We start from the raw sequence: 61,237 nt of genomic DNA on the forward strand, positions 1-61,237 counted from the left end.
CTTATTCTCTCTGCCTCCTCTATCCCTGCTCTCCCCAGGTCCCAGTCCATGACACAGGTTCCTTCTCAGCCCTGGAGGGCCCTGGCGCCTCCTGTTCCGCCCTGGAGGGCTCCTGCGCCTCCTCCTCCGCCTTTGGCTCCGCCCTGGAGGGCTCCTGCTCCGCCTCCGCCCGCCCCTGGAAGGCTCCTGCTCCCCCCGCCGCCCTGGAGGGCTCCTGCGCCTCCTCCTCTGCCTCCGGCTCCGCCCTGGAGGGCTCCTGCACCTCCTCCTCCGCCTTCGGCTCCGCCCTGGAGGGCTCCTGCGCCTCCTGATCCGCCTCCGCCCTGGAGGGCTCCTGCTCCACCTCCGCCTCCGCCCTGGAGGGCTCCTGCTCTGCCTCCGGCTCCGCCCTGGAGGGTACCTGCTCTGTCGGTCCTGCCTCAATCACTGGGCCCCCCACATGGACCTGGCCCTCCAGCCCTTGCCCTGTCTCGCTCCCACCCCACCGCTCCCCTGGACTGTTGTTCCCTTAGAGCGTCTGGAAGCCGCTCCTTGGGGGGGGCTATGTCACGAATCTGGTCGGTGTCCCGCTGTCCGCTCGCCACCAGATGTCACTCTCACCCCATCATTACATGCTGACTCTTGTACCACTCCCCGGACTACATCTCCCGCCATGCATCACGCTGATTGCGTCTATTCATGTGACCAATCAGCAGCTCTATAAAAACCACGGAGTATTGTATGTTGTTATTGTGTTCTTTTGTTTAGCGTTTCCTAGTTCCCGTGTTCCTAGTTCCCAGTGTTTATTCCCCTCGCCTGGCTCCCCGTTCTCGACTGTACTGCCGCCTGCCTTTTCGGACTATCGCTCTTGTTTTTTGGTTTATTCTCCTAGCCCAGCCCCTTACGGATTATGTTTGCCACGGATCGACTCTCGCCTGTTTCACGGACTTCTATTGTGCATCGCCTACGTTAAACCTGTCTGCTATTGTTGTTTGACCCTGCCTGTACGACCATGTCTTTGTCTCGTCCCAATAAAAGCTTGCAAGTGGATCCGCTCGCCTCTCGCCTCTCTCTCCCCGTAACAGCTATAGTTTAGAAAATGGTAATAAAACATGTCAAGAACTCAAGGGTTAAACTGTGTCAAAACAAATTAATTTTGTTATTTGTCAGATAATTTTGATAGAAAGGTATGTAACACAACATGATCAGGTCAAGTGTCAAATCAAAATTTTTGTCCCAAATTTTTATCACTTTTACTGCTAGACCACTGTGTGAAGAATTCTTGGGTGTAATATGTCACAATTTACTTTATTTTGTTATCCTTACTTAAATAAACTATAGTGTCCTGCACCCACTAGTACAAAAACTATAAAAAATTATATCTGGTGTCTGAATAATTTTTGGTTTGACTGTATTTTATGTGGTGGCTAATTCGTATGAAATAGAGTGTTTTCATGATGCGTCGTCAGTTGGCCATATTGGTGCCACTGAACTTAAACAATACCACTGAACCGAACGAAACGTGCATATTTTACTGATTACTGCTGCTGAAAATGATAAATTGTCATGTTTTGGACTGTTATAACCACTCGGACTGGGAAAAACATTTGGAGTACTACAGACTGAAGATGATAAAAATGATAAATTCAAGGAGAGGAGTGCAAAAAAAAAAGAAAAAAAAAAAAAGAAAAACGTAACAAAATGTGTTTGTGGTTGGCCAAACTGAACCAGGATTTCCAGGGCAAGAATCTTGACAACATTCGTGTTTGTTCTTATAATTTCCAGTCAGGTAGGTGAAATTTTAGGCTACTATCTTAATTATTTTAGACAAATAAATAAATTAGCAGAACAACATATGCAGTAGTACAATAACCATGCAATGCATGCTGTTGTTTACACCGAGTATGGCCAGTTTTGTGAAGTGCAAACCCTCTATTCGTAGGAATTCATACGAAGGACAACCACTAACAGAAGTTGAGCAGAGTCATACGAATTTGTAGAAATTAGCCACCTTGACAAATACATACAGTCATGAGATAGCGTTGAAAACTACCACTGTTATTATGGAAAAGCATGGTTATAGCATGTGTTCAGTGACAAACCAAGTGAGTGCTGGAGCTGTATTCACTCATCAGATGAATATAGTTCTGTGTGGACAGAGGTTGTGGACAGTCATATTCTCATGTTACACATACATTCTGTCCCCTGTCTGTCATTGACTGCTCTCTCAGTGACGCACTGGGCGATTACAGGAACTGATCTCACCCTTGTGCCGTCCTTCTCCTGTAATGTGGCCACTCAGCACACTATGGTACGGATATGTAGTGCCGTGTAGAGTTGCACAAGTATGAGAACCAGGAAATGTCACATCATTCCGGTAATGAAGCTGCTCCTGTAGATTATGTCATGTATATCCATACAGTAGCCACAAAAAGCATTTAGATGCTTGAGCAAGACTTAAATATAAATAAATAAATAAATAAATAAATAAATAAATAATAATAAAGGTAGTATACAGTTAGACACTTTATAAAGCAGCAAAAATGTATGTGTATATTTATAATTATAGATAGACAGTTAGATTTTGTTTTTTTTTTTAGAAACAATAATAAGCAACTACGTCCATCAGTCAATTTCTTTTATTGTCAGCTATTTCAGACGTCTTACCAGACAAGCAACATACAAGACAGGACAAAATACACTGAGCCATTTTAACCTAGCGATTGAGTTAATGGACAGTCACCACATCAAAAGAATTTACAATATTTTGTATCCCAGCTCCATAACTGCACATATACATTATATAAGAACACATCTGATACATCACTTATATAATATGTTGATTGTATTGTAGCTTTGCTTTTTTAGAAGTTTCAACAAGAAATAAAATATAAGAGAAAAATTTTCCTGATTCAGAAAACAATGTCACTTCCTAAACAGAGAAAGGATAAATGTTATTCTACAACACCTTTAAAAGCAAAATACACAATTGATATTATTATTTTTGACAGTTATTTTGGTAATAAATTTATAAAGATATTTTGTGTACTTGATTATATTACATCTCTGTCATTAAATAAAAATATGCTGGTTTTATATATTCAGGTACATAATTATGAACATGTTCTTCATAACTTAATTTAAAATAAAAAAAAAATCATTTATCTGTAATGCACAATGCTGCTGCTCTAGTGCAAGAATGATTACAGTAACTATGATCAAAAATGTAAAAATGAAATGATAAAAAAGAGACTGCCAGAGAACAATACTAGGGGTGCTACAAAGGAACTCATTAGCATACATAATTCTGAATAATATTTCCACAAATGACAGACCATTATAATGACATGACCATTTGCCTTTGACACATTAGCATTGAAATGAAGTCTATTAGTCTGTTCTTCCTAGCATAATTGTGAGGTATTGGCTGGATTTGTCTTCTGCTAGTCATTAGCACTAATTTGTCATCTTTAGACAATGTGCTAATTTATCATGCTCAGGGACTCTGCCTCATTTTTGTTCACATTTCTGAGTGAAGCATAAAGCATTAGTATACAACTTGAGTGTTAGCCCGGCCATTTTCCCTCTCAAAGAAGTGTTTCAAAGTCTCATGAATTTTTGTTGCACCACATTGTTTACATTCGTGATTAAAAGACATCAACAGCGTCCAAGGTCATTATGTCTCGATCACTGTCATAGAAATGTAAACGTTTACTATGATAAAAACGACATGGACAACGGCCCTAAATCAAATCTGGACTCTTAAGTCACACTTAAAAATGCACAAGGTAATTTTAGTTTATGCTTGAAGTCATTTCTCCTCAAGTTCACACAGGTATCCTAGTAGAGTAACCACATATGTGGTCACATGTTGCGTTCAAGTCATGTCGAATAGATCGTAGTTACGAGTTTAACGCAAATGAATGACCAAAGCGACTTGAATGCACCTGACGTTGTTATACGACTTGCCAGCATTGCCAGGTTTTCACAAGAAAACCTGCCTATTCGCTACTCAAAATTACCCCAACAGTAGAACAATGGCATTTCGAGGGGGTCCCCCCGATAAAAATTGTGTTTTTTGGCAGGATTCCCTGGGTAAAATTAGTATTCCAGGGGCTAAATATCACGTTATTGGGGTCGCTTCAACCCGCGGCAACAGTGTTAAAGTAGCCCAATTCCGCAGTAAACCGTGGACTTGGCAACACTGACTTGCACCATCATTCAGTGCTGTTCGGGCAATGTTTGTGGGCTAAATTCGTTCATTTAAATGGAATCTGCTTTGCCTGAAAAGTGTGCTTGTGATGTCTTTAAAAATGAATTGTTTTCAAATTTTGTGCAATGACAGACATAATAACTGAATAAATAAGCTTTCCACTGATGTATGGTTTGTTCACGGCATTTGGCCAAGATACAACTATTTGAAAATCTGGAATCTGAGGGTGCAAAAAAAAAACAAAACAAAAATGAAAAAATTAAGCTCATATTACTAATCAAATGCATATTACTACTCAAAAATTAAGTTTTGATATTTTTATGGCCGGAAATTTACAAAATGTCTTCTCTTCATGGAACATGATCTTTACTTAATAACCTAATGATTTTTGGCATAAAATAAAAATCAATAACCTTGACCCATGCAGTATATTTTTGGCTATTGCTGCAAATATACCTGTGCTATTTAAAACTGGTTTTGTGGTCCAGGGACACATATATGCTATTTAACTGTTGCTTAAGAGTCCAAATACTGTTTTGGGCCTCTGTACATATGGAATATTGTCTTTGTGTAAAGAAACAAACCTTAAATAATGCAATCAAAGCTGGAAAAAACAAACAAACAAAAAAACCCTTTGAGTTCAGCAGCTCTCAAAAATTCACCTTAAGTAGGCTATACTCAATATTTTTTCACTTTATTACATTATAGGCTATTCTATTCAGTTTCTCTTTTGGTACGTTCTATGCCAACAGTGCAGAGACTTATTAAATTCCAGACATGATATTGTTACAACTTATCTTTAAAGATCCTTGGACACTGACAAAATGGCAGCAGAGAGCTATCAATGAAGTATCTGTTCTAGTGACAGGTTAAGGGTTAATGAAATCTTGCATTGAACCACCTACACCTTACAACAGAAAGACACTGTGGTCTTTAGAAACATTTAGTTTGGGCAGGTTTTCTCACTCTACGACTGTTTTAGAGACTGTTAAAGCTCCATCAGTTTAGTTTAGATTTCTTTTCACAAATCTGGATTAAGTATACTAAACCAACCATTTAAGTCCTGTATTTGATAACAGACACCACGGTTTACTCAGGATGGACACACATGAAGACCAATCATTTTGATCAACCCCAAACCCACAAACCCAAAATTGAAGGCAAAAATTACTGGTGGCACCAAAAAAAAAAAACTTTCTAGAGATCATGTGCCACAGTCTCTAAATTGTAAAATATCATATTTTATTATAGACTTAATGAAACATTTATTTTTCATGTATCGTCACCAAAAGTTAATTCTACAAGGGGTTCTTATAGCACCAAACAAACCCCTGAATTCCTGTCAACCTGCTTTGGTCCCCATATTCTACCCCAAGTGCCCAAAGTTCCTGTTTGTCCTTTTCACCTCAAATATTTTGTTTTCCCCATATAACCGAATCAGCCTAGCTTGTTAAGGCTGTTGTGTACATCCTTATACTCGACCTTAGTAGTCTTGGTTCTGGTATCCACCAGAGCCGTCGTAATTAGCCTCCATGTCTGCGTTGTATCCTGTGTACTCTGTGCCTGCGGCAGGCGCTCCTGCGGGATCCTGGCTGGGATCGGTATAGTCCTGAGAGAAGAGAGATGAGCTCGCGCCTAACTTGTACCTCTGGAATCCGAAAAATGCTTGACCGGCCTTTAGGAAAATTAAGATGCCAGGAGGGTGGGATCAGGGGGGATTGCAACAAGAATTACAGGATTATGGCAACAGGGGAGGAGAAATTTTCAGTTTTGATGGTGAACAATGAATGAAATGGTAATGGAATTCAGGTAAGAATGAAATGAAAGGAGTTATTGAGAATGACAGGATGGGACAGAGAGGGAAAGAAAAAAGAGAGAAAAGCATTAGTTTGATTAAGATAAAAGCTTTAGATGTTTAGTTAGCTTTAAGCTTAAATGTGACTCATTTGGGGTGATAACATTTTAAACCAAAAAATCCTTAAATCCAAAACAAAACATAAAACCAGAGCTTGATTCAAACTTAAGACAATTTAATCAAACAACATCTGCCAGTATATTATAAGATCAACCAGACAGGATAAATATACATCAGAGATTTTAAGCAACAACAGCAGCTCAACTGTAAACAAACTGTATTAAAATAAGATTATGAAATGCCATGTCAACAATAGAAGCGAATGAGCATGTAATACAAGTCGGTCAATGTATCAAGCCACAAAATCCTGCAGACAATCTTACATAATGTTACAAAACAATTCTGTACTGAGCTCAGCTGAACCTTACATGTGCAACTGGTGCCCTCTAGTCAATTAAAAGTGTAACTGCAACTTAAAAAAATTATTTCAGGAAGAAAGCATTGATTTTTTTAGCACACAAACTACTCTTCAAACGTTTGGGGTTAATAGGAATTGTTCAGGTTTTTAAAGGAAGTCTCTTATGCTCACCAAGGCTGCATTTATTTGATCAAAAATATAGTAAAAATAGTAATATTGTGAAGTGTTATTACAATTTAAACTGTGTTTATCTTATATTTTTAAATGTGATCTATCCTTGTAAAGGTAAAGCTGAATTTTCAGAATCATTACTCCTAAATCCTTCAGAATTCATTTTAATTTGTTGACTTGCTGCTCAAAAAACAATCCTTCTTAATATCAATTTTGAAAACAGTTGTGCTGCTTAATATTTTTGTGGAAGCTGTGATAACATATCACTGAAGATTCTTTAACATCATAATTGACTTTACTTCCATGTTTGGTTAATTCAATGCCTCCTTGCTGAATAAAAGTATTAATTTCTTCAGACAAATCATACTGACCCCAAACTTTTGAAAGGTACTGTACTTTTAACCTTTAGTTGAATGATAAATGCTGGTTAGACTGAATAGATAATCTCACTGTAGATCATGTTGTCATAATTTCATAATTCCAGGCAGATATGTGCAATATGTCATTTAAAACTCTTCTCAGTTCGTACTCAGTTCAGGGCTTGATATGGCACTGTAACAAAAAACAAAACATACATCATATCAAAAAAAAAAAAAAAAAAATCACATCTTCATTGGTATCCATGATTGTAGGATTTTTTGAGAGGTGCTTCTGTAGTTGATGTCTATGGCATAGTAAACAAATTAGCATGTGTGTGGTAAATGTTAGACAAATGGAGGTGGTGTATGAGGGGTGAACAGTTTGTTGTATTCCTCTTCAAATGAGACTTTCTTTAGACGCTCCAGGCCCAGCAGTGTAATAACACCCTAAAGAAAAACAGATCGGCCAGAGCCAACGATCAACAAAAAGAATGATGGGAAAAACATTTCAACAACACCGGGTTAATCTTATTGATGCAGCTGGGTGGTTTCTGTAAGAGAAGAGCTTTGAGGAATTAGAGGTTAGAAGAAAATCTGTAAACAGCGAAGCAAAGGCTACTGGGGTAAATAAGTAAATTCTCCGGAACAGAAGCAGAGCAAAGTACAGAAAGAAGATTAGTGAATGAAGCCATGTGGATCAGAAGCACAGCTCATGTACAGTGGTTGATGTCTACAGGTCATTCACTGAGTAGAAACATGACATGCACGCAATCTATTAAAATTGAATTATTAGATGAAAAACTTAAAATACTTAAAGGTGACATATCATGAAAATCTTATCTGGACGTTTACACCCATGGCGCCATAATTTTGTTCTCACAAGCCACAACGGTGTGCCATTTCTAACGACATGGCAAAAGTTCGAGCAAAGCATGCTAACTGTTCTGTCGTTGGCTGCACAGATGAGCACAAAACACTGTTTAGAGTCCCAGCCTCAGGCCCTGTTCACACTAGTGCGTTTTCATTTTAAAATGAAAACGATCCTCGTCTACACTAGCCTTTTCTCTGCATTTCAGAAACGATGACCGTCTACACTACACAACCGAAAACGCAGGTTCATTCACGCAGGTGCAACCATAGATACGTATAGGTAGATGCCCTATGGCGGACGCGTCTATGTGGACATCTACTTGGAGTGGTTGAATGATGCATCTACCTGCAGAAATCTAGCAGAAATGAGCATGATGCTATTGTTTGCACGGTAATCAAGGATACACAGATCGAATGTGGCCAGCCACGCCATTGTTTTCAAAGCTTTCAAGCTAAAACGGGGTCTGCAGCGTTTTCAAAAGTCTCTGTTTTCAAGGGTTGAAAATGCCAGAGTAGTGTAAACGACAGGCGTAACCGTAGCAAAAGTTATGTGTTTTTTAACAAAAATGCACTAGTGTGCAGAATAGGTCCTATTCTGGAAAAGGGGATGGGGAGCAGCAGAAGTATAAGTAGAAAATGACTAAAGCACAACAGAATTATTAGAACTAAAACAAGAATTTAATGAAAACTGAAAATATAAGTAAAAACTAATTCAAAATATTAATACATACTATAAAAATGTGTAAGTAATACAAATATTATTGGTGCATGATGCATTACCAATGCACTCTGGTCTAATAAAAGGCCATGGAAGGAGGAAGGAACCCAGCCATCCAGGAGAAAATGTAGACATTGAATCTCACAAATCAAACATGATTCAGATCAATTAGATTTTGTAGGAAACATTTACTTCGAATGAAAAATTATAGAAGAATAAGATAGAAATAAATCAATACAGACCCAAGTAAATATGGAGAAGAACGCGAAGGTGATGGCCGCTCTGGCTGCGTCTCCACCCTCTTTAAGGGGGTTATCTTCTGGTTTAGCCACCTGCCACTGATTGGCCAGGAAACAGAATCCCACAAACCACACAAAAGACCAGAAGGCTGGGAGGAAAATGGGGAAAGTGGAGAAATTCAGATCAATAAAACATCACAGTAAATGGCAACGATCAAAATCAAATAAACCGAAAATAGAGTGATAGCATATTCTAACACTGCTCTGATCAAAACAGTCAATTTATTTTTACAGGCATAGATGGTGCTATTGCACCACAAAATCAACATAGCACTGCATTAACTCTAGCAGAAGCTACATTTTGCCAATAGAGGACAGTGTAGCTTAAGGTAATTCTGCATGGGAAGTTCATAGTTTGTAAAAAAAAAGAGCGTGTCTGGAGGCTCACTGAAAATGCATCATATTAGTGATATAAAATATTCACATGCATGCTGTCAGCAGTTTACCTGAAACGCCAATATCAGCTAACACAGCCTTCTTGCGGTCTTTAACGCTGCTTATCTGAGGAAAGTAGACGTCCAGTGCCATAAAAGCGGCACAGCAGAGGAAGGCCAGGGCTCCCATACCCACGGCATAGTTACAGGCGTTCTGGTTGCGGTTAAAGATGCAATACTCCTCCACCTCATCTGGTCGGTTCACGTAGCCCTCGTTAGCAATGCATCCAAAGATCACAATGGAAAAGATCTGGGGAGGGGAATAAAAAAAAAAAAGAAGAAGAACATGAAAGGAAAAGGTGAAATGAAAATATAAGAATTCGAGTGCAGGTGATATGGACTTATCACACTTCATTTAGTCTTATTTAGTCAGGTTTTGGCTTTTATCCCTGTACATTTATTAGCATACATGCATTTACACTTTTATCCAAAGCGACTTAGAAATGATAAACATAACAAGCAATTCATTATAAGAGCCAACAATATCTATAGTACACAATACCAAGTCTTAAGGGTAAGCTAGATTGGAGAAGAGGTGAAATGCAAGGCACCAGGTTAATCCAAGTGCTTTTGAGGAAGAACTAATCACCGGATTTGGAAAGGTTCAGTTTAGTAGTATCAAATCTTTGAAAGACAGTTAGTGTTTTGTTTGAGACACTCAAACAAAGCCAGCCAACTAAATATCTACAGAGATTTTTTTTGCAATGTTTTCTGAGTTGTTATACTAAAGTATCAGTAAACAAAACAAAACAAAACAAAACTGGCAGATTTTTTATTTTTTTTTTAACACTGTTTAGCTTGTGCATTGCTTTGTCTTGATTTTACCTGTGAAAATTAGCTGAACAGCGGTAAATGTGACTGCATCTTTAGTCTGGGGTTAAAAAGAAACATTAACCCAGAGTTAAGCATCGTGTCAGAAGCCCTACAGAGCCAATTAAGATTGATAACATGTTATGTCCACTGCAGTGCTGATTTCAGCTTTACTAGAAAACAAACAAGCACTTTCTGCCACCAAATTAAATTATATCTTTGCAGCCAACTGCAAGTTCTTGCTGAAAATATTGTTTGCAGATGCAGTCTATCACCACAGAAACATTGAGCATGTGTACGTCTGTTTTTAATCTTACTTTGTTGCTTGTTCTTACTGGGTTTGTTTTCTACAGGGAAGCTAGAGTAGATTTGACACTTGCATAATAAGTGCCTTTTTGGATTCAAATGAGCCCATTTTCTAAAAAGGAATTGTCAATCTTCAAGAGAACGGAGGCAATATTTGGCAAAGGCTGGTGTTTTTAACAGCTGGCCTGTGCATCTGTACAATATGTCTGAATGTGTGAGAGTGAGAGAGAGACACTTCATTACTCCACTCATGCAATTAAGTTAAAAAGCTCTTGGCTACCAGCAAACTGTTCCATAGTTGTTCCCTAACTGTCAGCTACAAGCCAATGAGAAGCTTGGAACTGAAATCCAGAGAATCAGCTGTATTTTAAAGCTAATGTTATAGGGTTTCACAACATCAAATTTAATAAACACTTAATCTCTAAGATACAGGTTCAATGGCTCATTCAAACCTGTAATCTTATCCAGCACATATAAACAAGAAATCATCATGGCTTAACTTTAGGTACTTACGTTTAAAAGAGAAGTTCACTTCCAGAACAAAAATGCACAGATAATTTACTCGCCCCTTTGGCATCCAAGATGTTCTTGTCTTTCTTTCTTCAGTTGTAAATAAATTATGTTTCTTGAGAAAAACATTTTTCTCCATATAAGATGTCCACTATATGGAGAAAAATTCAGGAATGTTTTCCTCAAGAAACATAATTTCTTTACGAGTAAAGAAAGAAAGACATGAACAATGGTAACAAGGGGAGAGTAAATTATCTGGACATTTTTGTTCTGGAAGTGAACTTCTTTAACTTTAGGTATAAACAAGCCCTATACTATAATTTAACAGTACTTTAAGCTCCATAGGTTTGTATTGCCTGTCATGCAATAAAACAACAATGTACCTCAAAATATTAGCAAGAAATATCTTTGTATTGAGTTGTTTTTGCAGGATGAACGCAAAAGAACATTACGCAAAGAATGAAGTTCGATTCACAAACTAATGACATTGTGAGTTGGTATCTTTTTTTGTTCATCAGAAAAATAAAGCATGACCAATGCAGTCCAAATCAGGAACAACTGACTTTTTTTAAACAACTTTTTAGTGAATCAAAAATATATGACCAATGTAGTCTGATTCACACATAAATGACTCTTATATGCAAAATAGGCTCATTGGAAATACGTGCCTCTATATACGTTTCTGCAAAAGTGGAAAAACGTACCTATATGTACAAATCACTGTAGTTTCCAGTTGAAATCAACACCAGAGGCAGTAAAACTCCTTTTAATCCCTTTTACACAAAGTATGATTTACAGGTACAGAGTTTTGATTAATAAAGCCTAATTTACACACAATTACTTGCAGAATATTATAACTTTAAAACAACTGTAACATTCTGCGTGATTTGAAAAAATACTTTTGAACGTTGTCGTCACATATACAGCGTCATATGCATGAGTTTTCTAATTCAGCAGGTTTGTGTAGTAGCTCACGTGATACGGCGTTGCACTTGGGTGATGAAGAGCTCCGGCACGAACCCCATGAAACTACAGTTTGACAAAACAGCTCAAATTCACATAAGGAAGTTAAAATAGCACGGCTGCATCAATAAATGCATTTTCATATCACTATTGCATTTGTTAACACTATCGGGTAGGTTTAGAGTTGGGTTTGGTGTAGGGGATATTTTCAACATGACAGCGCATTAACCTTTAGCGACACTACCTGGATATTTTCATTTTGAACAGCCGCAATACGCACTTGAAGCAACCTAATAAAAATGCAGCAATATGTGCCTGTACCAACTTAAAAAAAACGTGCCGCTCTCTGGACATTTCACTTTGAAACTGCCACGAAACGTGCAATAATATATTATTTCACAGACCTGGTTTGCTTATATGATCCACTTTGTGAATAACATACAGCACGACCAGTGTAGTCTGATTCATGAACAAACTTCTCTTATGAGCCCGGTTCCTTTTCAGGTGGATCAAAAACACAGCATAGCCAATTTAGTCTGATTCACAAAAGAATGACAATTAATCAACATCCGACTTTAACATATTTAAGTTTGTAAACGCAAACATGATTGTAAGGTTAGAGATGATAAAGCAGTATCACTGCATGCTGATTGCCCACATGACAAGTTTTTTATAACACATTTCTCTCTCTGGAGTCTGTGAATTCAAGTGTTTTGCCTGCCTTTAATTAGCTGTCTGGATCACAAGGTCCCATGGCCAATGAATGCATGAAAGCAAGCATTGTAACAAGCAGCGCGCGGGATCTGGATCTTGTGATCATCAGGAGCAGAGCTTTACTTGCTCCCTGTTTCAAGCTGATTGGAGTGTTTTAGCCACGTGTGCATGTGTGAAACGAGCTATATAAATGTTTAACGCTTTTTTAATAGTGGAAATTTGTAAAAATGCACAAAACAGTTCCTTGTCCTAGTTATCTCCTTGTTTATATTGTAACAATGAGATTTTCTCTTGTCTCTTTAAATGAAAGCATAAACTAAAAAAAGCATAGCCCTGTACATTTCTTCTCTTTTAACCTGCTAATTCTGTATATTATTGTCATATTATAGTTTACTCTCCAGTATTACATACTGTACTACATTTATTTTTATTTCCCATCCTAAATATTACATATATGTCACAATCTGTAGAGTTTAGCACGTCCCACAAGGTCAGACTGTCATATTTTATTGCCTTTCATTGGACTTCATTGTAATTTATGGTTCTTCAATCATCCAGACATTTCAGCTGGGGCTAGTTTTTGCTTGTACCATTTCAAAGCCGGCAACCATGGCTCACCCACCAATAAATCAATCAACACCTTGAAAGAAGGAAAAATACAGTAGAATAGAGCTGTCCAGCTATTCAACAAGGCTCTTTACACAAAGCACAGTGGCTGCTTGTGTAATGCGAGATAGTGGGCAGAACAATGACAGGTTAAAGTCAACCTGCTATAACGTAAAAAGCTCATCAGTGATGCTCTAACATCAATTCAAACAAATGGGAATTCTGTTATGAACAAATCAATATTTTGAATGAATCATTTGGTCTAGTTCAGTCTGAATGAATCATTGAGCGAACACAGGATTCAGTGGTCATATGAACCACATTTATAATTCTTCATGGTGCATTTACATTCCTTTTGCATCTGTTTATTGTAATTGCATGAAAAATAGCAACCACTCTACATCACTGATGCTCCGGATGGTGTAAGTTTTTGTTAAAAGGATGTCTTCCCGACCACTAAAAAAGACATATCGCCCCTCATCATTTTTCTCTCAGCCCGTTACATGCCTGCCGAGCTTTGCCTCTCTTTCTCCCCTCCCCCTCCAATCCCTCGCTTTTAATCTCCCTGACCTTGTGTTCACTATGCGGGGAAAGAGAGAGCACGAGAGAGGGAGAGAGACTGAGTCATAAGACTACAGATGAAGACCACCTATACATCTGAAGTGCTCCCCCACACAGTCAACCTAACAACTGCTTCATAACATTCAGAAATCATGTGTCTATGACGGGAGAAACAAGATTAGGGTGTTCATAAACATCAGTCATATGCAGAGCAATAGATCTTCTGTGCTATAAACAGGAAAATTAAATTAAAGCACACTGTAACTGCTCTGGTACATTGGTAAATAGCATACTTCATGTCAAAGATATTTAAATAACACCTCTGATAAAAAAAACTACAAAAGCAAATACGCTGATATACATTCATACGTATATTCTGACATATATGATTTAAAACTCAGTGATTATTTGTATCATCACACTGGCTTTAGTCTTACTGTGGATTTTGCTTATATATTAAAATGTGGTAACAAAATAAATATTGGTAGACATTGCTGTGTTTAAAACTAAAACTTTCATACTGTTACTTTTACTCAATTAAACCTTCTGAATGTACAATACTAGCGCAAGACAGTAAATGTGGATTAGATGTGAGATACAGTGCATGAGTTAACCCATGATCCATTGCCAGAATATCACAACCAGACAAGGGAAAATCCTGCCAGAAAATAAATGAATCACAAACTATAATAATATTGCAAGAGGGATAAAGAGGCTCTGCAAACTATATTATTTCCCTCTTGACGTAATGACTGTGCAGGAAAAAAGGTGGACATATGGAGAGAGATGGAGAGTATGTCGCCCTGCAGCAGAATTCAGCTGTGCCATTAGTCCCAGAACAGACTACAGTAAAATGACCGTGCTATATTTAAAGCATCGCATGCACATTGTAAAAGACAGAACAGGCAGGGTTTTCAACATAATACATATTCTTTAAAAAAAAGAGTAAACAGACTAAGGCTGTCACTACAGTTTTGGTAATTGAGTAATCGGTCAATTATTCTAATGATTATTTGAGTAATCAAGTATTTTTATTTATTTTTTTGGTAATAAAATTGACCTAAGTGAATAATATTTTTTCACTCTCGGTTCCACAGACAAGGCTTAAGCCTCCCAGACTAAAATGTAAGCCTGAGCTGTTTCAGTTGAAAGAAACTGGCACCGACTGATCTTGAATATGTCAGTGTCTTTGTTTTGTCTCAAGATCACACCAGTAATGTTTTTTTCTAAGGCATGTTTATATTAAAATTACTTTAATGACCTTTTTGAACTATGGCCTAATCCTGGCTTAGTCTAAGGCCTGTGTGTGAAACCAGCCCTATAATTACTTAAATACATATATAATAGCAATAAGACAATAATAATTAGTTTAAATAAAGTATCAAAAGCAAGTAACCATATGGTTTTATTGAACAAAACTGTTAAGATGCATAATGTATTATAAACATTAAAACTAATATATTTCACATTATTCCTGCTGAAAAAATCATCCAGCCTGGCCTTAGCTGGTCAGCAGGCTGGTTTTAGAGGGGTTTTGGCTACTTCCTTAGCTGGTCAGGCTGGAGGACCAGCTGGAACAACCAGCTAAAACCAGGTTGACCAGCCTAGCCAGGCTGGGAAACCAGGCTAAAACCAGCTACTTCCAGCTTTAACCAGCTAAAACCAGCCAACCAGTTTAGGCTGGTTTTAGCGTTTTTTGGGGTTTTTTTTTTTTCAGCAAGGATAACAAATAGCTGCAGAGGGCGCCAACAGCCTGACAATTGTTTTTACACTTTACTGCATGATCTAATCCTTGTTTAATATTGGATAAACAATATTTAATTCAAATATTCACTTAAATTTTAATATTGGCCATTTTTTTATGACAAAAATGCTACAGCCACTGCAATTTCTTAAATATGTGGACATTTAAACGAGTAAACAAGGTTTTTGAGCTTTTATTTTGAAATTGCGATAAACGGTTAGCATGTTTATTAAGATATTGATTTATTCTCATGTGTTTGTGTAGATTTATAAATGATATACTCTAAAATATGATGAAATAGTGCACGTTGAGTTCCAAGATGAATGTTATAATAAACCCAAACTCACAACAATATGCAGAGATGGAGTTTGGGACACTCCACTCATGTAAATGATAAGAGTTTGTATGGAGCAGCATCACACTGATTTTTAAATGAGTTTAATATATCATGCAGCCTTAGAAAAAGGTCTAAAAATGCGTTTCATGGATTCTCGTCAGTAGAATGCATAATTTCCGGAATTTTGCTGGTTACTCAACACGGGCAAAATGCAGTTGCAGTTGGGGATTTTTTAAAATCAGGTACTCGAATTGAATCAAGGAATTGTGACAGCCTTACCACAGACAAGCTGAAAAATTATGTGGTAATTCTGTGTTTTTTAGAGAAACAGACTGCAGTTAGATGCTGGATGCATACAGTGTGGCAGCTTGGGAAAATAAATGAATGAACTTCTGATTCTTGCCTAGAGGTTTTTTAACGACCATGTTTTCAAACTCTGTCTGTGAAATATGTGTCAGTGGGGTTTCCTGTGGGAACGAGACTGCTTACGTAAGTCAAAGATCCAAAAGATCATCAATTTTTAAAGTTTACAAACAAGAAATGAGGAAAGAGTCTGAGCCAGAAGCAGACACTATCCATCATGGTATTTACCACAACTGATTCATGACTAAGGAGTTTACCTCATGCTAATATTCACAGAAAGAGTCAAAGAGAAAAGAGAGACTGTCATATGACAGAGAATACATTACGTTTCAAATCCAGAAATATTTTAGAGGCAATCCCATTAATGCCTTTTACTGATTATGCATTTTCATTTTCCTCACAGTGAGCCTGTTAGCATCCAGCCTTAGCTCTCTGATAGTTGTCATGCCAACGCAGAAGCAGCACACACTGAGCCAATCAGAGTATGAATAAGACAAACACACCTCCAGTCCATCCGGAAGATTCCACAGAGCAGACTGCACACATACACACACTAACATGCAGACAAATCAACAGTTGGCTGCCTCTTAAAGGTGAAGGGAAAGGAGAGTTAGGGGTGGGGGGAAAATTGCTTCACTTATGAATAACGATTCTGTCAGCTGCTGATTCGAATTGATTTGCAAATTTCGAAAGTCGATTTTCTAAACATTTTTGTTAGTAACGTGACTTTGTCAGAACAGAGAAGCGGAAGTCAACTGCAAAAACAGTGCAGCACCCGGACAGTTTATAGAGAACACAATTGGCAGGCATGCAAAGGGAAAAGTGTTAAGAATGAAGCCTACTTTACAAAAAACCAAGAATCAGTTTTTAATCAAATCGTCACCCAGGAGTCGATTCGAATCAAATCATGGGATTCTAAAAGATTCACACCCATAAAATAATTCCTGAACACTCTCTCTATCCTCCACTGGATGAAGAAACAGGAAATCCTGCCTCAAACTGGTTGGCACTCAAAATACAGGAAAAATGAGAAAAAATTAACTCAACTTCATTACTAACAACATCCAGGATATATAAAATACTCTAGTCACACTGATCAGTAATATATCTCATAGGTTTATCAAAAAGTCTAAACTTTCCCAATATATCCAATACAGACAAAACCAATAAATTTCCATGACTTTTCTAGTTGTTCATGGTTACTGCAAAAGTAATTTTAATTAATTTTTCTAAATTACTTTAACTTAACTAAAGCTGATATAAAATATAAATATTACATAAAGAAACTTCAGACTTAAAAACTTGACGAAAATGAGAGTTGCCTTGGCAACTGAAAATGCAAACTGGAATATTTACTTCTAATAATAATAAGAACTTGGATTAAAATATGAACAAATAGTAATAAATGTAAAATGTTATTATTAATAAATACTAAAAATGTGGTGCCACTTTATATTAGGTGGCCTTAACTACTATGTACTTTCATTTAAATTAATAATTTGATACAGTCCACTTATTGTGTACATACATTGTTATATTCGTAAAAATACCTGCATGTAATTACATCTGTAATTAATTTATGCAATTAAAATTACACTCTTAACCCATCCATTACACCTTAACCCACCCTTAAACCTACCCATATATCCCACCCTATATCACTAACCTTACCCGTATCCTATCTCAATAGCAGCAATAGTGATTTTCAATGCAATATGAACACAAGTACCTTGTACTTATGTTTTTTCAATGTGCGTAAATAGTAGTTAAGGCCACCTAATATAAAGTGGGACGAAAAATGTAATCATTACTAAATTTTTAAAGCCTCCATGTAGAACATAACCAGAGAATAGTTTTATATTTCCATGACTTTCAGCATTTTGGTAATTTCTGTTTGCAATGATTGTCATTGCTATAAATGAGCAATGAACCCTGAGTCAGTGGGCTACTATGATATTACAAGATCCTTATGTGTTGATTCTGACATGTAAATAATTTCAATTCAATTGAATGATCACCTAATACATAGTTGTGGCTTAATCACCGATTCAGACACCTGTCCACCCCTCCCCCCATACCAGCCACCCTCTTCTAATCTCCCACCACCCCCTCACCATGTGTCTCTCCACAAAACGATTTTATCAGCAAATAGTGCATGCATGCTCATTCATGCAAAAGCCAAAATCAGGAGCTACTTGATTGAATCAAGTTTGAGGAAATGATCAAAGAAACAAACTGTTTAACATTGTTCCGACAGTTAAAAGACAGATACCTCCTCTGTAAATGTAACAGGACAGTAGACATTCCCAGATTCCTTTATGAATATTGAGCTTCTTAAGCTACTGTCACAGCCTGGCTTTCCAAACCTCTTCATGCTTTATTCTCTATATAAGATGCATTAATGGTGTCTGAGTTTTTGTTTCCTTTTACAAACAAATGCATCAAATTGGAATTAATATCTTGCATGAGCTAGAGAAAATGTATGGATATTTAGGTAACAAAAGGTGAGTCTTGTTATAGTTATACAGTTTTGCCCTGGACAATAGTCATTATACAGCAATATTTGTTAGATGAATATCAATATGACCATTTCAGAAAAATGAACAAATATTCTAATATTCTATATTATACATTTCAAGAAAATAAGTCTACATCAGCTCTAGTGTCATATTTACAATAGAAATGATTCGGCATTACTTTAAGCTAAGATTTTATCACCATATTTTTATGTGCATGTCTGTTTAACTAGAAAATAATCAAAAAGCAAAACAATACATTGCGAACGTGCAGATTAGCGGGAGAGATTGTGCATTTAGGCGGCAAAGCTTTACTAGTCGTTAACGCGTCATCACATGACGCTCGGGCTCGCGCTTAAATTATGCAATTAGTAGAATCACTCTCACCCATGATACTATTCGAAGAATAGTCTGCGGTTGCTGAAAGAACGTAATTGGATCGAAGGTGCCACCAGCCTTGCCAGCCCCGTATGCCTGCTCCATCCTCAGAGGTTCGTGATTTCTCCGTGTCTGAAGTTTTTTTTATAGAAATATAATTGACCTTGGTGTCAAATCAATTTATCCAAGCGGTACACCTTGACTCTTCGCGCTTTGCCCTCGCCTGTCGCCCAGTCTTGATCTTGGATGTCCGTTCGTGGAGGTTTTCTTGCAAAACGATGTCCCTTCCACTCTGTAACTCTCTCATTTCAAGGGTGGAGAGAGGAGACTGAGTAAACACGCATCCGGGGGAACACGAGAGCGCGCATTATGCTGTCAAGCTTGATGCGCACTCTCGAGGATACTTAGGCGCGCCACCGACCACGTGCCCGCCAGACGCTGAGTAGTCAGTGTGTGTGGCAGAAATACATTTGGAATAGGCGTAGATTACTTTAGAAAACATTCACAGTGTAAACAGCAGTATTCCTAAAATTATGGGAAACCATCAAAGGCTATTACATTGAATAGTAAAATGACAAATTCTTGTAAACTTGTGCCACCTAGTGACTGCCCATAGCCCACACCCAGAGGACAAATGCTTAGTCATGTGTTGACACAATATTACATAAAAATATTTATTTAGTTTGTGGTAAGTAAAACCAAAAAATATAGTGATGCATTGCACACTGTTCCAAAAATACTTGCCAAGGACATTTGTCAAAATTTCAACTTTACAGGTGGTAATGGACAAATCGAAGTAATATTTGTAAAGTATATTAAACCACTATAATATAATATAATATAATATAATATAATATAATATAATATAATACAATATAATACAATATAATATAATATAATATAATACAGTTGAGGTCAAAAGTTTACATACACCTTGCAGAATCTGCTAAATGTTAATTATTTTACCAAGATAAGAGTGATCATACAAAATGCATGTAATTTTTTATTTAGTACTGACCTGAGTAAGATATTTCACATAAAAGACATTTACATATAGTCCATAAGAGACAAGAAAAATAAAATTACCCTATTCAAAAGTTTACATACGCTTGTTTCTTAATACTGTGTTGTTACCTGAATATTGCTCATAAGTCCCTTGTTTGTCCTGTCCTTGTTAAACTGCCTGCTGTTCTTCAGAAAAATCCTTTGGGTCCCTCAAATTATTTTTTCAGCATTTCTGTATATTTTAATCATTTCCAACAATGAATGTGTGGTTTTGAGATCCATCTTTTCACAGTGAGGACAACCGAGGGACTCATGCAACTATTACAGAAGGTCCAAACTCTCACTGATGCTCCTGAAGGAAACACAATGCATTAAGAGCCAGGAAGTGAAAACTTTTTGAATTTAAAGATCAGGGTAAATTTAACTTATTTTGTCTTCTGGGAAACATGTAGGTATCTTCTGTAGCTTCTGAAGGGCAGTACTAAATGAAGACAATATACTTAGGCAAAAAAGAGGAAAAATGTACACATCTTCATTCTGTTCAAAGGTTTACACCCTTGGCTCTTAATGTATTGTTTTTCCTTCTGGAGCATCAGTGAGTGTTTGAACCTTCTGTAATAGTTGCATATGAGTCCCTCAGTTGTCCTGTGAAAAGATGGATCTCAAAATCATAGTCATTGTTGGAAAGGGTCCAAATACACAAAAATCTGAAAAACCAAAGAATCTGTGGGACCTGAAGGAATTTTCTGAAGAGCAGCAGGTAGTTTAACTGTTTAGGACAAACAAGGGACTCATAAACAACCATCACTAAAAAAAAAAAAAAAAAACGCTGTGGATCTTTCAGGTAACAGTAAAGTATTAAGAAACAAGTGTATGTAAACTTTTGAACAGAGTCATTAAATAGTAAATAAAATAGTAAATTCAACTTTTATTTCATCTTGTAGACTATATGCAAACATCTTTTATGTTAAATATCTTATTCAGGTCAGTACTGAATAAAAAATAACATGCATTTTGTATGATCCCTCTTATTTTGGTAAAATAATTAACATTTTGCAGATTCTGCAAGGTGTATGTAAACTTTTGACCTCAGCTTTATATAATGAATTTTTCAGCATAACTTCTGTAATGATTTAGGAACATCAAAAAAACAAAAAAACAAAAAACAAAAACAAACAAAAAAAATTATATATATAATTATATATATTTATACACACACTTTTCAGGAAGTCGACACTTGTGAAAATTCAGCAGTTCATTTGAAGAGAAATGAAGGGAGACTACTGTTGGTATATGGTGGATTCTATCTGTGTTTAGAAATAATGTATTCAATAGAAATTTGCTAATGTTTCACATGTTATGAGGGCTAGGCTTAAAGTCAGTATTACAATAAAATGTCAACTACTGAATGAAAATAACAGGTACAGTGTGTTATGAACATTTTGGCTGGTAACCAGTGGCTGATGGTGATTATCAGTCAGAAATGAAATGCATAACATTGAAGTGAGAGTGTAAATTTACTAAGGTGTTATTTACAAATAAGTGGTTCACAGAGTTTAGTAAGAGTGCTTAATCAAGCAATACTTGTTTTTTAAAAAAATACTTGGTACAATATTTTTGTGTAAATTCATCCATGCACATCCATTTCAAGCACAATCTGTATCTTCAGTCACACACAAAAAGTCCATAAAAGAAAAAGGTTCAAAATTGTACTTCCACAGTTAACAGAGTAGAGTTGCAGTGGTTTTGATTCATGGCAAAAGTTCCAATGCACTGCAGCAAAGATTAGTGCGAATACATTTTCACAGGTGTCCAAGGTAAGTCCCTCAAAACAAAATTTCTATTGCTGCACTGACCCAACAGGAAAGGCTTACTCAGAGTACAAAATGTGTTCTGTACAGTATATAAGCATATAACCTTTTATTCGTATCTAAGAGCAGCTTTCCTAACCCAAACATATTTTAAAAATGGCAACACTGGTTTTAGATAAGTACAAAAGGGGAACTTTTACCAACAGTACAAAATACAGTGTCATTATGTGTCAACCACTAGGATTCGATAAGTCACATTGGAGTAAACACAAATTTATTCAGCAAACATTTCACTCCTGTTTGTGAAACGTACAATTTCCACACATCTTAATAGTTCAGCTCTACATAGTAATATAGACAAATAAAACGTTTGAGTAAAGCACTACAACGAAAGTCATTCTAGATTGATAAAATCTTTCAATCCTTACAACAGCCCTCTTTTTCACCTATATCAAATTAATTTTTTTCATTTATATTTCTTTTGAAAAGGAAAAAGCTCTTTAAGGCTTATGGATTGCTTCCCAAAGTCTAAAGTTTAAAATGGCTCATGGTCATTCTTAAAAAAATGAGTATCACTTAAAGAAAGCGAGACAACTTCTTGAGAGGGGTGCAGATTCAAAGTTACGACTCCCTCTGGCCACATGAACTGCTGCCAGAACTACATTAGATGTTTAAACCATCTGAAGGACATCTAAAAGGGTGTGTGGACTTCAGATGCTTCTTTACAAGCACAAATTCTTGGTACCTAATCTTAATGTTTGGAATAAATGCCTATCACTCAGGTAAGTGCCATGTCTCTTATTGTGCTTTTCATCCGACTCACTAGTAAGCATCTATAAGAATGAAAGGTATAGCCAAGATGGTGCCATAACCAGTCCTGGACAACATGCAAGTTACTTGACATTGAAGACCATGAGAGGCCTCTCTTCACGCTTCTGCCAGGGGCTCTTCTTATTCTCTCCGTCGTCATCTTTGTCTTCAGCTTCATTGTCATCATCAGGACTGGTGACAGAGTCTCTGTGGACCTCGCTGGCACTACTACGGGTGCTGTTGTCCCGACTGCGGCTTTTACGAGGGAATGTCCCACCTCTGGATTCAGAGGTCTCATCAAGCAGTGGCGCTGTGGAGTTCTCCTCAGGCGAGTACATGGCTGAATGGCTCTCACTGCTTGTGTCCGGTGTTTCGATAACAGGGAGCTTGGAATAAATCTTTCCATGAGCTTTTCTTTCACCTCCCTCCTTTGCCTTGCCCTCCTCTTTTACTTTCCGGTGAGTAGATTTCCCTGAACTCACGGGGAGTGCTTCAGTACGGTGGTCCTGGGCTAGATTGCTGGGGCCCACGGGTGCACGCAAGGCTTCATTGCTTAGCTCAATGTAGGAGTGTCTAACAAGAGAATTTGAACGCCCGTCAAGGGAAACGAACCAGGCACGGGGGTGTGGCTTTACCCCAAGCTCCAGGAGCTTTTTCTCAGTCATCGCTTGCAGCTCACCGTTCATTTGCGCAATGGTGGAGTCATTGAAAAGGACGGGAATACGGACAGGGGCAGTGGATTGTTCCGATCCCCAGTTCTCCTCTGAAGGTTCCTCTGCTTGCTGGCTAGACGACTCCTCTTCCTTTTCTTGCTTGGCCTGCTGCTGATGTTGTTGTTGTTGCTTTTGGTGTTGACTCTGTTGCCGTGGGAGCGTCATGCTAACCTGGATGCCCTCCATATCATGCTGCAGCTGTTGCTGCCTTTCCATTGCCTGCTCCACAGCTGACAGGTCAGAAGGCAGATGCATATAATGTGCAGGGATGACCAACGTGGGGACCATGCTGTGGTACATGCTCTCCTTCATCTGCTCCATAGAGTGGCAGAAGATCAGCTGGCCAGGCTGGGTGTTGATGGAACTGGGCCGACTGAGGTGATCCCCTGCCGATGCATAATACTCCGGGGGTTTGCTGTCCCGACTGTGATCCTGATAGTGGCCGGTAAATGGTGGCAAAAGTGGAGGTGGAGATGGTGGGTCTGACGAATAGCCCTGGTTGTCTTTAGCATTATGGTGATGATATCTGCGCTCATCAGAGTCCTCAGCAGAGCTGTAACCTTTGCTATAGTCATCCTGCAGCAGCGGGTCTCGAGTTCCTGTGTTTGAAGAGCGAGTGGCCTTCAAAGGGAAGCTCTCCCCTCGCTTTGTGTCAGCGTTCATCCTGGAGTTGCGCTGTCTCTGGTTGGGACCATGTCTGAAGAAGTCCTCTCGAGAGCTGTGGAGATCACGGTTGGATGAAAGGTCAGATTTGATGCCATCATGGTCAGCGGATGAGGACGCTGTCTCCATGTGTCCACCACTGATGAGATTTAGGTGGGAAGTGGATGTGCCCTGGTCTCTCTTTGAACTCTCCAGAGTGGATGAGAGGTACATTTTACGGCGATGCTGCCGAGGTTTTAGACACCGCCTCCTGAAATATTATAATAATATCTGTTAGATATTATAGCAAATATACATACATATAAAGAAAACAAACAACTACCTACTACAGTTTCACCAAAATAATGACAAATACAAATGTAGTTTAGGGGGCTTTTACACTGGGCACGTTTGCCGTGGTCCGAGCCTGAGTGCGACTGTTCCCGGCGCCGATGAGTTAAAAACCGATGCGGATGCGGAATGCGAATGAGTTCAAAACAAAAGCTGCAGGGGGCGCCGGGAACAGTCGCACTCAGGCTCGGACCACGGCAAACGTGCCCAGTAAGTACGCCCAGTAAGTACCACATAAGTACGCTACTGCCCAGGTCCACACGACAGCTTTCATGTTACCCTTTTTTCATGCAAACTGTGCCCTGTCTTAAACTAAACTGCCAATGTGAAAGCCCCCTTAATATCTTGCTCAATTTGCTCATGGAAATAATCTAGCAAGATTTGCTCATGGCAACACTTTTGTGTATGCCTATACAAACGTCTTGCTATGTCATGGGTTTTACAACTTGATAAGGCCAAGCTTATAAGAATAAGCTATTAATCACTTTTTCAGGCACACAACAAACATACACACAGAGTAACAATACCTGCAGTAGTACAGTAGCAAACACAGCAGAATAAGCACTAGCAGGGCCATGGCACCGAGAATCGCTAGCAGGAAAATGGTGTGATAAGTAGTGATGTCCCTTAGACCAGAGGTGTTCAGACCTGTTCCTTTAACACAAAAATAAGTATATCTCATAAGCATTAAAAAAGTAAACCAATTCAACCAAAATTAAACCAGGCAGAACATAGATATTGAACAACATTTTTAATTAACTGAATCTTTAAAGTCATTCTGTGTAATTTTATGGTTACTGATCAAGGAAAATATAAAAACCTAAAATGGCTGTTATTTATCACACAATATAATATACCATGTAACTGCTGCTGCTCTCACCTGAGGTTGAGGGAAATGCTGCAAGCCAGTATCCTAAATTTGGGGCCACAAAACTCCATGTCATCTGAGTACCCTCTTTTTTAATATATCCAGCACCACTTCTGATCCATAGACCTGCAGCAAACCAGGACTTTATTACAAAATGAGCAAACAGTAATAAATGCAATGAAAACTTGCTTCAGCTTACAGGAAAAGCTCAATTAAATGTGAATGGGCAGTGCGCCAAGGACAGATTAGACCCCAACTGTGCCAAATTACATATTCAATAGCTTTTCTTCATTAAAAAGTAATTTTAGGTCTAGGATCAGTCTAGGTTACCATTTAATATTCAAAATTACAGATAATGTAATATGGTGCACGAAAGCAGGGCAGTGAGGGGCACACATTTTGCAACAAGCCCTAAGGCCAAACAAAAGAGCATAGAGAGTTAATATGTTCTGACAGGGTGAACCCTGACAAATACGATTTCAAATGTCTCCCTGCACTAAAGATGAAATGCTCTCTGTGCTGGACTTCACAACTGGAGCGTACACAATGAAGCTGTTACTATAAATAAATACTATACTATACTATACTATATGTAAAATCAACAATAACATGAAACTATTTTTATTAGAATCTGATGCTTTTTTTATTCCCTATTAAATACTGCTATTTATCATTTAATATTTCACAGCTTTGTGCACTTTCAGCTCAACAGCAGAATCCTAAGTACCAGTACCTACAGCAGAAAACTGCCCAAGACTGACCCATGCATCTACATGCAATGTGTAATTACGCACACTAGAAGGTGCTATATGTTCAGCTCAGCAGGGAGACCTGCGTTCCAACGCAGGGGGCTTTCCCAGTATAGTAAGCCCCTCCAAGAACCATGTGTATAAGCATTCGCTCTCTCTGTATGGCTTATTTTGTCTGTGATCTGTCTCCAAAGCAAACAGGGAGTTAGTAGCCACATGGCAAATATCAGTGACACAATTAATGTTTTCATAATCTGAACACACTGGAGTATTCAGGCCCCACCCATTTTAGACTAAACAAACGGCTGAGACTGTGCAGGCGGTGACATCATATAAATTTATGCTGTGTTAGTAAATGAGACTCACAGAGTGACTCAGGGCTCTTGGTTGCAGCCGCATTCTCAACATCCACGTATCTAGAGTCTACAGAGAAATCTGAGACAATACAGACTTTTGTAGTTTCCGGGCCGCATGCATCTATCACATGGTCAAAAACACACTTACTGAGAGCTCACAGCTGCCCACTACTCAGGAATACAGTCCCCTGTTCTGCAGAACTAACTATTCTCTGAAACAGTTCTCTCTAACCACCCACACACACTAAATATTCAGGGTTTTCATTCTCTATAGCTATCCAGCATTCTCCATCTAGATAGACTTTTGGCATCCTGGTAACTGGTAGGTGCCGTTTGAGCAGCTCCATGTGCAAAGTTCTAAAATCTTTCTTTCTTTGGCTCTAAAACAAGCTCTTGCTTACCTTACCCACTCACATTATCACTAATGTCAACATTAATCTAATATATGCTTACAAGATGACTAAAGGCCTGTGTAAATGAAATAAAATATTGCATTGTGAAGCCCTTTAGGGGATGACACTCCGACAACAAAACATTCTTACAACAGACTTATCTGTCAGTTAGCCTGAAAACAGGGCAAGGGTCAAAGGTGTCAGAGAAGGTTTCCAGGCCAACTGCCTCTTACTGATAGCCATCACTGTCCTGTGGGTATCATGGGTTAGAAATTCCTTAAATGCATTGTGGGTCATCTTTGATTACTGTACCTTTATTTAAACCAAGAACAGTTCAGGAAAACAAGCCAAGAATGGCATGCATGCAATCATATATGACAATGTATGATTGCATGAAAGGGACCAGGATGTTGCGGCAATCATAACAAACAAAAAAAGAATATGTATAGATAAATATATCAATTCAAAAGTTGAATAAATAGGATACCATTTAATAAAATCTGGTTACAGGAGTCTGGTTACATTTCCTGACCGATCATTCATTTTCCTATAGCAGTGGGTGGGTGAAGGGGGAAGTTGGGATTAGGTTGCCATCGACTAAGCTGCTTAGTTTAAATTCATTTGAGATTTCTTGGTGGAGCTAAGAGAGTCTAAATGAATCTTTAACCACACTTTAAGAGAGATCCTAATAAGCAGCCCAGACATTAGAGTGGAGAGCTGAAAAAAATGTAACACAGATGTACCAGATAACCTGGAATGACGTGCAACTATATCAAGAGTAATCTACGGAAAACTAAGACCTGAATGTAAAGCCAGAAAGTGAGCCGATGCCCTCTTTTAGTCATATTGATTTTTCCACCAAAGCTGTTCTCTTTATTAAGCTGGCATCAGTGAAGGATCTAGGGAATTCTATAAAGCTTGCCAGGTACTAAATCACATCCTGTTTTGGGAGCTATGTCGTGACGGGGTCAATGTCTGGAGATGATTTCTGCTTTATGAATTGGCAGGCTATTATCTCTCCAGTGTGAGAAGACCTAACAGCTTTCTTTGATTTGTACTGCACACTCACTTCACCTGCTCTCGCTTGATCTGAACCTGCCTGAATGGCTCTCAACTAGATCTGGAAATTCCACAATGTCTTTCTCCATCTTTCCTCCTCTCTTAACAATTTCACTCTCCTTCTTGTATACTTTTACCAAATGTCAAGTTAAGCCCTTGTCATCTTACTCCAAATCCTCATAGGCCCATTTTCCACCAGCAGGAACCGGGTGCTAGTTCAGAGCTAGTGCTAATGTTTGGAGTTGTTCAACTGACTAGCCTTTTAAGTACTGGTTTGCTTATCCACGGGCTAGAGAGCCACCACAGAGCCAGGTCTTACATCACTGAATACATCTCATCTTTCCCAGCAACTATGCATCAGCACCAAACACAAACACACCAGGGCTTGCTCAAGATGCATCAGCGCCGCGCAGACCGTTCGGCGCATGACACCAAAGCACCGCAAGTAGATGATTCTAAAAGCATTTAAATTGGTCTCGCTGCACTTCAACGCCACATGCCGACCGGTTCGCACAGCGTGACACATCCTGGACAAGCCTAATATCAACAATGACTTTGCGGACCAACATCGGCATCCAAACACGGTGAGTTTCTGTTCGTCTTGTTGGTCACGGTAACCCCGCCCCCAGCCCCTGACGGAAGCAGTTATTACTTCTAGAGACAGAAATGTTTTGGTGCTACTTACGAACCACTTTTCCTGGTTCTTTGGGTGTCGAAAAACAAAGAACTGACTTGAAACTAGGCTTTGGCTCTGAACCAGCACTCCAACTGCCTTTTGTGACTTGTTTTCCATGAACTATCTCCGTGGTGTCCTATTCTTTTTCCGGAAGGCCATTGTCTTACAGAGTTGAGCTGCTCCAACATGCCCCAACACACTTGCCTGGAAATTCTAGTATTCCCTAAGACCTTGATTAGTTACATCAGGTTTTTAATTAAGAGAAAACTCTACAGCAGGGATAGGCGACGTCAGTCCTGGAGTGCCACTGTCCTGCAGAGTTTAGCTCCAACCCTAATCAAACACACCTGAACAAGCTAATCAAGGTCTTCAGAATTCCTAGGGCTACAGACAGGTGAGGTTTTTTTCAAACTCTGCAGGAAAGCGGCACTCCAGGACCAACGTTGCCTATCCCTGCTCTACAGGATAGTGGCCCTCCAGGAGCAGGATTGGACATCCCTGAACTATTGGGTACTAGGCTGTTTAAAATCTGGATCAGCAAAAGGATGGATATAACATGGTGTCATCAAAAATGGGCGTTCGTATCCTCCTGATAACAAAGTTTTTAGTGTAAGCCCTGTGAGGAGTAACTTTGGATAAAATTGTCTATTTGCATACTGTTGTTTAGGGTTAATCCAAATTTTGTTAAATGTTGTTTACCTGTCCTGTCCTCAAACCTCCATACTGGGACACTGGTGGCAGTCTTGAGAGGCGAGTCGGAAGGAAGGGGGATGGAGATGTGGATGGGTTCTGACACCTGGACCTCAGTGCCGTTGGGCCCAGTGAGCTGAGCACACATTGCAGCTAGAGCAGTTAGCTCCACCCAGCTACTGTTGATTCCTGAATCAAAGCAGACAGTAATAACAAAAAATGGATTAAACTCCATGAGGCCACTGTTACAAGCCTCTGTTTACTGCAGTATTCTATGCAATGAGAAATGCATGGGTAACTCCACTGAAGCATAATTCTTTAAAGAGGTGTTCAGATAAACTCACCTGTTGAGTTGTTTTCCAATGCAAGAGGGTAAGGAAAGCCCCCAAGCTCATACTGACTGCGGGAAGAGGTGAGCATTGCTGAGAGGGTGATTTGGGAGGTGTTTAGGGGTGGTCGGATGGCTTTCCTCTGAAGCTGTACCCACGGCTGTCTCCGGGATCCTAGACAACAGGGATTTATAAAAGACTTTAATGGAAATCTACAGGTATGGTGAGTATGGACAAATTCATTGTAAGGAATTTACAGTTATGACAAAGAATGAAGTCATAACTATTTCACAAATCAGACTGCAATGTCTGCTCTGTATGACTATTGTTCTAAATAAGAACCAGTTATTGCTTCCCAGCCCTAATAATGAGCTGCTCTGGGGTTTGTTGTTTCCATGTGTTTTACTCGTGAATGCAGTTTTATAGGATTCTGTCAACAACCACTTCCTTTAACCAATGTTGCTTTTCTAATGAGCATTATAGTGATTCAGCATTTCTCTGCTATAGCTGCTTTCCTCTCTTGCCTCTCAGAGAGAGGAACTGCTAGGTACCTTTATGTGAAATCTGTGGGGCAGGGCTCATAATTCAAAAAAAAATCTCAAGACAGATAAAGACAATGTTTCCCAGAATGGGGGTGACTATGGAGTTCTTCAGAATTTCTTGAAACATTTTACAAGGAAAATACAGAGCTCAGAATCCACACTGCAGTAATCCCTTCCCCTCCTCCACTTGGCTCGCTTAGTGTGCGAGAGGCAAATAGGAATAAGGAAATAAGAAGGCCTAAAAATATAAGCGTGTATCTCTCACTGTAGGCTGTCTGCTCCAATCAGTGCTGGGTTAGCTGGTCACTGATCAGCCCAGACATCCAGGATAGCATGGCAGTGCTAGGGGACCACTGAAAGTGGGCAGGCTGTGACACTCCTTCTTTTGTTAACTCTTTTGGTCACAGTTATTCATTTATTTACTTACCATATCCAGCTCTTGATGAGATAAACTAATGCAGTGCAAACCATCCACAGGGATCTCTAAAATTAAACCAGATACCATTTGCTTAACGGTCTTTTTTGAGCAACAGAAACAAACATAAATACTAGCCTTTGAGACAAGCGTGAGATTCAATTAGGCTATAAAAAGCAAGGCTAATGTGATAGCCTACTCACTGACAAATATCTTTAGGTTTCTGACTCTTAGCCTAATTGCATACCGTGGCACTAGCAGTGATTTGCATCTTACATGATGACAAGGACTCCAACAGCATCTGGCCAACAATGCTTGCAATTCCTCTAGGATTGCACAAGGATTGGGCTGCAGATGGGTTGATCCCCTTGTAAACCTGACACCGAAAAACTATGATTATGCAGTAAAAGAACGGAACAGTCTAGTTGGGACTGGTGCCTCGCCAATTGGCAAGCCTCCTAAGGAGCTTGGGAATTTTGAATTGCATAGAGAATCCCCTTCATGTGCAGAATCATGTGGTTGGCTTCGCCAATTGGACTGCCTTCTCTCAAAGAGATGCTCAGTGATAAACATCACAAATGCCAGTTGGCTTCATGAATAGTATGAAGCGTATAAAAACATATCTCCTTACAATTTACAGATAACATTAAAAGTAAATGTAAAACAATATATTTCTTATCACTGATCAATGTGTCTCCCCAAACTTGAAGGTTTCCTTTATTCTCTTTTAGTTGGGCAACTGGGCTTACTTGGAAGTGCTACCAAAGGTGTTTTTGCACCGCATAGTTTTAGGAACTTAATTCTAGGAACTAGCCAGCAGGAAGGTTCCTTGAGAACCAATTTCCCACTCAGGCCATTTTCTTGGTTGCATACGCACCGGCAGCAGGAACTTTGAAGCGGTTGACAGTGACATCTTTATGCGCGGCAATTACAAACATCAACAACCAGTGAATGGAGGATGCGTGATCTGAGCTGTTTTTGTAGTGTCTCGTGGGTTTCACGGCAATGGAGATTAAATATAAACACACAATTTACACGATTGAAACTGCTAAGAAACAAAATCTTCTATGACAACTTGCAGTGTTACATATCTCAGCAGGCACACGTCATAAAGTGTTAATATTTGGGTAAATTTCGGTTGTGATGTTGGGTGACCAAAATTCAATGTCAATTCAACATCTAATGTCAATGTTAATTTGATTTCCAATAACGACATCAACTGACATTGATATTTTTTTGTTTTTAGGTTGTGTAACCAAAATCCAACATTAAATTTGACGTCATATACTGACATCAACCCGATTTTCATTCTCAACCAAAATGTAACGTGTCCAAATTGGAGTCCAACGTCAACCTGACGTTATATTGATGTATGGTCCTGCTGGGATCAATGACACTGAGAAAAGAACAAAACACTGCAACAGGTAAATGTCGTTATCGTTTCCCCTGTACATCGAGTATGTTTACATGGCTTTTTAAAAATGCCAGGTAGCCAGTGTTTTGTATGTTTTTGGCCAATCAGCATACACTTACGTCACTGGTAGTTCCTATAGAACTGTTTTAGACCTTACTCTGAGGAACAAGCTAATTTAGTTCCCCTTAAACAGAGTTCCTAGAACTAAATACGTTGCTAGTTGCTGTGGTGCGAACACGCTAAAAAGCAGGTAGTTCCAACAATAGATATAGGAACTATAAAAAGGTTCCTCCGGTGCGAAAGCCCCTCAACAGTCCCAATATTAGTGAAGCAAAACCTGAAACCTTTCTGGTTCAAAGGGGAGTGTTCACTGACACACATCATTCTAAAGTCAGACATAGAGCTAGATTGAGAAAATAAAAAAAAGCCCTGAGGGAGTCAGCTCACCAAAGAGACATACCACTCCTTAAAAATCACTAAAGTGCACTTCCCTCAAATGACAAAGCCATAGATGTTAGTAGCATCAGTGGGCTTTTTCTACAGAGGGCTGTTTGAATGCTATAGATTAGTACTGCTGACCTTGGGGTCAAGCTGTCTGAGGAAGACAATGAGAGTTAATGCTGAGTGCCTGTGTCTGATATTGATAGGGTGGTTCTCAATACTGAAATTGTTGCTTTCTCATTTCCTTGCTCCTCCGTCCTGCAGCCTATGACCCAGAAAAACGAGTAGTGTTACACAATATACCAGTACTTAAAAAGCATTGCGATACGCTGCTTTAAAAAAAAAGCTACGATGTCACATTTTAATAGTACCAGTACTTTAAGAAACCATTTAAATAAGAGGCGTATTTCTGCGTGTCTGTGTTAGTGAATGGCGCAAACGCATAGTTTTGTTTACTATACACATACGCGTGATGCTCTTGGTGTTTTCAGCCTCTGCCGCCCCTATATGATTCACAAACAAAACTGAATTTAAGAAAAATAATAAAATTTATTTCATAGGGCCTTAGAAACATGTAATTTCTGTTAAACTTTTAATACATCGCTGTTAAATTATGCAAGTTTCATGATTTCAATTAAGTAGACATGCTTTTTGATAATTTGATAAGTCTAGAAAAATTAAAATGGAATTTAGGAAAAAATAAAACATATTTCATAGGGCTCCTTTTTATTGTAGTTGTCCTTTAGTTTGTTACTTACATCTTATTCAGGTTCTCAGGTTCTTATTATTAATAACAAAGATAATATAACAAAAAATAACTATTGTTGTGAAATAAAATTACTATATCATGAAATAAGATTTGGCTTTATCCTTTAAGCTAATTTACCAATATAGTAATAATCTCTACATACCTGTAGGCTCAGTATTTGTTCACCATAATCCTGTATAGTGGCACTGGCATGTGATTATTTTTTTTTTTTTTGAAGGTGGGATGAAATTATTTGTTTTAATAGATAATATATGAATAACTATGATCTCCATTTGAATCATCTATTATTAAATTACTTTTCCTGTTGTTCTAAGTTTTTTGTAGTATGGGTTCAGTAGTAGTATCGTGATATTTCAGTCAGGTATCGTATCAAAGTCAAAATTTTGGTATCGTGACAACACTAAAAAGGAGTGAATGGATTTTTATCATTGTAGAGTTGTGTCCACACACTGCTAAGACACATTTATATGCAAACGTGAATTTATATGCAAAAGTGAATTTTGCATGTACCCTTTAAAAGATGTCCTGATCATATAGTCCCATATTCAGTTTAAATTTTGGTGAAATTATTCAACTGTGCTCTGATTTCAGAATTACAATGATATTAGAGCCTTTGTGTCATCTCGCTCCATAGGTGTAAGTCACATTTTGAGAGTTGAGTCACTCTCCCACTCTTTACCGAGTTACCACTCTGGCATTGTGATCACTCGAATATACATTCCAAATCAGATCTCTTATCACGCTTAAATCCTGTCACTCATGACTCATCACGTCTGTCTGCTGATCCCTTGTGACTGGCTAAAAGTGCGGCAGGCAACGTCAACATCTCTCAGTGGGCGTGTGTGTTTAATAACATCATGATGACTGATTGGATGCAGTTGGGTTTTGTTTGTTAACCAGTTAACCTATACAATTTAGATGTTTGAAAACTGCCAGACTGACCCAAATGTTGTCTACCCGCCCAAGCCAGTTTTTATCCGTACGGGAACCCGCCCAATCTGGCAACCTTAGAAAAGTTAACCATTATTATCGGTCACAGCCAGTAATATAAATTCGAAAGTACATTTCATTTATTTAATTTGCAAAGTATTTAGTTCATTTTTTTTTAAAAAAAGGGCTTTGTCACACAGTTGTTAAAATATAAACAATTTTTCATTGAACTGCACATATATTTTGTGATGCATACTATTACTGTGATCAGTATGAAATGTTATTAAAAATATACTATGAAATATGATTCTGGTCATACCTCCCACCCCCACAGCAGTCAGTTAGTTCATCCAAAGAATTTCTTATGTAATCTTTATTCAGTACTCGAGACTAGCTGTCTATCAAAAGGAGCTGTTCCCTTTCTAAGCATGTAAGCCACACTGGAAAACCACATTAAGTCATATAATTACCAACATCTGAATGATGTCAATTCTATGGAGATCACCTGCAGACTGCTATTTTGTCAATGGTCTTATTTACAGCAGGAAGAATGACTCAATAGCTATCTGTATCTCAGTAGGCCCTGTGCCTGAAAGCTGTTCATACAAGCAGGTCTCAGGAGATTTACATTCACCTCACACTCCCGCTTGATTCTCACCAGTTTATTCTCAGAAAAACACTTCCCTCCTCTCTTACCCTGCCTCTCTCTCTAGTCAAGGGAGACATTTCTCATCTCTCTCTTCGTTGCACATGTTCTCAGTTACAGATGTGCTTGAGCTCTGTTGGGAGAGGAAAACATAATGCCCCTCTTGGCCAGAGAATGGAAAAAATGAAGAAGAGACTGATTTATGCAGTAGATTTAACTAGAGATAGGGCCGTCATAATAGATTTTTGTTAAGTGGTTGTATTCATTGCAAATATTGACAAGTGTATCAAAAATTGTAATTAAGTTTAATGTTTCATCCAGCATTATTCTGAATTCACACTAATTAAAATGTACCTAAAACACCCAGATATACAAACACAGCAATGCACTAGTGCCTGTTCAAAATTTTACTTTTACCATTTATATTTGCATGTTTCTAAACAAACCCTGAAGCCCAAATCAATTGAGTGACTTCTTTTCAGGCTGGCATGCTGTGAGCACAAAAATCCACCCACACCACAGCTCAGAGTTTAGGCTGTTACTGTCTGTACATTTGTTTGACTGCCAAAAAACATAACCCGACTCAAACAAATACAAATGTTTGAACAAAACAATTAAGGCACATGTTGTATTGTGCATGGGTTTTCTTAATACAGGAGGCGTTAACAAGCTCTTTACAACAGTGGTCAGCAGCAAACCCCCATTGATAGATTAGCAGATCGCAGATCAGGTTTTACATGACACGTTCCTCCCACGCAACAGAAACAGATATGCAACACTTTAATAATAACCCCCTCCTGTTGCAAAATGCACATTCTACTGCCACTGCCAAAGTTGCCATGGTAATGGGTTTTGAGGCATGAAAAAAAAAAAACACGCTAGTGTGAGTCCTGATCTCCGTTTACTGCTCTCAGTAAGCATCATGTTGTTCTCTGAGGGTGGATGGTGCAATACTACTTAAATGGATGCTTAAACATACTTATTTACTTAACTTCATATATCAATAAAAATCATTCCTTATATATATAAAAGATAAAAACAAAATAACTTTCTTACAATTTATCTGACAATTCTATACTTCAACTTCTGCTCTAGTAAATACAATACATATTAGAATTACAGTATAGTATTTAAAAATGTTCAGTCAAAGAAAATATTATTCCTACCTTTAGAAACAAGCATTTGAAATCAAGAGATAAAAAGGCTATATTAGTGTTGCACGATACCGGTACTAAAAAGGTATCCTGATACCCTGCTTTAAAAAATGGTATGATTCTGCATTTTACTAGTACTGGCAGTGTTGCCAAGTCTGCAAGAATTAGGCTACTTTAACACTGTTGCCGCGGGTTGATTTTGATGTCTGCGGGTTGAAGCGACCCCAATAACATCATATTTAGCCTCTGAAATACGAATTTCCCAGAGAAACGCAGACAAAAAAATTGTATCCCCCGCAATTTTTAACGCGACTGGGCTACTTTTGAGTAGCAAATGAGCTGGTTTTAGTGTGAAAACCTGGCAACCCTGAGCACCAGCACTCTAAAAGCATTTTGACAAGAGCCGTATTAACACTATTTATTTAGGGTCCTATGATTAAAGTAAAGCGGAAAACGTGACCAGAATCGTGAGATCCAGTCATAAAAACAGAATTTACTGTATAACACTGAATATCACAGATTTAAATATGAATCCTGCACATTCTCTGTGTCTTTATATGAATGAATGGACTACACACATACTGTGTTTTCAGCCTCTGCCTGAAAATCATTAAACATACAGTAAACACTAGAGTCAGTTCATGAGCATTTTACCGTTACTTTTGAGGAGAAAAAAAAAAAAACATTCTCATATCACAAACAGAAACATAGAGACAAAACCTGTCAAAATAAAAGTTTGGTTTAACTTGACAAAATATTACTTAATGTAATGATACTACTACTACTACCAATAGAAATATTATTAAAACAATATTTAAGGAATATTTACCATAAAAAAGTATTAACCTGAATTTATTTCACAATTATTTACCTGAATTTATTTACAGAATTTGATCAAAAACTGAATTTGAGAAAAATAATAAAATGTATTTTGTAGGGCCTTAATATGTAATTTTTGTTAAACTTTTAAGAAATTCCATTTGGATAATCTATTATTCCTATACTTTACCTGTCGTTCTATGTTTTTGTTCTAGTATCAGTTCAGTAGTAGTATCGAGATATTTTAGTCGGGTATTGTATCAGAGTCAAAATTTTGGTATCGTGACAACACTAGCCTATATTATCACTACAGTAGCTTTGACACACAAAACCATAAAGCAACCTGTTTAATTTAAAATTTCTCAATACCTGATTATGTAATTGTCCGGGATTAGGGGTCGACTGATATGTTACCGATTATTACTGATCAAGTGACAGATAACCGATATTTTGATCCGATATAAATTTCTGGTGCAAAAATGAAAATTAACATCAAAATTAAAAATAACAAAAAAACGTTCTTTAAATGCTTTTAAATTATTTTAATTGGCAAATCGTTTTTGAAAATTAATGATACAATGGTTAATATCATTGCCGATAATCAGCCAGGCAGATAATCGGTCAACCCCTATTCAAGATACATCAAATGTTAAAACTGAAACCAGTATCCTGCAATTATCTGAGACTAATTTAACAGCAGTGTTGTTATTCTTAAATAAAACTAAACAAATTTAGTTTTTGGTAACTGAAATAAAGCTTAAAAAATATAAATATTAGACAAAAAAAATTTACTTAAGTAAATGAAAATAAATGTAAAATATTTTTAAGTTCCATAATATTAAATAATACAAAAAAATATAGTTGTTTATTGCTGACTGTTGAAAGTCCATTCAAGTTCATGTATATTCAGCTGTAGGTCAACAACAGGATGTGATGCCACTTCCTGGACAAAGGACCATAGCTGTGGCCAGTTACATTACATATACTGTTTTATTTCACTGGCTGCTTAAATAAAACTTAAGTTTAAGCTTATTAATTAGATGGAAAGTGCTAAAAGAATAAAGCATCTTTGGCTTCCTGCCAAAGTATCCAGTTTCAGGATTAATCAAGTCAGGTAAAAAAAAACCTAATACTTTGGTACACTAATGTACAATTACTCAAGGACTTTACACCCTTATTAAAATGTCTAAATCAGTCAGCGAGGCCTTTTTCTGTGCTGGACTCAACAAGTTACCCATTTATCTCTGGAACAGCTTGGAGACACTGATGGTATTCTAGAGCGAGAGAATGTGATCGAATGTGAAGAGAGAACAAGAGCAATCTGTTGGCTTGTCAGCAGAAGTGGGATTGGGAGGACACTGCACCATTTAAGTGCATTTAACTAAAATCACTGAGCACATCAGGGACCCACACACACAGCTATACCCCTGTATGCACACAGAGATCAAGCTCATTAAACTGATAAAGATCAGGCAGAACGAGCTGCGTCAGGATGCCTACACAGAGAGAGAGAGATAAAGAGCGAGGATATGCATGGCTTTGATATTCAAGTTTGCATGATGCACATTACATCATACTTAGCAGTCCACTGGGTAAAATCACTTCCCACCCAGAAAGCATTCAACTAAAAGTCACTTTCCCACAACCGTAATTTGAGCCATAACACTCTCTATTAAACACCTGACTGACACTGCAAAACACACAAGCCACCCAGGCAACACAGGCAGCAGTTTCTCTAAATCTTCCTTATGTTGCCAGAGGAAACAACCTCTTTCCAAAGCGAATGTGTCATTTGATAATGTTTGTAAATCTTAATGACATTTATTGAGCGTGCAACGTGGTAAAATAGCTAGCAGGCACCGCGTCCAGTCTCGGTTAAATTGCGCCTGCTTATTGGCAGCTCTTGAGAAATGTGTTAGTGTTAGCCTGATTATTAAACGACCAACTCAGCAGTTTCACAAATCTGCACATGTAACCACCGCAGGATGTGTGTGAATCAATGGAGCTCCTTTCGGATCTCAGATTCCAAGCTAACCATGTGGAACACATAGTCTGGATCAGCCGCCAGAGTATCAGTAAGCCCGTATTAAAGACAGTCATAAAGCAGCAGTCAAATCTACTGAAAAATGGTGGTACTCATATGGGTGTCATAGGTATGAGCCCAAACTGTGATGTCCCGATCCCTTTCTCTCCCTATTAATTCTCTTTTCTCTTTTCATAGCACTATAAAAAAAAAAGATTTAGAAAAGATTTAGAGTGGTAATAGTAAATGCTCTTTAAAGCTATGGTTAAACAATATTTGAACCCATTGGCTTTCATTGTAAAAAACATTTGAGATATTTCTCAGTATCTACCTGTATGTTCCATTGAAGTCAGTCAAGTCAAACTGATTTGGAAGAAAAAAACAATGCTGACAGAACTTTAATTTTTGAATGAACTGTCACTTTAGGCCTAAAAAAACAGAAAAGAACTTACCTGGAGAACCCAACAGGAACTGCACCACATCATCATACAGCAGGAGAGTGGCTGGTCTCTGGGGAAGTAAGTACAGACTTACGGAGGCGTATACTGAAACACAAGTGAGAGAGAAACAAAAACAGGCATAAGTACACTGCCATTTAAATATCTGAGGTTAGAATTATTTTTTTGCTTTTGTTCTGTAAAGAAATACTTTTTTGTCCGCAAGGATGGTCAAAAGTCAAAAGTGAAGTGAAAAAGTAAAGACATATATAAATAGGGATGTGCCTGAATAGTGAATTCGTATTTGGAAAGCCACTGAAAACAAATAATGTTTTCTATGGAGCCACTAAAGGGACATCGTTAGCCGCTTGCTAACAGTACACTCTAAAAAAATGAAGGTGCTTTAAAAAGGTTCTTCACAGCGATGCCACAGAAGAACCATTTTTGGTTCCACAAAGAACCATTCAGTCAAAGGTTCGTTAAAGAACCATCTCTTTCTTACCTTTTTATAATATGAAGAACCTTCTTTCGCCACCTGAAGGGTTCTTCAGATGTTAAAGGTTCTTTATGAAACCATTTAGACAGAAAAAGTTCTTCTATGGCATCGTGAAGCACCTTAATTTTTAAGAGTGTAGCCAGTTACATTGCAGTACATAAATTTCACTTTAGACATAAACAGACTAAGGAGAGATGACTAATAAGATGATGGCGAATGATTTGAAGAACCTGAGCACCACTGACAAACACCCGATCTTGTAAAATGTGTGGTAAGTACTGCCGTTCCGTAGTACACACAAGAGTATGTGTAATCGCAAATCTTGAAAGTGAAAGTAAAAAGCGAGCGCACATTCAAAAGGGATTTCATTGCTCCGCATATTAATAGTGGCTCCTGGATGCCTGCGATTTATATACAGTATAATTACCCAACGATATATTTGCAATTGCAAATACATTTTGTCCTCCCATCTTTTATTTATTCCCTTTAGGGGTTCTGTAGTACATGTCATTTCCTTTCCAGAAACTCTTTTTGGATTTAGGAACATCCCTATTTATATTATTACGAAACATCTCTATTTCAAATAAATGCTGTTCTTTTGAACTTTTTATTTGTGCAATAATCATGAAAATAGTATCATGGTTTCCACAAAATATTACGTATTTCTAATTTCTTTTTCCAACAGTGGTGATAAGAATCTTACTTAGTATCTTACTGCAGTGGTTGCAGTGTCTATGCAGGGTCAGAAACTTCTCAAATTTCATCAAAAATATCTTAATTTGTGTTCCAATGATGAACAAAGGTCTTATGGGTTTGGAACAACATAAGAGTGAGTAATTAATGAAGGAATTTTCATTTTTGGGTGAATTATCCCTTTTAGGTGTAAACACGGCATCAAAGACCTGAAATGGGTAAGTCGGATAAGAAAGTGTACTGTTGGGGGTACTCCAGGACCAGGGTTTGGTCTTACTGCATCTTACTTAGCATAATTTGTATGCTGTTGTTCTTTCGTGTTCATCTAAATCAGTAAACTATCAAACGGTCCGTTTCATTTTCAGGGATCATTGACCCTGGAGAACACAAGTCTTTTGTATTTCCTGTGGGAATATACAGTAGTTCACCAGATGTAGCTGCTAGCTCACAGGTGTTGAGACATGACTCAGCATGGTCAATCCTCAGGTTTGCAACACAGCAGGAACCCGTGATCTCACTTCAAAACGAGCCTTTGATAACAACCTGACAACATCTGAGATAAAGCTGCAGCTGTATTACTTCCTGTCAAACTTTACCAGACCATTAGCTACTTTGGCTTTCAGTGGATCTTTGTTTTGGATCATTTGTTTTTATTTTGTCCAGAGGACAGACATCTAAACATAAAAATTAGAGCTTTTTGCATATCATGTTAAACAAGAGAGGCCAACATTAAAATATTTCTTTAACGTAAAGGGATAGTTCACCGTAAGTTATCATTAATAACTTACCCTCATGTCGTTCTAAACCCGGAAGACCTTTGTTCATCTTCGTTCATCATTCATTTTACAAATTAGAATATTTTTGATTAAATCAGAGAAAAATATTTTTTGTTTTATTTGCCCAAAAAAAAAAAAAAAAAAAAAAAAAAAAAAAGTATTCTCATACCTTCATAACATTACAGTTTTATTGATGTCCTTACTACCTTTCTGGACCTCGAACATATCAGTTGCATTGCTGTCTATGCAGGGTCAGAAAGCTCTTGAATTTCATTAAAAATATCTTAATTTGTGCTCTGAAGATGAGCAAAGGTCTTTTGGGTTTGGAACGACATGAGGGTGAGTAACTGATCAAAGTAATTAATGAACTATCCCTTTAAAAGTCTTTTTTTGGTTGTACATTTTCTTGCACTAAAACTACAGTGCCAACAACATCCATCTTTGTCAGCTAATCTAAATGTACCTCACCCTTCACTGCTCCTCTATGGGCAGGAGGACATATGCTGGCAGTGCTCCAGAAGACTGTTGCATGCTGGGAGCACAAATCCTCTGTGTCCATTTCCCATCTGCTATGGCACATTGAAATGTGCCCCCTGCCTACCCACACCTCATGTTTTCGAGTGTTTATTTTATAAGAACATGATTTTAATCAAGCTTTAATCAAGTTTGATCAGTTTCTATAGGGACTGTCTGCTTATATTAAACAGGCCACCAGAAGATATTAGGACCCAAGTGCACAGTACATTCCCTTCGATTTTTCCCAGCTCTGACATTAAAGAAGCTTGTCCCTGTAAGAAACATGACACAGCCGATTCATGCACATTTACACCCGTGCAGTTATGCATACAAGCACGCACGCACAGCACAGATGCCCTGAACAGAAGGGGCTCTGGTCTCTTTAATATTCTGCTTGGTAGGTATGCACACAAAATAGAGGCAGCGACAACAATACTGCCCACATTGCATTAGCTAGAAGCTGAAAGAAAAGTGCGTATGAAGAGAGGGAGGGTACTGCATTGGCATTGTGTAGTTTCATTTTACATCATTTGTAACCTTGGTTATCTTCTGCAGCATTGTGACAACACAATACATATCTATACATTCATCTAATACCCCCTGCTTTGATAATACAGAATTCAGCCAGAATCATGACTAGGGGTGGACACTACATTGGTACAATATCTGTTATAAGCCAAGATTTAAGGGTCATCTAACACTCAGTTAATTTGTAAAAACACTAAAAATTTAATAACACTGTTAAATATGAAAATGTAAAAAGTAAAATAGTACAAAATAGGTTTGGAATGACATGGGGGTAAGAGTGACCTTTCCCTTTAGGAGTACAAGTGCTTTTGGGTCTTCAAGCTGAATGCCACAAAATCCAATTTTCATATCCTGAGCTCTTTAAAATAAGTAAAAGAGTTATTCAGTTAAGGCATAATGGAATGAGAGATAGGCCAATAGAGGAAAGAACAAGTGTTCCCAACTTCAGTTGATTTAATCTGAGCCGTGAGCAACTGCTTCATCACTCTGTGAGAATGACTCACTCTCTCTCCGAGTTCGCGTGACTCACTCAGATTATCAAAGTGCTGCGGGGACAGTTAAAACTCCACGACACTGTCCGTTTTTTTTTAGAAACCCTTTTTCAGTATGGCTAAGAGATAAAAGGGAGGAGGATTGGAGGGGGGCAGATGGCTTTAGTACCAAATAGATGAGACTTGAAAATGCTAACCTTCAGAAAGCTGAGTCACATATATAAAAAAATGGTGATATTACTATTAGAGATTGAGCGATATATCGATTTAGCGATATTTTTCCCAATATTTAAGCATTTCACCATAATCGGTTCACGAGTTCACCCTTACATCTAATCTGGTTGAGTAAACAGTAAGCATATTTTGGCCTGCTGTACTGGAGGAGGGCTCCGAGCCTGGAATATGGCCTGAACCCAGAGAACTCCCCCCATCACAAGTATAGGATGAGGACAGATTAAGAGTGAGGAGTTGGGGTGGAGGGGGGATGCCAAAAAACAGTCGAATGACGGAGGTAAGTCGGCTGTGTGCATATATATGACTTGTGTTAGTTTGGATGATTAGCTAGACGAGTTGCACCTGTGCTGAATTAGTTGATTATCTGATCGTGCCCATCCCGAAACTTTGTTATCAAACAACATTTATCGGTTTTGTAATAACGGGTTCACAGATAAACGCCAATAAATGCTGATAAACGCTGTGTGGGTATTTTGAGAATCACCTGAGGTGAGACCTGACAACAACGGCGTGCAAAGGTAAAGCATAGCCTACTTTCTTGCTTTGCTGTAACACTTTTTAAGATGACTGAAAGGAGAAAAAACCAAAGTGAAGTATGGACTTACTTCACTCAGTCACTTTATAACAGTAAATAAATATCGGTTCTGCATATCGGTTATCGGGCACAAAATTATGCATATAAGTGGTATCAGTTATAAAAAAATCTATGTCGGTTGACCACTAATTACTATGAGATGTTTAGTATGCAGTCTGGGGTTGAAGTACAGACTGACGCACTGTCATCGGTCAAATGACTGGCATCCCGTCACTTCTGCACAGCTGTCACACCCCTGCTAGTCGTGTAATCCATCTGCCCTGCATTAAAACAACCATCCAGATGAAAACATGAGTCTGCCAATTAAAAGGATTTTGTCAACTAGAAGTACTATTACAGCCATTTCTGGCATCACCGGCATGTGCTGTTAGCAAACCACATACCAATGAAATATATATATATATATATATATATATATATATATATATATATATATATATATGTATATATGTATATATATACATGTTTATTTGCAAAAACAGATAAGTCATGTGTTTTTAATTATATTTATCATGCTTTTTATTGTTTTACTGTGTTAGTTAGTGTTATTATGTATAAAATATTTTATGAAAAATATTTCATATTTCATTTCATATGTATTCATATTGTTGTAATATTTTAAATATTTTAAAGGTTAAATGGCTGGGGGAAAAAAAAAAAAAACAAAGAAAGAAAGAAACACATGGCAGAACCAAAACAGAGTAGTTGAACAAAAGTACATCAAACTGAGAGCTTGTGGAGAAAATCTTCATTAACTCCAACTTTACTTTCCAATTATATTTCGTGACACAAGAAGCAGCCAGAATACAAGTCTACTGGCAAGGAACTGTGTTGTTAAGAAACTTAATGGCCAAATAATAGCACATTAAAATAAAAAAATAAAATAATAAACATTATTTATTTATTGGATCATTAGTCATCAAAACTTGGTAAATAATGGTCACAGATGCATAGATGTACCTTTAATTTCAACAAGTGAGCTTTAATTTTTGCTCACAAAACAAACAAACAAACACACACACATAATTCATATTTTCAGGCCATTTAAAGTTTCATTTAAATGGCGGGATTCATCACACAAACCAATCACAGCCGAACATAACCAGTCATTTCCAATCATATTGTGATGGGAGGCATTGCCTCCTCTCATGTGACTTTCCCCCCTTCATTCTCAATTACCCCCCCACTAAACTCAATGCACACTTTAAGGGGTCTGTTAAAACACAATGGGCTCAGGGAAGGCGAGAGAGAAGCAGACTCTTGCTGTAACTTTACATGATGCTGTTGCTGTTAGACAATGTTTCTTTAGAAAAACTAGTGATTTATACACTTTTTTGGTCATGTTTTGTAATACTTGCATTTTTTTTTTTTTTTACTATGAATTTTTTCTCATCCAATATTTTGAGGAGGAAACGCCCTTATAAATATTTAATATCCCGCAGACCTCAGGCATAGTATCTTAATCTTAAAATAATTAACCTTCGTCTAATCTGTCCCCACAATTAATTAAAAAACTTCCTTTCTACCTCAACTTCATTTCATCTACACAGTCTTGGTCGTCCACATTTCTGACAGCATCTCCTAATTTGGTGTGACTCAATGGGAATGTCTGTAATGCACCCCCAAGAGGCTAAAGTCATACTAAAGATGCCTTCATCCACCAGGCTGGCTGGTCTGGCACGACATGGAGCCCCATTTGCTGGCTGCCTCCATATCTGTAACCCCACTGGCTAAGTGGCTTCCAGCTGGTTGTACAGACAGCTTTATGCTGAAATACATGATTTCACTGCCTCCCCTCCCCAGAGGTCTGACCGCATAACTGGGTGGGGTTTGGGTGGAGAGAGGGGCGGCGGAGAACACGCTGTTGTGCAAATAAAATTACACCAATCGTAGAGCGAGAGAGTCAAAAGAGGACATGAGCGTCTGGGGCCCGACTCCGAACAGCTGCTAGGTATCACAACGCGGCTCGGCACGCTCCACACCCCAGCCAGTGTTGTTTAACATTCCTGTCCATTTGTGTGCAAAACTCCATCTGGATTACAGATCTAGATGGTTCATCTAAATAATAGGATGTGGCCAACAAATCGCAAATCACTCATCAGATTTGGAAAGTTCACTGAGGCCATGAGCAAAAATGTCATCATGCTAGCGGTTGCACTTGAAACGACAATGTACTGGCTAATAAACCAATAATGTGTACTTTCAATGCACTTTGAATAAAAGCGTGTGCTAAATACGGAATATAAATCAGGGGTTACTGGATACTAATTTTTGTGTTTCCTTCCAAGGTTACTCAAAAGCAACCTAATTAAATGCTAAAATTTAGGGCATCTAGATTGAAACCAGGGACCTTTTAATCTGCACGCAAATGCTTAAGCTGTACCCCTCATTTTTAATAAGGGATTAACATGATTCCATAGAAGCCCATAAACACCAACTGGTCTTGCTCTAGCAGTTTTGACAGGAAGACCGGTTAATATGTGTGAATTTCAGAATGAAACCAAATACTCTGTTTCTAATAATAATCTGCAGGCTTCCCCTGACACTATGTCAAAAATGTTCAGTCCTATAGCAGTACAGGAAGTACTCACGCGGGATGCGGCTGGCATGCCAGGGTGCCGAGTTTGTGACAAATCCGTGCTTTGATGCCGTGACGATGACCCATGTTCCAGGCCGGTACAGGAACGTAAGTGTGACAATTCCATCTCCTCCTGCAAGACTGGATGCTAAGACGGTCTGGTTTCCACACACCTGAACTGTGGATTCCTTTAGGGGTGACAGGTCGCTGTTGTCAAACACCTGGACTTTAATCAGCACCTCTGTGAAAACAAGAATTCAAGGCTTTTTAAACACTGTTCCTTTATGAAAAGAATATCACTTTAATACAGTTAGCTCTGAATATACTGATGCCCATTTTTGATGCCCACAAGTTGGTATGATTCTGTAGGTTCTTCTTGAAATCTCTGCAACATACTTTGATTAAAATACCTCAAATGTCAAGTAAAACAACACCCTTTTTACCTTATCAAAAAACAGCTCCCGTTTCGGTGCATGCGTCTTTAAATGATAATGAGCTACTGCTCACCCCGCCCCCTCTTCCATTTTTTTTGTGTATTTGGAGGCGCGTTACCATCAAAGACAAAACTAATCCACTGCGTCCTCAGTGGCTCTGATGTCAGGAGAAAATTAAGGCTCCTATGTTCACTTTTACATCCAACTACAAAACACCTGCATTGCTTCCGAGACATTGTTGTCGCTACGACTGCTCGAGCGCATACAACTGACTGAGGGTGGAAATATGCTAATATGGGACAGTTTTGGGGGGGGGGGGGGGGAGTTTGAGCAGTATGACATCATGTTGGTCAGAAAATCATATATAATTGAGAATTGTTTTCTGGGGATAAAAATATATAATATAAAATATATATTATTATTGCAATATAAATGTATAATTAAAAACTTTAATGTTAGGTGGGATTAATCGGCACCAATAGCTGATTGGCGGAACTATCGGTTATCTGCAAAAATCCATGCCGATAGTTTTTTTCAGGTTGGGTCCGTTCATGTATGTATATAGACACATTACTAAAAAACAAAAATACTAAAAATGACAAAAACTACAAAACTACTAAAACTCTCACTAAAGATAAAATGAATGCAGAAAAGTATAACAATAAAATCTAATTTCAAATATTATCCTAACAGGAGTTCTAACCTTTGTCACAAAAAGTTGTTTTTTTTGTTGCCCTTTTCCCTATCACGTTTTAGAGATCATTATAAATTATATATCAACTGAAAGATTAAAACCTCAAAATTCATCATGTTAAAGCCATTTTAAAACCAGACATTGCATTACATGGAAATGGTACTTTAAAATCATATTAGAAAATGTATGTGTTCATGAATTATAACAATTTAAGTTTAGATCCAAGTATTGCACAAAGTGCCCTTTCATAGCTATGTTCAAAAATGGGGGTGAACAAACTAACTAAAATACCACTGGAATAGATTTATATAGGGATGCACAGTATATAATTACCATCCAATATTAGAGACTTTTAAAATTTAGTCCAGTCAAGTTTTAACAACACATTTGCTAAAAGTTTATGTTAGACACCTCTAGACTCAGTGGCCTACATTCAACAGATGAGATGACTATGTTTAGAAGTGTTTGTCCCGATCCGACACGTTAAGTACTCTGGTTTGTTTACTCTGGTTTGTTGAAGACCCGAAAGCATGAAGAGCCTTTGAGCCACTTTTAGTGAGCCAGAATGTCTGCCACCATGTTCGATTGACACTGGGCAAATGCAGCAAATCTGTCTAGTTGAGTTCCTGGACATGTGCTTACTGTTCGAAATGGATGACCTGGTTCATCCCCCCCAGAACTTTTACAAGGGCACAGTCAGAGACATGTAAACAGGCCAGGAAGATAGCAAGTCTTTGCCTTGTTTATTCTTTTTTTTTGTATCTGGGTAAATGAGGTTTGTTCAGGGCACATTCAATTGTATATATTTACAGTAAATACATTAAAATAGAGTTTTTAAGTTCATTGACCATTTTGTTCTGTGAGAAAAGTGAACATTTTACTCCATGAGGACAAGTCAGGAACAAGTCATGTTTACCCAACCAGAACAGTTTACCACGCCGTTTATGCAGTGTTTGCTTCACGTCCTGTTCACGCTCGCATGCTGCAGCGTCCTTCAGAACCTCTCGTTCTTTTGATTCTAAATGGGTCAATTGATGCATGTTACCATGGATACTAGGAGATGTCAGCAGGCTAACTGTGGGAAAAAATGGGTCCCTGCATTTCCTGGCGAGGGGACACAAGTTCGCTTCAGAAAATAAGATCTTTTGAACCAAACATGCGCTGCAGATCTAATCGCACACCAGTGATGATAATATTCAAACAACCCATATGAATCATACAGAGGCAGAATCTACCTGCATGAACAGAAAAGGTCATATTCCCTTACAGAACTGTTTGGCTACCTTGTTTTCATAATATCATGCATAGTAAAAGTAGTAAAACTCAATGAAGCAAGAAGGACTAGAACGGAGAAGGACAATATCCAGAAAACAGCTGGCTTGTTAAGATATCCTAAAGGGGTCATCGGATGCTAAGTTCACTTTTACATGTTGTTTGAACATTAATGTGTGTTGGCAGTGTATGTACAAATCTACCCTATAATGATAAAAATCCATGCAGTGGTTTTTAATTAATCTGTAAAAATAACATCCCCTTTTTCAAATCGAGCCGTTCTCAGATGCCTGTCGGTGTGCCGTCACACCCACAGAGGCCGCTCCCATGATACCTCAGACCAGCTGTCACAGTGCAGTAACTTTCCTTGTTTCAATGCCGAAGCAGGGATGTAAGTTAGATAAGAATATCTCAGATTGAGCGATTGAGGTGTTGTGTTGCTGGATGTAATAATGAACATAGTGGTCGTCATTTACTCCCGACATCTGAACCGCTGAAGATGCAGAAGATTACGTTTGTTTGTGAATGGAATGCACCTCCCGATCTACATATATCCGTCTATGTTCGCGCGAATAATTCATGATCCAGCTTCACTTACAGCAGAAGTATGTATAAGCGTTTTTGTATGAATCTTTGCGATCGCCTTTCCTTATAACGTGGTAGTTAGGAAGTTTAGCTGCTAAACGTGGCTAAATGCAGCTAAAGTAAACAAGATCGTCATTCCACAGAGAGAAGAGAGGGGCGGGGCGAGCAGAGCTCATTTGCATTTAAAGGAACAACCCTTTAGAATGAGATGATTTTTGCAGAGCTCATTTTTCATAAAAAGGGTGTTGTTTTACAAAATCACTGAGAATTTTTAATCAAAGTATATTAGAGACTTTTCATTAAGACCCTAAAGAATCATATCAACTTGTGGAAAATGGGCATCCGATGACCCCTTTAATAAAACACACACAGACACATTACATATATATAAATATATATTTTTTCATAAAACCATAAATTCAGTTCATTGAGACATTCATGATTCCTCAGAGGAACATTAACAGAATTCAAAGAATCTTCACTTCCACTCAACCACCGGGATTTCCTGTACACAATTTCACTTCCTGTCTATTGTTTAAGCCGAAGTGCAAGGCGCAAATAATCCAGGAAATTTTTCTGCGACATAAAAGTTCTCCAACTCACAGAATAACTTTTATTTTACTAGACCCACATGTTTACTGAAAACTAAAACACAAATTTGGCAAGCACAGTATTTATCTGCCTTTGAGTGGAAGGTGAAAAGAAGCCTACATTTTTATACTCTTTCTATTTTTAGTCCTGTCCACTGTGATCATGTCTCTAAAACAAACAGCACTTTATTATTTGTTTGTATTAGAGAGCGAAATCTCTTCCACTCACTCCTGAACACAGCGGCAGTCAGGAGCAGCATTTCCCCGCAGGCTGAGTGTCTATGTTATAGGCAGCTGATGAGACTGAACAGAGACCACAGCACTTTTGAGTGAAGTACTATGGGACATTTGCCAGAACTTTGCAGTCTCACTTCTGAATAATAAACATTTCCAACAACAACAACAAACATTTCTACCCTGCTGAAATGTGTTCTCAGTAATGCTTAATTGGCCATAAACATTTCAAACAGCACAATTATCAATATTAACCAATCAGTTTTGCTTTTATTTGCCTCTTTAGTAGCCAAAATTGTGTTGGTGCTGTTGCTAGTGCTTAACTGGAGGATTTGTGAATCTCTTCCTCTCTCCATCTCTTGTAAATGTGTTCCACTGCCAAACAATGACACCATTGGGTTTTCAATTAGAAAGCCTTATTGTTCAGGCAAGTGTAACGTCAATGTTAAACTGGGGAAAAGATGGTTGAGTGGGGAAATCCTACAAGACAAATATCTACTCTGTATCTCCAAGTTACGCCAAGGCAAAAAGGTGTAATTAATTTGTTGACAGGTGGTCCTGGTGTCACTGAGGGTTCCAGACCACCCTGTTGTTTTTTCAAACAGGCAGATGATGTGTTAACAGCCAAGGGGAATGTTTGCCTGTCAGGAGCCTTGCTGGCCAAAACCACTGGGTTTCGCTGGGATGCTTACAGAGTCTCAGACATAAAGGCAGTGTGGCCTTAGCCTTACTGTGAGGGCTGAATAAACACAGGCACTGATGTATGTGCGGTAGCAGGGTCCAAAATTAACACTCACTCAGCAGCAAATGCAAGTAAAGGTTTGGCCAGAACATAACGCATACCTAAGGAATAATACATAGTTTCAGTTGATTTGTTAGAATAAAACACCTTACTGTCGCTGAAGTGACATGCACTATTCAAATGAATGCATTCACATAAAAAGCCACCAAAACAAAAATATAAGAAACAAAATTATGATGTCATTCACATGATTATGTGTAGGGCCCTATGACTTCCATGATGTGCAAAACGTGGACCGAATTGCGGAATATAGTTATAAAAAGGAATGTACTGTATAACACGTAATGTCAAGGAGTTTGCCAGATTTTGGATGAATAAATCAAACGTAGGTCAGTACAAACGTAGGTTAAATCAAAATGTGATATGGACTAGTGTCTGTGAATATTACACCACAAAATAATATTTAAATATGAATTTTACATGTTATGCTTGTCTCTGTGTGAATGAATGACGCAGACGCGCAGTTTCAAATAGGCTACTACACATACCAAAGCATGCATGATGCTCGCGCTGTTTTCAGCCTCTGCCGCCTCAATATATGAGTACATGAACACAAACATAATCTCTAAAACTGCTCTGAGAACCACTTTATCATTTGTTGTGAGAAAAACCAAAACTACCATTATATCATATACAAACATAAAGTTAAAGGTCTTCACAGCAACCCGTCAAAATAAAATGTTTGGCTTAACTTGAAGAAACTGTGACAGAAATATATTATTTAGTGTAATGATAGTTACAGTAATAAACTAGTAATAAAATTATTTAAAATTATTATCAAAACATTATTTTTTGGTAAATATTTACCAGAAATATTATTTGCCACAATTTATTTACCAGAAAAATTTAAATACACAACACAGTATTTCTGGAAAAAAAAGAAGTAAAATAATAAATTAGTTTTTTATAAAAATCAATTATGCTTTTGATTATTAAAATGTATTAAAACCATTAAAATGGAGCTCAGAAAATGAATGGAAAACACAGAATTTGGTAAAAATAAAACCAAATTTGAAAAAAAAAAAAAACATTTCATAGGGCCTTTTCGATAAACTTTTAATAAATTGCTGTTAAATTGTGTGTCATGATTTCAATGAATTAGACAAGCTTTTTGATTGATAACATTTAATTTAACCATTAAAACAGAATCTAGAAAAATTTAAGGGAAAAAAAAAAAAAAAAAAAAAAACAGAATTTAGGGGGGAAAAATTAATTTGGGAAAAAATAAAACAGATTTCCTAAAGCCCTATATGTGGCTAGTGACAATGTTCTGTGCAATAAAAGAAATAAACTACTAAATAATTTACACAAAATAAAATTACATAATGCAAGTATATAAAATTAACAATCAAATTAATGAATTAATAATTTAATAATAAATAAATGAAAATTAAATAATCATAAAAATACATTAAAACAATGAATAAAATAACTAAAATTGTAAAATTACATTGGCAGGTGTTGCAAAAAGTTGCCCTCTTTGTGTGTGTGTTATGAAGAGCAAACTCTCACCTCTCCATCTGTATAAAACAGTTTGGAGAGTCTTGAGTCAGAGATATAGAACAGCTCATAAATCATTGCCAAAAGCCTCACCCTTTCCCCAGGACCAGCTGGACGATGTCCTTAGCCCAGGAAAACAGTAACCCAGGTCCTGCTCAGCAGGACAAAACGTTATGCAATAATCAGACAAAAACATCTAACAAAGATCCTGCTTATTCATTCCTCTGCTAAAACTGGAGCACATCCACTCTTCATGTGATAACACTTGAGATGCATGCGGCCTCCTGTCTCCTCTAGGCAACCTCATGAGATGCTTCTGACCCAGGATTCCTCTAGCTTTTGCAGATATTTCAGCATCTTGGATGTTATGTAGAAAATAACCAAGCAGCTCAGGGAAAAATACTGCTAGGATGTGAGAAAAAACCAATGTAAGATCAAACAGCTCAAGGTCTGACTCGGTACACGTTTAGCTTGTACGCTCTGGCATCTTTACAGATTTAAAGAGCTGCAAAAACATACCAGTCATCCAAAGTGCAAGATTTTGCTGGAAGGGAAAAAAAATAATCTTCTAAGGGCTCTAAAGGTGTTGATACAACCCCAGAGAGGAAAAGCACAGCAGAAATGTGTTGACTCAGCTCTAATGAAACCATTGTTGCTCAGGGAATTTATAGACTTCTGCACCGCTTGATGAGAGGAAATGTCTGAAATGTCGAGCCTGAAATTCACAAGACTGCTCGCTTTATCTGTCGGTGGTGGGCACTTAAAAAAAAAGAAAAATACTGAGACAATTTATCAAGCACAACAAGGCTTCTTCAGTAGAAACCTATCAAGGATAAAAGCAAAAACAGGCTTAACATTTGGAGCGAAGTATGAAATCGGAAATTACTGTTACCAGATTAACTACAAAATGAATATTTATATGTTGTGTGTTACAGATGAATACAGGGTTGCACTAAGGCAGAGCTATGCAAGCAAACACTATTATAATGTGATAGAGTCATTTCTCTTTTCATTACTACATTTTATTTATCTGCATTGAATAAGCTGCCAAACAGTAACTGTAACAGTCTGTTAAGAGTATTGCATGACCAAAAGGCTTACAAGCAAAATTAGGAACCCTTTCTAAAGCCTAATCCAGATTACTGTTTCAAAACATCGCTAAACTCATATTAGACACAATAAACCGAGCAAAACACAGACTTGACATTACAAACAAGTCTCTACTGCTACAAGAGAAGACGTCTGCCTGGTTTGTGTTTTATGGGCCATTTCAGGTTTAATGTAGATGATGTAATCTCCAATTTTTCATGCGTTCTTTTCCTAAAGCTTTTTACGCCCACCAATCAAAATATCTGGACATGTTGTGATGATGTGAAGCAGGATCTCCTCAGAGGTCAGGTTTACAGGGGCTCTGCTGCTGATAAATCTGCCATTTCCTCTGAGCGTTAGAGGGTGTCTGGTGTCAACAAAGAAATTCCTACCTTTGAACAGCTGCCCGGGGAGTTCATGGTGGGCTGATGGCCAGACGCACACTCCTTAAAGTTGTGACGGCCCGTGTAACCAGAAAATCCTGCCAAGCTATTCTGTACCCTTCCGCCCACAAACAGACCATGCTATAAAGAGCCTTAAATAAAAGATCTGCTGTCAAAGCACATGACATCACCGTAGAAAGACCTTTCTGTGACCTGCCAAAGCACATACAGGTGCTTTAAATTTGCAAATTCAGACAAAAAACAGAATTCAGTTCACTTCACGTCTATCCCAAATGGTGGTTAATGGGCCGTTTTCAACAAAAGCTACACTCTATTGACAGCATCTGTTGCAGTAAAAACACCTTTTGAATCATCAGCACAACTTACTCTTCACAAAGACCCGCCCCTTTTCATTAAGCCATGACGCTCTCACGCAACACATCATGTTCTCACACAGTGAAAAATGCATTGCGGAGCAAAGAGGAAACTGACAATGCACCAACAGACAAGACTTTAATATAAAACAATATCTCCGTTTTAAAACTGTAATTTTTTAAAGAAATTGAAACAATAAATACCATTTTGTTGCTCTTTAATGTGTCGTGACAGATCGCTGTAGCGCCTCAAGCCTCAAGTTCAAGCGGCACGTGAACCGATCTCTTCCTATTTACTAGTTATAGCACAAAATAAACAAGAAGTAACATTAGAAGGTATCTTGTTTCAACTGCAGAAGGATGTCAGTACACACCATTTTTCAAGTTCAAGCCCACCAATGTTCATCTTCTCTCCCAGTTTGTTTGTCTGACAAAAATGGCAGATTCAGCATGATTGGTCAGATCACCTGTCAATCAAACTCCTTGCAAAGGGTCAAAATGGATTTCATTGCGCAGCATTTTGAAAACAATACTGTTGTTGTCTCCATGTAAATTATAAAAATGTAAACTTTGCACATGCGTATTATGCATTCAGTTTATAGGCATGTGCAAGGGCCTTTACAAAGTGACATCGCCAACTACTGGCCTTGCATGAATAATACAGCATTTTTAATTGTTTTCACAGATCCACATGAATGGGGATCGTTGTCTTTACGCAAAACATTTCAAAAATTCTTTTCAATTTTTTTTTCTACTTTGTAGTACATTATTATCTTGTAAACATACCCTCAGTCAGACTTCACAGAACATACCCACAGAACATAGTATAAGAGCTAAAGGGCATTGTTAGGCACGACGCAAAACTGTTATAAATTCACTATAAACCACGGCTTCACAGGGCTTATTGCTTTTATAAAACTGTTATTCCATATACGTAGTAAGGTTTTACAAAATAAAACAAAGCAAATAAAGTGCAAGGATTTTAATATAAACATTATTCTTCTGCCAAACAATGTAGTTCCTCCGAAACGGTTGTGGTTGCAAAAAAAGGTGTATGTTTGTAGTGTAATTTACAACAGCTTCGAACGCGGCTCAACCAATCAGAATCAAGGACTGGAACTATCCATTTCATAATACAGATTTAAAATCAAAACAAGATATAGTTAATAGCTATGGTACTGTTTTCGAAATCAAATCTTTGCATCGCTAAGACAGGAAACACTGGTATGGAAAAAATACTTAGCTAATCTTAAAAAAAATAAAGTATATACCAAAACTCAAACAGAAAATAAGCACTCTATCGAATAAGCACTCTGTGTCTTCAACTCCTGAAACATTGGTGTCTCATATTTTAGAGCAGTCAATGCAATTTGGGAAATCAATTAAATCTGTATGTGTTGGTCTGAGAATATTTAAGTGTTAAATTACACAGTAATACAGTACATTCATCTAAAAGGAAAGCACTGTTTGAAAGCAATAACAAGTAATTATATTAGCATACATGAATATAACTAGGTGTTGATCGATTATCGGCCCGGATGATTATCGGCGCATATATTAAGCATTTTTCGGTATCGGTCATTTTCAAAACCGATTTGCTAATAAAATCATTTAAAAGCATTTAAAGAAAATTTTCTCAAATTACTTGTTATTCTTAATTTTGACATGAATTTTCATTTTTACACCAGACATATATGACCACAAAACCAGTGGTATACTTGTAGCAATTGCAAAAAATACATTGTATGGGTCAAAATTATCAATTTTTCCATTTTTTTCCAATGTTCCATGGAGATATTTTGTAAATTTCCTACTGTAAATATATCAAAACTTAATTTTTAATTAGTAATATGCATTGCTAAAAACTTCACTTGGACAACTTCAATGGTGCATCAAGCATATTTATTTAGCTTTCAGATAATGTAGAAATCAAAAAAGTTAAAAAACAACTGACCCTTAAAACTGGTTTTGTGGTCCAGGGTCACATATATCGATTAAAAATATCAGTTATCGGTCTACTCGATCTGTAATAATCGGTATCAGCATCAGCCCTGAAAAACACATATCGGTCGACCCCTAAATATAACGTTTCTACCATGCATCACACTGTGAAATCTTTAGTTTCTATGAACAATACAATCACTAAAATAAATATATACAAATACCCTATTACATTGATTTCATTCATGTTTAATGGGAGTAATCAGCCACTAAGTTAATTTGGCACAGTTTCCTTGTCACTATCCTTTGATGGTGGCATTTTTATTTTTTTGCTGAGTCATGGGTAGTGCAGCTCTGAAATTGAACTAATGTGGACTGAAGCGTGTTGCTCACAGTAGGTCAGTCTTTAAAGGTTTAGAAGTTATTAAAAATCAATCAATTAAAAAATCATTAAAAGTCAATTCCCCTGTAGTGAAAATTAATGGGATGTATTCTAGAACTCGACTCGTTACACTCTATTATAAATGGACTATAATTGATATCATGGTTGATTTGATTTCACTGGAGCTCTATGAAGTCATACAGGTTCCAAAATTCAATGACATCTAATAAAGCAGCATGCAGCACAATGCTGCAATTGTGTCCTAAATAAAAGCCTAGAGTGGCAAGCCGGGGCAGCACTCAAACAAGTGCTGTCATGGTAACACTTGTTTTTCCATGAGATGAGAAGGATGTAATACCCCCTTAAGGGGAATCTCATGAAATCTACTGGAAGTTGACAATGCAATGACTCAGTATGTGGTGACTGGACATTATCCTACACAACCATGAATGCAAGACAAAAGAGAAGAGCAAAACAGCTCTTTTCAAAAGTTAAAATTAAACCATCCCTGTTCTGACTTGAATATCAGCCCAAAACCATTATATGAGTAACTGTACAGCTGTTTTTCAAACTGTGCAAAACAGGCACGGTCAACACCTGCCTAAAGGCACAGACGGACGCACTAAAATCTCAAGCAGTCAGTTTGCATTAGTGTCTTGGCTGGCCTACCCTCGCCAGGCCTTTGTCCCAAATCAGAGGTGGCGGCTCTAGGTGTCAGCTTGATTAGGACGGTGATGTGCAAGCCGTGCCACTGCAAAAACCCATCAGAATAACAATATTTCACGCTCTGGTAGATACTTTGCACTGTGTCAGTAGCAAACATCTGATGCCTCATTGCGATTCACACAACCCTTTAGCTCACAGCTGTAAAGCGATGCAAGATCATGACACACATATCTATGATCAGGAAAAATGTGCACAAAAATGTATGCAAAGGTCAGTGTCAAATTTCCTGAACATCAAGATGAAACTAAAGGAGTAACAGGAAACTGCCCTGCCATCCTGCTATTGTGTTTAGATGCTGAGTTGACCACACTGGACTCGTAATTCTTGTAGAAGAAGGAGAATTGCTTCATTTCAACTTGACAGGAGCACATTTTTAAAAAATGCAGACTTTGGAGGAAAGAAACAGGATGTATAAAGTGAGTCATGCTGCGGTAATTAGCTGCTCTCTTCCCAATCTAACAGCAATAAATGATTATAATTATTCATAATAATTTACATTTAAATACTCTTCAGTCTTCAGAGCTTGGGTCAGGTTTATAGGGCACACTTTGATGGTGGCATGAGTCATTAGAAGGATAGATAGATATATGTGCATAAAAAGATTCAGTGCATAAAACAAAAAAAATCTCACTTGAAGGGGAATGGTAATGCAGTTTGGTGCTTGTGACTTGATTCCTTGATCTATTCTTGGCTAATAATGTTATTTATTCATATGTCTGTAACTTTGAGGAAAACCTTCACATGAGGAAAACCTTCAAAATGTTTCCTATCAGCACAACATGGAGAGCTTAGTCAGCGGAGCCTTTTCCAGTAGACTGCATTGCAATAAAACATGGATAAAAAGCATCCCAGACTCTTTAAAAACGTCATCCCAGGTCCTTCTCAGCGTTGGAACTGGGAACTCACACATGGTTTTATGATGTGGCTTCACCTTTAGGTCTTTCTTCAAAGGGTCCAGTAATGAACCTCTGATGTTGGTCAAAAAAACCTCTAATGACTTTCCAGGATACAGATAACTAACCACAAAAAGACTAAACAAATACTGACAGTCAAAGTTTTAAATTCAGTATACAGACTTTTTTTAAATGTCTCTATTTAAATGCTTTAGAGATAAGGAGAACTTTTAGGCCGAAATATCTTTGGCTGAGTTTGTGAGCTGCTTAGCACAAGCACCAATGGAGCACATAAGAGAAAAGAAGCTCCAAGCCCACATTAATATTCATTGGAAGTTGCTGAGGAAGAAAAAGGGGTTCACAAAAGAGTTTGCACAAACAGCTCCTAAAGATCCGCTTGGGCCTGTGGCGACAAACTGCCACCAGACCAGAGTAGCAAAACTGTCCTGAACAACACTGTAATTATTTTCAATTTTCTTGTACTTTTTAAGATTGTATTAAGATAATTTGTCATTTGGGACCCTGGACCACAAAACCAGTCTGAAGTAGCATGGGTATATTTGTAGCAATAGCCAAAAATATGGGTCAAAATTATATTTTTTTCTTTTATGCCAAAAGTCATTAGGATATTAAGTAAAGATCATGTTCCATGAAGACATTTAGTAAATTTTCTACTGTAAATGTATCAAAACTTAATTTTTATTAGTAATATGCATTGCTAAGCATTTTATTTGGACAACTTTAAAGGCGATATTCTCATTATTTTGATATTTTTGCATCCTCAGATTCCAGACATTCAAAAAAAAAAAAAAACCTGTATCTCGGCCAAATATTATCTTATCCTAACAAACCATACATCAACAGAAATCTTATTTGTTCATATATTTTATGATGCATAAAATTGACACTTATGACTGGTTTTGTGGTCCAGGATCACATTTATTTAAAATTAAATTAATGATAAACAAATATGAGATTATGAATATAAAATACATATATATTTAGTTGTCACACAGAGAAATTGCTACAAGTCCAATTACAAAAATGTTTGTTTTTCTCTTCAATGCAATATTTGTTAGCCAAAACAGTGTTTTGATATTTCTATATGCCACATTTTATATTTTTAATCTTGTTGTTTTGTAATAATAATAATACTCTGCTGAAAAGCCCATATTATGCTCTGACAGGTTCCTACTGGGGCAAGTTGTCACAAAAGGCCAACATGTGTTCCAATAACTTTTTCCCTTGGTGTAACGGTTTAATAGAAAAATATGTTTTTCTTTAGCAAAGACTTTAAAATTATGCCAAGTCAAACCTTCAAATACAAACACCGTGAGAAATATTAACTACTAAAAATCTTACCGACCTCTCATAGCTATACTTTCATAATAAATGCATATTCATACAAATAATTATGAAGTACCGCGTTTAAAAAGACCGACATATACCTCTCAGTGAACTTCTTTATATTTATGGAAGTAAGTGTGGGTGGGCTTATACTAGCTTTAGTAGCATGAGGTTAGTTATAAGATAGTGAGCACACTTTTAAATCAAGATAGGAATGCCACAAATGCCTCACACAACTGTTTTTCTGAAGCTCGGGGCCTGTTGAGGTAACTTCTTCACTTTACAGATACACGGCGGGGTCATTTGAGGGGCCGGACAGTTTGAAATCCTTTGTTTCCAAACTGTAACTCCCATAAGGCTGTAAAGTAAATCTGCACAAAAGCAACGACGCGTGATAAATTGCTGTGCGCGCAAATGCGGCAGTTACATAATAAAGCCGCAAATCGATGTTCCGTTCTTCACGGCGGAGCCGCGCTACACAATATCACATACAAACACGGATGCTACAATCTCAAATCAAACTCACCAACTGGTCCTGGGGTCGGCAGTGATTTCGCCAGCGTCCTCCAAGCACTACAGAGGAAAAGAAAAAGAAAAAAAGAGCGGGAGGTGTGCGGTGGACGCATTCTTACAGCGGCATCGTCAGGTCCTCCGTGAGTAGCAGTTCATCCATGTTTCGTTGCGGGATGGCACAAGACTGACTGCTCTAAAGTGCGGTTGCCACGGGTGCCCACTCCCTTCCCGAGTACGGCTGCTCCGCTTCTTTCAGTCCTGTTGTCCCAGATGGGAGGGGGGGATTTTGGAGTGCAATGCTCCCATGCGCCCTCTGTCGGTGGAGGCCCATATGCAACTTCTCTCGTTTGGATCTTTGAAGGCCGCTTCCAGCGTTTTATTGACTAAAGTAATAGTTTCAAAAAATGAAAATTTACTCATCCTCACGTCATCCAAGACGTAGATGAGGGTTTTTTTTTTTTTTTTTTTTTTTTTGGAGAAATGTAGCATATCACTTGCTCAGCAATGGATCCTCTGCAGTGAATGGGTGCCGTCAGAATAAGAGTCCAAAACCTATACATAGCTAACTTACTAAAAGCAAAAAATGTGATAGAAAATTAATCCTTAATACATAATAATATCTCCTGTTATCCTCTCACATCAAAATCCACCAATGTATTTGTTTAGAACTGCTTTTGTTTGTAAACAGTGCTTGATTTGTGCATATGTCTCTCCTGATTCAAACAAGACAACTTTTTTTCACTTGAGAAGACACTATTATGGATAAAGGATTCATATTTCAGCCAGAAGCAATGGTTTACAATTAACATGCCTTAATTGGATTTGTTTATTACAAACATGCAGCTTTTCACCTCACAAGATGTTAACTGATGATTAAAACAACTCAGTAATTCAGTCCACACGACTACAGTCCATCAGTTAATATCTTGTAAAGTGAAAATATGTGTTTTTGCAAGAAACAAATCAAACATTAATGCATTTTAAGGGCTCTGGTCAAAAATATAAATCCATTATGCATAATAATGCTCCCATCTCTTGTTATCCTCTCACACCAAAATCCAACAACATAAACATATTTGTTTAGAATTGCTTTTATTTGTGAACAGTGCTTGATATTTCTCTCCTGATTCAGAAAAGCTAGCTTTTTCACTTAAGAAAGTAATATTATGGATAGAGGATTCATATTTCAGCCAGAAGCAATGGTTTACAGTTAAAATGCCTTAATGATGGATTTATTACAGTCGTGCAGCTTTTCCCTCACAAGATGTTAATTGTTAGGCTGGAGTCGTGTGAATTACTTGTGGATTATTGTGATGTTGTTATCAGCTGTTTGGACTCTCATTCTGATGGCAGCCATTCACTGCCGCCATTCACTGAGGATCCATTGGTGAGTAAGTGATGCAGTG

At 37.8% G+C, this 61,237-nt stretch overlaps 2 protein-coding genes across 3 annotated transcripts; both read right to left on the reverse strand.

The window, feature by feature from the left end:
* Positions 1-2,603: 2,603 nt before the first annotated feature.
* syngr1a (synaptogyrin 1a) lies at positions 2,604-19,485 on the reverse strand. Of its 2 annotated transcripts, none has more exons than XM_051097772.1 (4): positions 19,134-19,485; positions 9,329-9,566; positions 8,826-8,971; positions 2,604-5,867 (listed from the first exon to the last, which is right to left on the reverse strand). In XM_051097772.1, the coding sequence occupies exons 1-4, from the start codon at positions 19,227-19,229 to the stop codon at positions 5,676-5,678; spliced, it is 672 nt and encodes a 223-aa protein (XP_050953729.1). In that variant the 5' UTR covers positions 19,230-19,485; the 3' UTR covers positions 2,604-5,675. The 2 variants fall into 2 exon arrangements, with proteins under 2 accessions (XP_050953729.1, XP_050953739.1); XM_051097782.1 differs by lacking the exon at positions 2,604-5,867 and adding an exon at positions 5,874-7,442.
* A 2,142-nt stretch (positions 19,486-21,627) lies between these two features.
* Positions 21,628-60,090, reverse strand: fam171a2a (family with sequence similarity 171 member A2a). Its single transcript, XM_051097759.1, has 8 exons — positions 59,845-60,090; positions 46,086-46,313; positions 39,181-39,273; positions 29,591-29,749; positions 29,256-29,435; positions 25,337-25,450; positions 24,984-25,110; positions 21,628-24,376 (listed from the first exon to the last, which is right to left on the reverse strand). Exons 1-8 carry the CDS (start codon positions 59,942-59,944, stop codon positions 22,834-22,836), a joined length of 2,544 nt encoding a protein of 847 aa, XP_050953716.1. The 5' UTR covers positions 59,945-60,090; the 3' UTR covers positions 21,628-22,833.
* Between the last annotated feature and the right edge of the window lie 1,147 nt (positions 60,091-61,237).

The sequence above is a fragment of the Labeo rohita genome, chromosome 3, assembly GCF_022985175.1.
Source record: "Labeo rohita strain BAU-BD-2019 chromosome 3, IGBB_LRoh.1.0, whole genome shotgun sequence".
Lineage (NCBI taxonomy): Eukaryota > Metazoa > Chordata > Actinopteri > Cypriniformes > Cyprinidae > Labeo > Labeo rohita.

Excerpts from the sequence above, each read along its gene's own strand:
- syngr1a (XM_051097772.1), bottom strand. The coding sequence starts at position 19,229 with ATGGAGCAGGCATACGGGGCTGGCAAGGCTGGTGGCACCTTCGATCCA. Across the intron at positions 9,567-19,133 it reads TTCTTCGAATAGTATCATGG|ATCTTTTCCATTGTGATCTT; the intron begins GTGAGAGTGATT and ends TCCCCTCCCCAG. Across the intron at positions 5,868-8,825 it reads TCTTCTCCATATTTACTTGG|GCCGGTCAAGCATTTTTCGG; the intron begins GTCTGTATTGAT and ends ATTTTCCTAAAG.
- fam171a2a (XM_051097759.1), bottom strand. The coding sequence starts at position 59,944 with ATGCGTCCACCGCACACCTCCCGCTCTTTTTTTCTTTTTCTTTTCCTC. Across the intron at positions 39,274-46,085 it reads GCATGCCAGCCGCATCCCGC|TATACGCCTCCGTAAGTCTG; the intron begins GTGAGTACTTCC and ends CTTGTGTTTCAG. Across the intron at positions 29,750-39,180 it reads GTTCCTGTTGGGTTCTCCAG|GATCCCGGAGACAGCCGTGG; the intron begins GTAAGTTCTTTT and ends CCTGTTGTCTAG.